Source organism: Lactuca saligna, chromosome 8 (assembly GCF_052625555.1).
Source record: "Lactuca saligna cultivar CGN05327 chromosome 8, ASM5262555v1, whole genome shotgun sequence".
In the NCBI taxonomy this organism is placed as follows: Eukaryota; Viridiplantae; Streptophyta; class Magnoliopsida; order Asterales; family Asteraceae; genus Lactuca; species Lactuca saligna.
In genome coordinates, this window is record NC_136424.1 from 108,227,930 (window position 1) to 108,300,018 (window position 72,089).

At 37.4% G+C, this 72,089-nt stretch overlaps 4 protein-coding genes across 5 annotated transcripts; 3 read left to right on the forward strand and 1 right to left on the reverse strand.

Moving 5' to 3' along the window:
* Positions 1-30,781: 30,781 nt before the first annotated feature.
* Positions 30,782-38,388, forward strand: GN (sec7 domain-containing protein). The gene is made up of 4 exons (XM_078971141.1): positions 30,782-30,919; positions 33,049-33,854; positions 34,435-36,323; positions 36,400-38,388. The coding sequence occupies exons 2-4, from the start codon at positions 33,114-33,116 to the stop codon at positions 38,078-38,080; spliced, it is 4,311 nt and encodes a 1,436-aa protein (XP_078827267.1). The 5' UTR covers positions 30,782-30,919; positions 33,049-33,113; the 3' UTR covers positions 38,081-38,388.
* Positions 38,389-40,017: 1,629 nt separating this feature from the next.
* LOC145008770 (DNAse I-like superfamily protein) lies at positions 40,018-42,559 on the forward strand. The gene is made up of 7 exons (XM_078967384.1): positions 40,018-40,373; positions 40,541-40,582; positions 40,892-40,974; positions 41,072-41,173; positions 41,276-41,490; positions 41,788-41,882; positions 42,176-42,559. Exons 1-7 carry the CDS (start codon positions 40,232-40,234, stop codon positions 42,445-42,447), a joined length of 951 nt encoding a protein of 316 aa, XP_078823510.1. The 5' UTR covers positions 40,018-40,231; the 3' UTR covers positions 42,448-42,559.
* A 5,310-nt stretch (positions 42,560-47,869) lies between these two features.
* LOC145008769 (transmembrane 9 superfamily member 9-like) lies at positions 47,870-51,017 on the forward strand. Of its 2 annotated transcripts, none has more exons than XM_078967383.1 (7): positions 47,870-48,313; positions 48,683-48,847; positions 48,946-49,055; positions 49,120-49,219; positions 49,343-49,455; positions 49,550-49,700; positions 49,784-51,017. In XM_078967383.1, exons 1-7 carry the CDS (start codon positions 48,209-48,211, stop codon positions 50,939-50,941), a joined length of 1,902 nt encoding a protein of 633 aa, XP_078823509.1. In that variant the 5' UTR covers positions 47,870-48,208; the 3' UTR covers positions 50,942-51,017. The 2 variants fall into 2 exon arrangements, with proteins under 2 accessions (XP_078823509.1, XP_078823508.1); XM_078967382.1 differs by having other exon boundaries at positions 47,871-48,313; positions 49,120-49,234.
* Positions 51,018-51,486: 469 nt separating this feature from the next.
* LOC145009990 (uncharacterized) lies at positions 51,487-55,615 on the reverse strand. The gene is made up of 2 exons (XM_078968594.1): positions 54,250-55,615; positions 51,487-53,558 (listed from the first exon to the last, which is right to left on the reverse strand). Exons 1-2 carry the CDS (start codon positions 55,613-55,615, stop codon positions 51,487-51,489), a joined length of 3,438 nt encoding a protein of 1,145 aa, XP_078824720.1.
* Positions 55,616-72,089: the final 16,474 nt, after the last annotated feature.

A 72,089-nucleotide genomic window follows, 5' to 3' on the forward strand; every position in this document is an offset into this window, starting at 1 on the left:
TAATACATATATACATATATAATACATACATATGTATATAATACATATATATATATATATTGTTGAAAATGTTTAGTCACACATATGTGTTTTCGTCATTCGCGTGTTTTCGTATTTTCCGTTTTATCACGCATTCATGCAACCTGAAATAACTGATAATATTTGTTAGATTGTATAAAAACAGTTCATCTTATTTCAGTTATGGTCACATACAAGGTTACATAAGAACATTTTTCAACACATTTGAAAAGAATAACCTAGCTATTTTGGAAGTCAAAACATGCAAAGTGAAACACAATAATAATCGAATCTAATATGGTCTCAGAACCCTTTTGAATATAAATAAAACCACTTTTTATTTATCACCATATTGATTACACATTATTCAATGTTTCAAATAATCAACTTAAGACTTGAATAAAAACAACAGTCGTCCCATGCTCCTAGCATGTACACTTTGTTTTTCTAAACAATAGTTATGCCATACCCCAAGTATGCACACTATGTTTGTCTATGATCCTTACATTGTGATGTAGATCAATTGAACATGATTCCAATGATACTCATTTCACAACCCCAAATCCTTATTGTAAATGTGAGAATCCCCGATTCCTATCATTTACCAAAAAAAAAAACTGTTAGAATTTAAACTTTTATGCAATGTTCCTCTTGTAATGATTATTCACAAAGTCACCAAAACCTTGTCACTAGTCATTACAGAGTATTCCAAAGAAGGTCAGCTTCTATGGAACGAAAGTCTCATATTCAAAGTACATTGCTTTGAACATCCTTCTTGCATTAAGGTTTTCTAATCTTACATAGATTGAATAACTTCCACCTATGGAGACATTTCCATAGTCCCATTTTGAATATCACTTCCGAACAAGAGTTACTTCTTTTCAGAAAATGTCAATATGGTCCTGCTAAAATTAACACTATACTTCCAAATGTCCTTGAGCAACCAATCTTTGGCAAACCTCAGATTTTCCTCGACAATTGCTTAATCACTTTAGTCATATCCAGTTCTAGACTTTTCCCTTCTAAATGCCCTGAGCCTTTAGAAAATTTAGAAAGGATGAATATTATAGCACATGAAATCGATCCTATATCCGAAGCATATGGGATACGATTCATGATGTTTGACATAAAGGCATGATACTAGACCAGTCTTTTGCTACAATATTTTTATTTGCCATGTTTTTCAAAATTTAACTATGAAGAGGGATGCCGTAATCATAATCGAATTTGAAAACGCAATATATATAGAATTTCTTCAAGTTGAACCATTCCAACACAAAATTCATATATATTCTTGACTAAAGATGATTAAAATCTCAATCTAAGCTTTAGAATTGAAATGAAGTATAATTTCCTCTCCCTTAATTATAGCAAAACAACTTTTCAACCCCTGCAACTTCACGAATTGAAACTTTGTTTTCTATAATTAACATTGCTAGCTTGCAATACTAATCATAATAATCATGCTCCCACTAACATGATGATTATCAGCATAACACTTATGCTCCCACTAGCTCTGACATATTTTCAAAAATCTGCTGGAGTTCTGAAATTTAGATTCATACATCCCTTCTTAGATAGCTCACATGTATGTCTAAACAATTTTCAGAACTATGAAAAGGGATGCCGTAATCATAGTCTCAATTGCTTAGGCATTTGCCATTTCTCACAAGTCCACGTTAGCGTGCCGGTTAACCACACGCGCTCCACTAACGACTTTTGAAAATGCAAATAACACAATTGCTATCTACGTAAAATCTACTTAGTGAAAGCGTTTCCTCACCATCATTTTCATGAATCGGAGAGAAACCTTATGACACTTAGATTTTATAGTGTATGAGTTCCTATCCATGCGAATTTGTCAAAACCATAATCACAAGATAAGGTTAGTGACAAATTTAGCCTTACATGGATTAAACTTATTCAATCTTACTTTCTTATCACCTTGGTAGCACAAGGCCCACCAATGCTTCCAAGTTGAACTCTGATAACTCACATGCAAATCCAACTTATTTGAAGTAGGTACAGAAATAAGAATTATGTCAACACGATAGGTTGCAAACCTTAAGTCGTGTGATAGTGATAAATTACAGGTTTTACTCTTGATTAAATCATGAAACTCTTTCAGGATCTTTAAGGCTCCCACTGTCCCCTTGACATATAAGTTTCCCTAGTCAAGAACCATTCCTTGACAAAACAAACATTCAAGGGATAGTGCGGATTCTTATCAAGACTAACACTTCACACAATTGGTCTTAGTTGGTCTTTGTCTCATCCAAGACATCACAACTTACCAATCTCAAATGTACAAGAGTAGAAACATTCCACACTACATTTGATAAGTGTTTTAAACCTTACTTTATGTCACTCAATGTTACAATCTTGGAGTAAGACTCTAAGAATTGTTTTGGAACGAAGTATGACTCATCTCCTTGATCTTAACCAATCCAACAATTCATGACCTCTCTTCTTAGCCATAACAATGCACTAAGACGTCCTTAGAGTATGAATTTGTGATATGGTTTCTATATCATTAAGATGATCATAAAACTGATACTAAAGTACTCTCCCATCTTTTCAGATTTGAGAAACTTTTATCCTTCTGCCTAATTTGATTCTTCTTATTTGCTCTGCCATACATTGGAACCTTTCCAATGTTACAGAATTATACTTAACCTTATAAGTATAATCATATTTACTAATCTTTAGTAAATCATGACAAATCAATCTTTGTGGTGGACCTTGACCAGTGCACACCCAGTGTACCTAATTCCTTAGTCCTTCAATTGACTCACATATACATGTGATCAAAGAATTAGTCTTAATTTTTCAAAGATGAAAATTCTCATTCATTATACAATACAACTTGTATGATTCCAAGTTTCTGTCCAATTGAAACTTGGGTGATGAAAAACTTTCTTCATTTGGTAAATTCAGACACTACCACAAATGAAAGAATCAAATCCACTTTCCAATATTGCTATTACTGGAAACATATAAGCAACAATTTTCCATAGATGCCATTGTAAGGATATTTTTTAAAATAAATAAAATTAAAACCCTTTTTTTTCTTTTATTTTAAAACTTTGCGGAAAAACTTATCCTTACAATCCACATGAAAACCTTGTTGTTATCTATTCACAAGCAATATATTATAACTCCTAAGCAACATCTCAAAATTCTGATTACCGAACCATGCGATCGAAACCCATCTTCGCAATCAAAATCAGCATATACTTCTTTAAGCTTCCTATCTTTTCTTTGATTCTTAAAAGACATCACCATGTGACCCAGTCACATCATGTATCAAGAATCTCAGAATAGAAACTTAGCAGAGTTAGATAGTGGACTTTACCTGAAGTAGAGTCAAACTTATCGACTTTAACATCCTTAGGTAAATTATGGCAGCTTTGCAACCAATGCCCCTTTCTTTGGCAATATAAACATATGGACCCTTTGATAATGGTACACAGGACTATCACAGACTTAGTTTTTCTCTTTACCATTTGGTCAACTGAGTTGACTATGGCCGGTCCCTTTCCATTGGGAAGAGAATGCTTTTCTGGATTTCCTGTGTCACTATTGTCAATGTCCATCAAGTTTTGAGGAAGTTGATCTTAACAAATAGATAAAATCATTAAGGGTCTTGTCATAGTCTTTTTCATAGGTGTTCCAAAAGAACTCACTATGTGACTTAGAAAGTGATTAAACCACCAACTTTCTCAAGACTTTGACACCCAACTCTCCCGGCTTGTCAATATGTGACTACATCTCCAAGATGTGACCACACCATGACCTTTACTTGCCAATAGGGCTCGAGTGACTTTAAACTTTTCAAGAACTTGTGGGGTAGGGAGAATAATTTGAGGAGATAGAGGAAGTGAAGCATGATGTTGAGGAACATCATCTTCAAGAGATTTGGGAAGATCATAAATGTCTAAACCAGACATGTTTTGGGAGATATTCAAGATAGTTGATTTAAAGTCCTTAATATGACACCCAATATGAAATATTAAGGCTAGGACCCAACAAACTATTTTATAACTTAGAAGAGGTATGCCGTAATCCAAGCTATAAAATATTTGAAGGTAGGCGAATGACGGTTCACCAATTTCCACCATGAAAAATGAAATAATTTATTAGGTTTTAATTGGATTTGAAATTCCTAGATCTTTTGAGATTCATTGAACTTTTCAATGGCATGTATCAATCTCGAGTGTGCCCTCTCAGATTTTGTGACTGGGATGCCGAGGATCACAAAACAAGGTGTGAATAACCATACTAATTCACTTGGTACCCTTAATATTATCACCTAATCAATGTGCCGGTTAACCACACACGCTCCATTGATCTATGACAAACATTAAGTCACCCTTCGTGATCCTTACTAGTCCAAGTTAGTGTGCCGGTTAACCACACACGCTCCACCAACGACTTGGTAAGGTACAAAGTGTGAATTCCATGGGCTAGCACCAAATTCACATTTTTCCTAAAGTAACTAAGATTGGGAATTATTAAGATTTTAGTTACTTAGTATTTATCATTAATACTTTTAATGAAGGGAGAATTTAAAGTCATTGTCCTACCCGTTCGGCTAACGACCCTCCACCAGTCAAGCAAGCGGTGGGTGAGAGTATACACCCATTAAGTCACCATTTTATAGGCAACAACCTTATACCCACCTTATAGACCGGTTTCGTGAATGAGACATACTAACGGTAAAACGACTTGTTCTTATACATATATATAATAATTAACCATTAATGTTATAAATAGTATAAGTGTTGAATTTTAACTCTTTAGAATTCTAAGGGCTAACTTGAAATTAAAGTATTCATAAGAGAAAACTTTTTCAAATTCCAAAACTTGAGGGCAAGTTTTGAAACTATTCAAAACTAATTAATTCCATAACTTATGTGTTTAAAGTAGCTTTAATCCAAAAACTCTTCAAGTTCCATAACTTATGGAAGACTTTAAACAAATAAAAGAATTAACTTTTCTTTATTTTTATAACTTATGGAATTAATTAAGGTTACACTTTATTTATTTATTTATTTATTAATGAAGTGACTCTTGAATTTCCATAACTTGAGGACAAGTTATGGAGTCATAAAAAAAAATTCAATGACACAAGACTCTTCATTTTGTAACCATTACCAACTTTTATGAGTTTTATGAGTCTTTAATGTGACTCTTCATGTAACTTGAGGACAAGTTACACAAACACATTTTATACTCAACTCTTAGATTAAAATGGATTGAAAACAACTATTTCAATTAACTTTTCTATTAATCTAAGCAACTCATAAGAACAAGATAATTCATATCAAACTTCTTCATGTAATTAGTCTAAACCTTAAACTAATACAAAACATGAATCTATTGACAATTATCTTTAAAAATGGATTAGCATGAACATTACCACATTAAAAAAACAAGTTTATAAGTTCAAAAACAACGTAGGGTAATGTTCCTAGTCCATTTCTAGCCAAAAACCTCGAAAATATGTTGTCTGGGGTCCAACTCGTCGAGTGCATGAACAAAACTCGGCGAGTTGGATGCATTTTGCCTTGGACTCGTCGAGTCCCTTCATGGACTCGGCGAGTCTGCTGGGCTGACAGCATCAAAACTCGATTTTTCAGCTCCATTTGCAAGTATAACAAGAAAACAAGCCTAGGCTCTGATACCACTGTTTGGTTTTGAGCATTCTAACACTCCTAAGTGTACATGCAACCCTAAATACCGTGGATCTATGTTTTCTCTATTATACATGCAAATAAGAATATCCAAGGTATTATCCTAATCTAGCATACAAAACAATGAGTGTAACAAGATAGAATACATACCTCTTTGATGTAGAAAGTCTTCATGAAGCTTGAGTGCCTAGCCCCAATAGTGTGGAAGCCTCAAATGGAATCACAATCATCAAAACACTTAGAATAACTTGAGAGAGTTCTACACTTCATGAAATCGGCTAGCCCTTTTGTTACTCTCACTAGTGGCCGATTTTGTCAAGAATAATATCTTTATATAGTGTTACAATTAGGGTAAATCCTTAATTGTCATGGCTTTCCATTTCCTTGGATCCATGGGTTCAAATACACCATGGAGCATCCATGGACCATCCTATGGTTTTTAGCCCAACTTGATTATCCATGGAGCATTAGCCCACTATATAAGTATGGATGATTTACACAATCAACCCATATATTTAATTAGTCTTCTTTTGATCACTTAATTAATCCTAGATTAACTCTTGATCAATACTAATTAAATAATCTTATTATTCTTATTATTAATACACTAGAACTTATAATATATTAATAACCATAAGTGTCTTATTTCTCTCATTATAGTATATCCAAGTGCATGATGGTATGCAACCCAAATGGACCATGCCGGGTCGGGTCAAGTCTTACCAATTATAGTTATGGACTTAGACATTAATCCAACAGTCACCCTGCTAAAAGATAGTATTTTTGATACACCGATCCTTATTACAAAAGTCAAACAAGAAGAAGTTAACAACAATCGATATTCGGTTCACACAAAAAGAAAAGTGAGGCTTCTAATAGTAAACCTCGGTTAGCTAGAAGCCTTAGTTCGCAAAGGCTACTTATAGCTTAAACATTATTTATGTTGATGGTATACAATGGTAATTGAGAATAAAATAGATGAAATCAAACAAATAAGAGTTTTTCTTGACAGGAAATTCAAAATCAAATATATATAGGTTTCCACAATTTTTTTAATGGGAATTAGAGTTTTATATGTATCATCACAAGTGATTTTAACTCAAAATAAATTTCATGTTAAAATATTTCAATGGTTTGGGAATGCCATTTGTCCTCTTCATTCCAATATACACTTATGATAAATAAGGGCAATCTTGTCAACTATAGAAGTTTATTGTCGGTGTAACGCCCTGTAATGAATCGATTCCTAATTCGAGGTTGTGACTTGAATATCAGTCATCATAGGGATTACAACATTTGAAAAGGTGAGATCTAGGCCTATTTTGGTGCGAGTGATGTATTTAAAGTGATCCGGGTGTTCGGTTCGTGTTTTGGAGTCTAGGGGTATTTCGGTAAAGTGTCAGTTCGGGATTTTGTGGAAATTGGATTTTTGTTCGGAAGATATTAAGGATGGTATGAGTTAACAAAATTTTAGGGCTTCTCTTTACCTTTCCATGGATATAAGGATCATCGGAAACGAGCTTATAATGAAGAAGTTATGGCCTTTGGAAGTTTGGTGGTTTTAAGGTGTAGTCGGGTATGCGGGGCGTACACAAAGGTTACGCGGGGGGTACTAATGAAGAGAACAGTACGCGGGGCGTACCTTGGTGTATGTTGGGTGTATGACGAGGATAGTTGTGGGTACTCTTCGAAGTACGTTCGACATACTCCAATCAGACCCAAACCCTATTTTAGGGTCTTAAACCCTGTTTAAGCTCCTTATCTCATAACCTAACCCTAATATCTTCAACCTCCATCCCTTTAAACCCTAGAAATCGAACCTTATCCCCTATTTGAGTGATTTTAGAGCTTCAAAGTGATTTATATGTTTTTTGGTGCTTGAGGAGGAAGACGGAACTTCTTGAAGAGTCATTGTTTGACTTGGAGCTTTTGGATCCAAGCTTTATGCACCTAGATCTAACTTATGGAGGTATAAAGTCTCAAACTTGACAACTATTTCTTGTAGATCTAGCTAGGTGGCACTTTGTTATGATTTTAGTCCCTTTGTGGTGGTTCTTGTGAGTAGAAGTTACTTCAAAACCTTTGAGCTTCATATTTGGCCTTCGTTGGGGTTATTGTAACGCCCGTAGATCCGGGCTAGTCAATTTAGAAGCAATATGGGTCGAAAACGAATTTTCGGCAAAAAATTATTTAGAATAAATAATTTTAACCAATTTATATTATATGTCACAAGGTTTCCGTACATATAAAGAATGCCGAAATCTGAGTTATAACGAAGAAGTTATGGCCCGTCGAAGTTTTACGGCAAAACCGGCACGGCACCGGGAAGCGTAAAAAGTGAATTTATGATAGAAGACTTTTTAGCCTTAGTTATCTAAACCAAAGTCGTAGAGTATGTTAAAATGAGAAAATCCGTAAAAAGAAAGCCCAAATCTGACTTCGTATGAGGAAGTTATGATTTTTCAAAGTTTCAGCTTAGTAGTGTACAGCCCGAAACTCGAATTTTAGTTCGAGCGGTTTTTGGCTTACGCGACCTAAATGAGAGTTAAAGATCTCATTAATAGGAACTCAACAGTAAAAAGATGGATGAAAACGGAGTTCGTATGAAAGAGTTACGAATTCTTCGCGGTCATTTAACAGTCTAAACGCCTCCTACTGTTAAATTTATGATCGGTCGAGAATTAGCCGACGGAGCCAAAATGAAAGTTGTAGATATTATTTTTACCTACGCATGGATATAAAGAACATTGAAAACGGAGATAGTATGAGATAGATATAGACGAAGCTTAGTCGCTACTTTTCGAGCGCGGCGAATTCGATACAGTTTTGTAAATCCGAGATAGAATGAGAATTAGCCAACGAGGTCTAAATGAGAGTTGAAGATCTCATTAATAGGAACTCAACGGTAAAAAGACAGACAAAAATGGAGCTCGTATGCGAAAGTTATGGACGAAGCTTAGTCCCTACTTTTCGAGCGCGGCGAATTCGATACAGTTTTGTAAATCCGAGATAGAATGAGAATTAGCTAACGAGGTCTAAACGAAAGTTGAAGATCTCATTAATAGGATCTCAACGGTAAAAAGACAGACAAAAACGGAGCTCGTATGCAAAAGTTACGGACGAAGCTTAGAGGCTACTTTACTATAAAACTCCTATAAATACAAGGGTGAACTCCTCATATTTTCTTCACACCATAAGCCTCTCTTTCTCTCTCTAACTTCTCTCTAGCCTCCCTAAACCCCTCCCAAGTCTACGGAACCTCCCTAGCACGAGTAGAAAGCCCCGGAGCGCCCGACGGCTCCGAGAAGAAAAGCTTTCGGCTTGGAAACGCTGCTCCAGCGAAGCCCGGTTTTTAATAAAAACTCGTTGTAAGTGAGCTACGCCTATACTATATTTAATATAGATTTTATTTAATTATAGTAACATTATTAGAACCTTAAAATAATTATTTGGGCTATTATTATGAGTTATATTGAGTGTTATTTAACGCTTATATAATAGTAATAATAGCTAGACTATTAATTAGTCGTGGTTAACGTTAAAAACTAAACCCTAGTGGTATTGATACTAGGTTTTGTCGAGGAAAATTGTTTTGAGATAACGAAGTGCTGTCTGAGTTCGGAATCACCACCTAATCAGGTGAGTGCATAGTCCCTTTCATCTTACACAAAGATATGAAGTATTTTATATAAACTACGTGCTATGTGTGCATATTATCTGAATACTTGCTGTCTATGCTGGATGAACGTTTTATACATGTTTTAAAGGATTTAAACTGTATACGTATTTTATATATACGAATATGTTGGGTATGATGATGGGTAGATAAATGATGAGAGATAGAAGATGATGTGAGTATACATTGGCAGCTATAGACTTAGTGCCTATGGGACAAACACCGGTAGCTGTGGACTTAGTACCTGTTAGACGTTGGTAGCTATGGATTTAGTACCTGTTGAACATTGGTAGCTATGGACTTAGTACCTATTAGATAAAGACTGGTAGCTATGGATTTAGTACCCGATGAATAGACTATAGCAGTTATGGAATTAGTGCTTTATGAACGAACATTGGCAGCTATGGATTTAGTGTCAGTCCTATAACCCTGGAAGTAAGGGACTTCGGAATAAACAAATGCAGGATAGACGACTCTTAGGTTAAATCCTTAAGAGTAAAGAAGATAACGGGGATGGGTAATGGGGTTAATTGTTTGATGATTAAACATAACAATTATATTATTGTGGGTTGAAAACCCTATGTACTCACCAGGTTTCCCAACCTGACCCACTCAGTTTATGTATATCACAGGTGTTGATATGAAGTCACTGTTGGATTAGTGTCTAAGTCCATAACTATTTTGGTATGTACTTGACCCGATTATGAGCATGGTCCTTTTGGGTTGCCTTCACCATAGCAATATGTAGGATGATTTAAGGAGATTAAGGTTTAAATATGATTTATTAATATATTATGAGAATAATATATTAAAGGAGAAATCATATTGTTTAATTAATATTAGTCAAGAATTAATTAAGAATTAATTTTGTGGCTAAAAGAGATTAATTAAATATAGGGGACTGGACTGCAATTATTAGATAATTGAGTTATTGGGCTAAGGAATGCTATAGGAATAAGGGGTGAACGAAATTATGATGGAAGCCCATCATATTTTCGTCCATAGCCTTGTCCAGAAGGTTCCATGGGCTGCTTAGAGTTTAAGCTGTCCATTAGGGTTTTGACTGAAACCCTAGCAGCCCACACTAGTATATAAAGGACCCCTTAGGCCCCAAAAACGTGGACAACACTTCCATTAGGGTTTCCAGCCGTTTTTGGTGCCTCTTTTTCTTCTCCTCTTCATCCAAGTTGCATATGGTGTTTGTGACTCCATTAGAGGTACTACACTTGTGGTACTTGCTTTCAAGAGCTAAGGAAATTCAAGGAACTAGTTGTTATTGCTATATAACAACAAAAGGTATGTATTCTAGCTTTATATATGAATTTCGAAAATTATAGTAGCATGCCAGGTTTCTTTTTGTGTTCATAAAGTTGTATAACTAATAGTGAAAACATAGATCCAATACTAGGGTTGCATGCACACATAGGATTGTTTGTATAAAACCCATCAGTGGTATCAGAGCCATTGGTTTTTGTTTTCAATTAGCTTTTATTCAAATTTGTGAACTTGACATATTAGGGTTTATGGCTAATAAACCCTAAAGGCTAGGTAATTTTCGCAATTAGGGTTGCAAAACCCTAGATGGCGATTTTTGCTAGGGTTTCCCAAATCCTTTCCTTAGCCTCCAAGATTTGAAATCTAGGGTTATCCAACCCTTGGATTTCGAAATTACCTCCTTCCCAAAGGTTAGATCCTAAATTTTAGGGATTTGGATAATCCCATATCTTGTAATTATCTTTTAATTGTTAAATATGGTAATTAAAGATCTTGAATTATCCCATCCCTTATTTTCGAGATTTAGAGAGGGATTCAAGGGATTAGGATATCTTAGATGTATAATTGGTAATTATCCTCATGATCTAGATAATCCCTTGTGATTTAATAATTTAAATTAATTGTTTAATTTATGGTAATTATTAAATCAAGAGTTTTAATATTTAAAATTTTAATTTAAATGTCTTAAATTCGAAAATTTTAAGTGAGATTAAAACCTAATTGTTTTGAAGAGTTTTCAAAACTTGCCCTCAAGTTTTGGAATTTAAATTGTTGATTAAAAGTTAATTTTGAAAGTCTAAATTCCAAAAAACCCTGATTTTGAAAAGTTCAAATTAAACCCTTATGGTTTTATTAAATTAATTAAGTGTATAATTAAAAGAGATTTAATAAATCCATAATGATTTTGGTTAGTTAAAAGTATAATTTAAACCACCTAGTATTTTAAAAGTGTAAAATACACCCTTATACTATATATAACATTAAAAGTTTAATATTATATATGTATAACTAAATAAGTCAGTCTTACTGTTAGTAGGCCTCATTCACGAAACTAGTCTATAAGGGGTGTTTAAGGAAATTGCCTATAAAATGGCGATTGAATGGGTATCCACTCTTACCCACCGCACTCTTGACTAGTGGAGGGTCGTTAGCCGAACGGGTAGGATAGGACAGAAACCTTCCATTATAAGTATAATGAAGTACAAAGTAACTAAATGCTTTTTCAAATTCCCAAATCATAGTTACTTTAGGCAAAATGTGAAATTGTATGCTAACCCATGGAATTACACTTCGTACCCTTGTCAAACGTTAGTGGAGCGTGTGTGGTTAACCGGCACACTAATTTGGGGATGACATTGGTGGCAAAGGGTGGCTCGATGCTTATCATAGATCAATGGAGCGTGTGTGGCTAACCGACACATTGATTAGGTGATAGTTGCATTGGGTGCACCACGTGATTCGTATGGTTATTCACACCTTGTTTGTGATCCTCGGCATCCCAGTCACGAATAGTAGGGCATAATCGAGATTAAACATGCCATTGAAGAGTTCAATGAGTCTCAAAAGATCTAGGAGTTTCAATTCATTTAAAACTTAAACTTCTTTTTCGTTTTTCATGGTGGAAATTGGTAAATCGTCATTTACCTACCTTCAAATATTCTGCAACTAGATTACGGCATCCCTCTTCTAGGTTGTAGAGTATTGTGTTGGATCCTAGCTTGATGTTTCATTTGGGTGTTGCATCAAGAATTCTAATCAACTTAACTTGAATTTTCTCCCGTTTTGTAGATGTCTGAATCTTACAATGGTCTTCCCAAATCCTTTGGAACAAGCTTTCCAAATGAAGATGACGTTCCGAGATACGATCAAGGAAATGAGAGTCATGCTTCACTTCCTCCACCTCCTCCAATTATTCTCCCTGACCCACAAGTTCAAAGGCTTGAAAAGTTCAAGCTCACTCAAGCCCTTTTGGCATGTAAACACGAAGATGGGAAACCTGTGTGTGCGCACGTCTTAGAGATGAAGTCATACATTGATAGGTTAAACATGTTGGGTGTCGAGATTTCAAGTGAGTTGGCTGTTGACTGGGTTCTTCAGTCACTTCCTGAATCATATAGTGAGTTCGTTAGAGAGTACTATATGATGGACCACGATGTGACCCTAATTGATTTCACCTATTTGCATATAGTTGCTGAATCAGCAATGATTTGGCGTGTTGGTCAAGCAAATTTGTCTAGTGAATCAAACTCCCAAACTTCAATGGACACTGGCAACATTGGAAGTCCAGAAAGAACTAAGTCTGTGATTATCTGATGTGTTGTGCCAAAGGAGTCTATTTGCTTTTATTGCCAAGAGAAGGGGCATTGGAGACGAAGCTGCCCTAATTACCTGAGAGATCTAAGAGATGGGAGAGTCAAGACGTATGGCTCTGCTTCAGGTAAAATCCATTATCTAACTCTTTTGAGTTCCTATTCTAGATTCTTAATACATGATGTGATAAGATTACATTTTGATGTTTTGTAGGATCGAAGAAAAGAGAGGAAGCTTGAGAAAAGAAGTGAGCTGAATCTGATCATGAAGAAATGGATTTCGATCGCATTACTTGAAGAATGGATTATTGAGCTACAACTTGGAGTTAGAATAGATTGTTAACATAGTTTTTCAGTTGAATTGCATTGTAAGGACAAGTTTTTCCGCAATAAAATAAATTTTGATTTTGTCTTATTTATTTATCCTTACAATGAAATATATGAAAAATTGATGTTCATGTACTTCTATTATTAGCAAAATGGATTTGATTCTTAATTATGGAAATGTCAAAAGTGTACCAAATAGGGAGACTTTCTCATCGCCCAAGTTTCAATTGGACAGAAACTTGGAATCATGCAATGTGTATTGTATGATGAATGGAAAACTTTCACATTTGGGAAACTTAGACTAATTATTTGGCAAAGTGTCAGTTGAAAGACTAGGAGATCAAGTACACTAGGTTGTGCGTTGATCAAGTCCATCACAAGAGTGACAAAGATATTCACCATGATTTACTAAAGTTTAGTAAATGTGATTATACTTATAAGATTAAGTGTAATTCTAAGATTGATTGAAAGAGTTTCAATGAATAGTAGAACGAATAAAGAAGAATCAAGTAGGCAGAAAGATAAAAGTTTCTCTCTTCTAGAAAGAAGGGAGAGTACCTTTTATTGTGTTTTATGATAAGTCTTAAAGATTAAGAACCATGTCTCAATAGATCCTCTAAGTGAGTCTTAGTGCAATTGCATGTCTAAGAAGAGGAATCAAGTATTGTAGAAATGGTTAAATCAAGAAGTCAATCATACTTCGTTCCAATATCAAGTCTTAAAGTCAAGATTGTGACATTGAGTGAAAAGTCTTAAGTAGGTTTATAACACTCATCAAATGTGGAATTTGGAAAAGTTTTCTTATTCTTGCACATTTGAAATTGGTAAGTTGTGCTGTCTTGGATAAGACAAAGACCAACTAGGACCAATTGTGTGAAGTGTTTTGTCTTGATAAATGCTTCACTAACTCTTGAATATTTGTTTGTCAAGAAATGCTTCTTGACAAGAGAATCTTATATGTCAAGAAGTCAGTGGGAGTCTTAATGGTCTTGAAAAGTTTCAAGAACAAATCAAGAATAAACCTTATCGATCATCACTAGCACACGACTTGAGGTTTACAATCTATCGTGCTGACATTATTTTGTTTCTGTGCCATTCCAATTGAGTTAATTGTGTATATGAGTTCTATGAGTTCTCATTTGAATACATACTAAAGCCTTAGTCGATGGAAAGTACATTGATATGTAAGGACAAGTTACTTGGAAGACATGGTGGGAACTCGTGTTACCATAGGGCATGAAATCAAGATTAAGAAAGTTCAATCCATATGAGTTTGGATTTGTCGCGAACCTTGGTTTTGGCAAATTAACATGGATAGGAACTCATACACCATAAAATCTAAGTGTTATAAGATTCCCTCCTTCATGAAAATGACTGTGAGGAAATGCTTTCACTAAGAGAGATTTTAAGAAGATAGCGATTGTGAAAATTGTATTCTCAAATTCGATTATGGTTACGGCATCCCTTTCCATAGTTCGAATTGTGAGATTTGGCAATTAGTTTCAACATTTGGGACTTAGTAACATAAGTTATGAATTGTTTAAACACACATATGAGCTATCTAAGGCAAAGGTGTATAAGGTTAAGAAGCTTAGATAAAGGCTTATCGAAGCATCTGGTATTAGAAATATGAATTTCAGAGATTCAATAGGCATTGTTTTCTGGAAGTTCATGTCAAAGCTAGTGGGAGCATAAATGTTATGCTTATATGATAATCACCATGATAGTGGGAGCATAAGTGTTATGCTTGTATGATTGTTATGGCGAGTATTGCAAGTTAGCAATATTAATTATAGAAAAACAAAGATTCCATTTGCAAAGTTGCATGGGTTGAAAAGTTGTTTTGCTATAATTAAGGGAGAGAATATTATACTCCGTTTCAATATCTAAAGCTTAGATTAAGGAATTCTAATATTTTCAATCAAAGGATACATTGTGTGTTCTTAAAATTCGATTATGATTACGGCATCCCTCTTCATAGTTCGAATTGTGAGAACATGACACATAAAATATTATGGCAAAAGATTGGTAAAGTATCATATCTTTATGTAAGACATTATGCATCGTGTCCCATACGCTTCGGGTATAGGATCGATTGTAAATGCTATAGTATTTTACCATTCTAAAATTTTCCAAATGTCTAGCGCATTAAGAGGGAAAAAGGAATAGAATTGTTTTTGACTGAAAGAATTTAACAACTATCAAAGGACGATCCAATGTTCGCTGAGGGTTGATCGCTTGCAAGTAGTTGGAAGTATGGTATTGGATGGACCATATCGACATTATTATGAATAGATAAGATTCTATTAAGAATGAGTTGTCATATGGCAAATGTGAAAATGTTTCCATATTGGGAGTTGGACATTGAGAGTCTATGCCTAGATTAGAAACTTTTATGCAAGAAGGATGTTCAAAGGAATGTACTTTGAATGTGAGACTTCACATCTATGGAATTGTCTTGTAACAATTTCTAAGAAAGTACTTTGTAATTTCATTAGCTACGTCTTGGTGACTTTTGTGCTATGATTTTGCAAAGGGATCGCTGCATAAAATGTTAGAATCTAGCATATTCTAGTAGTGGCAAGATCCTTGTGTTCTTACACTAATAATTAGGATTAAGGAATTGTGAAATGAGCATCATTGGAAAAGTTTTCAGGTGATCTATTTCACAAAGCATGGACCATAGGAAACAAAGTGTGCATGTTTAGAACATGGGACAATTGTTGGTATAATTCAAGTAATGAGTTGATTATCCGAAACGTTAAATGATAAATAATGAGTAATCAATATGGTGGATAAATAGAAGGGTTTTATTTACTCTCACAAGTTTGGGGCCATATAGGATTAAGTATTGTTGTTATGTTTCACTTTGCATGTTTTGACTTCCAGAATAACTAGGTTATTCAAACATCCACAGTCGGTTATACGTTGGGAGTAGGTATGAAGAAAGACTGTCATGAATGTGTCTGTAGATTGTCTGAAGTGTTCAGACATGGCACAAGTTTGCTGCAGAGTTCATGAGTGCTTTGATAAGATTAGAGTATTGGATTAAACCCACGCTCACTTGAATCACTTCACAGTTTTATCACGAGTGATTAGTGAGACGATAATATTGTATATTCTTGAAACCGAGACGTGTGAGTTGTTATTTGTTAATCGGTTACACATTGATAATAAGTAAACGCACCAGTAACTTGGTGTTATAAAACTTATTGTTGTGTGTGATTCGATCAGTAAATACAAGCGAGCATTTGAGTCGAAGTTTATCCATTCCTTTTACCCAAAGTGGAATAAAAGCGATATCTATGGGCCTCTCGATGATTTAGTGATGACACCGAAGCGCTTGGCCAAGCCGGGACTAAGTTGATGTGTTCAATTGTAGTCTGTTATCAGTCGTCATGAATCGGAAGTCGGGAAACAGTATAGAGAGAATGATTGAAATTCATGTCTTATGTCTATACGATATCTTGAGAACGGAGGAATATATAATCCCTTATCTAAAGGACACGTTATCTGATAAGATCAGAGTTGACAGCGGCTTTTGAAAGCTACGATTGCTGATCAGGTTCTGAAGTCATACGGAAAATAGTTATTAGACTTATCCAAGTGGGAGACTGTTGGATTAGTGTCTAAGTCCATAACTATTTTGGTATGTACTTGACCCGATTATGAGCATGGTCCTTTTGGGTTGCCTTCACCATAGCAATATGTAGGATGATTTAAGGAGATTAAGGTTTAAATATGATTTATTAATATATTATGAGAATAATATATTAAAGGAGAAATCATATTGTTTAATTAATATTAGTCAAGAATTAATTAAGAATTAATTTTGTGGCTAAAAGAGATTAATTAAATATAGGGGACTGGACTGCAATTATTAGATAATTGAGTTATTGGGCTAAGGAATGCTATAGGAATAAGGGGTGAACGAAATTATGATGGAAGCCCATCATATTTTCGTCCATAGCCTTGTCCAGAAGGTTCCATGGGCTGCTTAGAGTTTAAGCTGTCCATTAGGGTTTTGACTGAAACCCTAGCAGCCCACACTAGTATATAAAGGACCCCTTAGGCCCCAAAAACGTGGACAACACTTCCATTAGGGTTTCCAGCCGTTTTTGGTGCCTCTTTTTCTTCTCCTCTTCATCCAAGTTGCATATGGTGTTTGTGACTCCATTAGAGGTACTACACTTGTGGTACTTGCTTTCAAGAGCTAAGGAAATTCAAGGAACTAGTTGTTATTGCTATATAACAACAAAAGGTATGTATTCTAGCTTTATATATGAATTTCGAAAATTATAGTAGCATGCCAGGTTTCTTTTTGTGTTCATAAAGTTGTATAACTAATAGTGAAAACATAGATCCAATACTAGGGTTGCATGCACACATAGGATTGTTTGTATAAAACCCATCAGTCACTTCACACTGAGAGATTTAAAGAGATGTAGATCACTAGTATAAATAAATGTAAGTTCTGTTTATGCTTATGTTTCTGTATTAACGATGACATCCCAAACGTTTTAAGATGAATAAAAATACGTTTCTTCGAAAATGTTTTAATAACGTATTTATCGTGTTTTTTCTGGGAACAAATTCCGCAACCTTTTTATAAAATGAAGTACTCTGATTTTTATAAAGCATAAACAAAATCGGTCTTTTCTGGCCGTGATTTTGGGGATGTCACAGTTGGTATCAGAGCATTAGTTTAAGCGAACTAGGAATATGGATTTATTTCTAGACTTAAACTTAGAATGCTAAGCAATGATTGTGAGGAGTGTGTTTAATAAAATTTAGGTAATACACCTGAATAGACACAAGCACTAGCTTATTTAGGGAAAATTCCTAACATGCTTTTATGTGCTAAATGATTTATGATATGCATCATATGATCGGATCTATGGTCTGTTGCCGACCGGATCTGGAAATTTTATGTGCTCAGGTTTCTAAACGTTTAATTACGATATTAGAACTGGCATGTAACTTTTTGGAGTAATAAGGAGGAATACGTGTCTAATTCTTCCTCTATCTATATTCTCGTCTCGATACACCAAACGCTTGCTTTGGAGAATAGAATGTCATGATAAGGACTCATAGAGAATTGAGTAAGTGGAGGAAATGAAAAGGCTTACGATAGTGAATGACACCTATCGGAAGATATCATAAGAGTGGTATCTTGCCTTTAGAATATGTCATGTTGTATGTTTAGAGGAGTACAGTACGTCCGAAGTACACCTTCGATTGGCAGGATGATGGAATGATTGGCGTAATTCGTGAAGTTGACCCATCATATGGTATTTCCACCGAGCTGAAGCAGAATTGATGATTGAAGATATGCATAGAAGAAGTCCTAGTAGAGTCTAGGGAAAATTTTGTGATTGTTTGTACACATTTTTATGTGTTAAAAATTGTTTTGTGATAATAACTTGGGAAAAACTGCGAGACAATACTTGGGACGAGTATGAGTAGGTGTGAATGGTAGTAGAGGCCTATACTACCGGAAGCACAGGACTCACGCTTGGATCAGGAAAAGTCATAAGGTTACCAAGACACTAGTAATTGATTTTGTTTTATTCAAGTATGTCGTTACCATTGTTTTGGTAATGACTAAGAAGATTGTTGTTATCCCGACCCTAGTGGTCATATCACATTGAATCCGAATACAATGAGTAGGTTACGTGGTTCAGAGAACCAAGTTTGATGTAGCGTCCGACTTAAACCAAACGATTGAAATCAAAGCGATCAATAGAAGTATCACGATCGTTGTTAAATAAGTTGGTAGCTAGAAATGCTACATGTTAAAAGATGATTATATCACATTAGACGATGAAGGAAGGCATATTCCATTCCGGAATTTGACTCTAAGAGACCTGAGTCTAAGCATTGCTACATACGATGATAGGTCATTAGAATATGACATATCGGTCAATTGTAGTAATCAAATTAACTTATCCTAAGTTTATTAAGAAGAAGAAGGAGTCTCTGATAAAGAATGAGGTTGTGACACGAAGGTCATGATTGAAAGTCTAACGAGCTGGTGCAAGACCGAGCACCGCCTGCAGTCAAGGAGTCCAAGAGTTAGATACTCGTTTGAAGCAACATAGAAGTTACAATTATTACCTAGGGTGAAGAGATAATGTATGGAGTCATTATACAATCCTGTTTCGTTGATGATTCCGGGACGTAATCATCCTAAGGGGGAGATAATTGTAACGCCCGTAGATCCGGGCTAGTCAATTTAGAGGCAATATGGGTCGAAAATGAATTTTCGGCAAAAGATTATTTAGAATAAATAATTTTAACCAATTTATAGTATATGTCACAAGGTTTCCGTACATATAAAGAATGCCGAAATCTGAGTTATAACGAAGAAGTTATGGCCCGTCGAAGTTTTACGGCAAAACCGGCACGGCACCGGGAAGCGTAAAAAGTGAATTTATGATAGAAGACTTTTTAGCCTTAGTTATCTAAACCAAAGTCGTAGAGTATGTTAAAATGAGAAAATCCGTAAAAAGAAAGCCCAAATCTGACTTCGTATGAGGAAGTTATGATTTTTCAAAGTTTCAGCTTAGTAGTGTACAGCCCGAAACTCGAATTTTAGTTCGAGCGGTTTTTGGCTTACGCGACCTAAATGAGAGTTAAAGATCTCATTAATAGGAACTCAACAGTAAAAAGATGGATGAAAACGGAGTTCGTATGAAAGAGTTACGAATTCTTCGCGGTCATTTAACAGTCTAAACGCCTCCTACTGTTAAATTTATGATCGGTCGAGAATTAGCCGACGGAGCCAAAATGAAAGTTGTAGATATTATTTTTACCTACGCATGGATATAAAGAACATTGAAAACGGAGATAGTATGAGATAGATATAGACGAAGCTTAGTCGCTACTTTTCGAGCGCGGCGAATTCGATACAGTTTTGTAAATCCGAGATAGAATGAGAATTAGCCAACGAGGTCTAAATGAGAGTTGAAGATCTCATTAATAGGAACTCAACGGTAAAAAGACAGACAAAAATGGAGCTCGTATGCGAAAGTTATGGACGAAGCTTAGTCCCTACTTTTCGAGCGCGGCGAATTCGATACAGTTTTGTAAATCCGAGATAGAATGAGAATTAGCTAACGAGGTCTAAACGAAAGTTGAAGATCTCATTAATAGGATCTCAACGGTAAAAAGACAGACAAAAACGGAGCTCGTATGCAAAAGTTACGGACGAAGCTTAGAGGCTACTTTACTATAAAACTCCTATAAATACAAGGGTGAACTCCTCATATTTTCTTCACACCATAAGCCTCTCTTTCTCTCTCTAACTTCTCTCTAGCCTCCCTAAACCCCTCCCAAGTCTACGGAACCTCCCTAGCACGAGTAGAAAGCCCCGGAGCGCCCGACGGCTCCGAGAAGAAAAGCTTTCGGCTTGGAAACGCTGCTCCAGCGAAGCCCGGTTTTTAATAAAAACTCATTGTAAGTGAGCTACGCCTATACTATATTTAATATAGATTTTATTTAATTATAGTAACATTATTAGAACCTTAAAATAATTATTTGGGCTATTATTATGAGTTATATTGAGTGTTATTTAACGCTTATATAATAGTAATAATAGCTAGACTATTAATTAGTCGTGGTTAACGTTAAAAACTAAACCCTAGTGGTATTGATACTAGGTTTTGTCGAGGAAAATTGTTTTGAGATAACCATGCAAAGGCTTAAAGCATTCAAATTTATGGATCAAGTCACTTATATTTAGCTATTTTGAGGTTTTTGTGACATCCCCAATTTCACGGCCAGAAAAGACCGATTTGTTTATGCTTTATTTTATAAAATCAGAGTAAATCTTTTAAAGAAAACGGTTGCGGAATTTGTTCCCAAAACAAAATATGATAACCATTTATTAAAACATTTCTCAAAGAGAATGTATTTTCATTAAATAATAAAACCTCGGGATGTCATGTTCCGATACAAACCAAAAGCATAAACAGAACAAAATAGACCTTATAACAGTTATTTATAACTACTGATCTATAATTCAAAACCTCTCGTCAAGTCCACCAAATTATACTCTTGTGTCATTACCTGTAATGCAAAGAAAACTGAATGGGTTAGGCTTGGGAGTCTGGTGAGCATATAGGGTTTTTAACCCACAATAAATAATTAATTTAATTTCATCAACCAATAATAACCCAATTACCCATTCCCGTTATTCTCACTTTACATCCCTAAGACAACTAACACAAGGGACCTAGTCTAAGAATATTTCATCGGGGCGACAAACACATGCTTCGGGGGTTCCTCAGCAAACTAAGTCAAATAAGGCAACCATGAGGGGGATGGAATACGGTGAATGAACACCCAAGTTCATTAACACCTACAGGTTATGAGTCTGATAGTGTTCCACAGGACTATCTAGAAAGAGTCCGTGGTCGTCATCTAAATTCCGCTAGATGACTGGATTACAATGACATCGAGGCCTCTCATCTCTTTATCACACAACTATCTACCCATGTTCTACCCAACATATTAGTAGATAAAAATATATATTTTTATACTTAGTTTAAAACTTGTATAGCATGTTCAATCAATACATATTCCACATAACAGACGAGGCACACACACATAACACACATTTCATAGAGAATAAATCAGATCTATGAGATAAAAGAAAGTGAATATACATTCACACATATAACAACAAAATATACACATAACACGTATATCGTATAAAATACTTCATAGTTATGCGTTAGAAGAAAGTAACTACACACTCACACCCAACATATACTTAATACATTCAAACAATACTTGTATTAAAATCGTGTTCATGAAAGGAACTATACACTCACTTGATCAGAAGATGACCAGACAGAACTACGGCTCTTCAAGTAGATATTCTTCAGTGAAACCGAGATCACTTCACACATCGGGTTTCTCGCGGGCAGAGCTTCGGCTCGGAAACTCTTTTCTTCTCGGGATCTTCGGACTTCGGGGCTTGCTTTGGGTTTTGGGGTGATACCGGGGCTTCGGGGGGTTAAAATTGCACGTAAAACGATGTAATATGGGAGAGAGATGAGAGAATGAGCAACCAAACTCGGCTGGCCCTTCAAACCTATTTATAGGGAAAAACTGGCCATTTCCACGTCGTGGGCTTGGTCGTCACTTCATACGTCATCGCAAGTTGCATCTGGGGGAATCCCGGAGGTGTCAGGAGACTTGCCACGTCGTGGCACTGCTTGCCACGTTGTGGTCTCTGACACAACTTTAGGGTTCGCGCCCCGAACTTCAGAAATTCATAACTTTCGCATACGAACTCCGTTTTCGACGTTCTTTATATCGACGCGAAAGTGAGATTATGCTCTACAACTCTCGTTTAGACTCCATTGGATAATTTTGACTTTATTTTTAATATATTATAAGTATATTACTTATATATTATCTTTAGTTGGTCGGGACAGGAAAACTTCGTTCGAAATTCATAACACCTTCATCTGAACTCAGTTTTTGTCTGTCTTTTTATCGTTGGAATACTATCGAAGAAATCTTCGACTCTCATTTAGATCACTAAGGATATATATATATATATATATATATACACCTTAAATTCACTATTTACGTTTCGCTGGGTCGCGCTGGGTCATACCGGTTCTGTCGCGAAAGTTCGACAGGTCATAACTTCTTCGTTATAACTCAGGTTTTGGCGTTCTTTATATGAAAGGAAACCTTGTGACATATACTACAACTTGTTTAAGATTAATCCTTCTAAATAATATTCCATCAAAAAGTCATTTTTGATGCTTATCGTCTCTGATTTGACTAGCCCGGATCTACGGGCGTTCAATTATCTCCCCCTGAGGATGATTACGTCCAGGAATCATCAACGAAATAGGACTTGCATAATGATTCCACATGTTATCTCTTCATCCTAGGTAATAACCGTAACTTCTATGTTTCCTCGATAGAGTATTTAACTCTATGGTTTTCTTGACCGCAGACGATACCCAATCTTGCATCTGCTTATCGTACTATGTTGTACTTTCAATCATAACTTCCAAGTTACAAAATAAGTCCTTATTGTGGACTCCTTCTTCTTCTCGGGATAAATACTTTCATTTATCTATTGTAAAAAACCGATGGGTCGTGTTCTAATGACCTCTCATCGTATGATGCAACGCTTAGACTCAAGTCTCTTAGAGTCAAATTCCAGAATGGAATATACCTTCCTTCATATTCTAACGTGATATAATCACATTTTTACATGTAGCATTTCTAGCTACAAGCTTCCTTAACAATGAGCGCGATGCCATCGATCGCATTGATTTCAATCTTTTGACTTAGGTCAATATGTTACATCGAACTTGGTTCCATGAACCACGTAACAAACTCCTCGTAGTCGGACTCAATTTGATATGACCACTAGGGTCGGAATAACAACCATCTTACTAGTCATTACTGAAACAAGGGTAATGACACACTTGAACAAAACAGAATCAATTATTAGCTTCTTGGTAACCTTGTGACTTTCCCTGATCCAAGTGCGAGTCTTGTGCTTCCAGTAGTATAGATCTCTACTACTATTCACCCCTACTCATACTCGTCCCAAGTATTGTCTCGCAGTCCCCAAATCCTAAAATCACAAAACAATTTAACACATACTAATGTGTCCAATTAATCATAAAAATTCTTCTAGACTCTACTAGGACTTCTTCCATGCGTATCTTCAATCATCAATTCTACTTCAACTAGGTTGGTGATGGAAATTCCAGACGATGGGATAACTTCAAGAATTACACCAATCGTTCCATCATCTTGCCAATTGCAGGTGTACTTCAGACGTGTCGTACTCCTCTTAACGTTCCGTTATTTTATCAGACGTATTCTGAAGGCAAGATACCACTCTTACGATATCCTTCGATAGGTGTCATTCAACACATCAAATAACAAAACCAGGGTTTATATTAATTCTTGAAACTATTACACAAAAGTTCAAGTTCACCCTATATTATGCCTCTAATAGGCTACACTTCTTGATACTAGCTATACCTTGATACGAATTCTTCATCCTTGATTCCTCGCTTTGTCATCTGCTTTGTCAAGGATCATTTAAAATGCTTCTGCCTTTGGATGTGGCAGTGCATTTGGTTTTGCTCCCTCATTCTTCTTTTGGCAGTCCCTAGATAAATGCCCTTCTCCTCGGCATTCATAACACACCCTCTTTTTGGATACACACTTGTTGGCATAATGCTCTGTCTTTCCACACGTGTAGCAAGTCACCTCTTCGTCGCATCCAAAATGTTTCAGTGGAATATTTGGCTTTGTAGCTTCTTCCCTCTTTGGGCAGTCCTGTTTGAAGTGCCCTTCCTCATTACATCCGTAACATACCTTTTCGTTGAATGTACATTCATTGGCATAATGTCCATGCCTTCCACACTTAAAACATATCACCTCCTCGCCACTTTTTATCGAGTTTTTCTTTTTGCATTTCCCGCACCAATTTTCTTCATCTCATCTTTTTCTAGACTTCGAGAACATGTTGCTCTTGTTAGACTTTAAAGACCCCTCAAATTTCCTCTTCTTGCCAACTTCAACCTTATTGGCGATACAACCATTGATCACTTCTTCGACTGACTTAGAAACCCTGATAGTTGTCTCAAGAGTAGGTTCCTGGCGTACTGACACAATATGTTCATCCTTACTTTGTTGAAGTAAATGCCTTGTTTCCTCCATCTTATGATCCAACATCATTCGCACCATTGCGTATACTCCCGCCATCGTGATTGGCTCAGGTGCAGCTGATAGCTCTGGTGCACTCCCAATCACGTGTGGCTCAGGCTGCGGGTTATCATTTCCCAATCCATTTTGTGTGTTTTCCATTTTGATCTATACACCAAATTAGGTGAATTTAGATCTCTATTTCGATAGACGTTCAAATCATCCTTTTCACTCCGAAACGTTTACATGCTAGTTCTAATACCATCGTCATACGTTTAGAATCCTAAACACATAAGGGTTCTAGATCCGGTCGGCAACAAACCATAGATCCGAACAAATAACATCATATATGGCAAACATATAACATTTAGCACATAAAAGGATTTTAGGCATCTTTCCTAAAATATACTAGTGCTTGTGTCTAAAATATGGTAGACACTCATCTCACAATCATCGCTTAGCATTCTAAGTTTAAGTCTAGAAATCCTACAAATTCCTAATTCGCTTAAACTAATGCTCTGATACCAACTGTGACATCCCCAATTTCACGGCCAGAAAAGACCGATTTGTTTATGCTTTATTTTATAAAATCAGAGTAAATCTTTTAAAGAAAACGGTTGCGGAATTTGTTCCCAAAACAAAATATGATAACCATTTATTAAAACATTTCTCAAAGAGAATGTATTTTCATTAAATAATAAAACCTCGGGATGTCATGTTCCGATACAAACCAAAAGCATAAACAGAACAAAATAGACCTTATAACAGTTATTTATAACTACTGATCTATAATTCAAAACCTCTCGTCAAGTCCACCAAATTATACTCTTGTGTCATTACCTGTAATGCAAAGAAAACTGAATGGGTTAGGCTTGGGAGTCTGGTGAGCATATAGGGTTTTTAACCCACAATAAATAATTAATTTAATTTCATCAACCAATAATAACCCAATTACCCATTCCCGTTATTCTCACTTTACATCCCTAAGACAACTAACACAAGGGACCTAGTCTAAGAATATTTCATCGGGGCGACAAACACATGCTTCGGGGGTTCCTCAGCAAACTAAGTCAAATAAGGCAACCATGAGGGGGATGGAATACGGTGAATGAACACCCAAGTTCATTAACACCTACAGGTTATGAGTCTGATAGTGTTCCACAGGACTATCTAGAAAGAGTCCGTGGTCGTCATCTAAATTCCGCTAGATGACTGGATTACAATGACATCGAGGCCTCTCATCTCTTTATCACACAACTATCTACCCATGTTCTACCCAACATATTAGTAGATAAAAATATATATTTTTATACTTAGTTTAAAACTTGTATAGCATGTTCAATCAATACATATTCCACATAACAGACGAGGCACACACACATAACACACATTTCATAGAGAATAAATCAGATCTATGAGATAAAAGAAAGTGAATATACATTCACACATATAACAACAAAATATACACATAACACGTATATCGTATAAAATACTTCATAGTTATGCGTTAGAAGAAAGTAACTACACACTCACACCCAACATATACTTAATACATTCAAACAATACTTGTATTAAAATCGTGTTCATGAAAGGAACTATACACTCACTTGATCAGAAGATGACCAGACAGAACTACGGCTCTTCAAGTAGATATTCTTCAGTGAAACCGAGATCACTTCACACATCGGGTTTCTCGCGGGCAGAGCTTCGGCTCGGAAACTCTTTTCTTCTCGGGATCTTCGGACTTCGGGGCTTGCTTTGGGTTTTGGGGTGATACCGGGGCTTCGGGGGGTTAAAATTGCACGTAAAACGATGTAATATGGGAGAGAGATGAGAGAATGAGCAACCAAAGTCGGCTGGCCCTTCAAACATATTTATAGGGAATAACTGGCCCTTTCCACGTCGTGGCACCTTTTGCCACGTCGTGGGCTTGGTCGTCACTTCATACGTCATCGCAAGTTGCGTCTGGGGGAATCCCGAAGGTGTCAGGAGACTTGCCACGTCGTGGCACTGCTTGCCACGTTGTGGTCTCTGACACAGCTTTGGGGTTCGCGCCCCGAACTTCAGAAATTCATAACTTTCGCATACGAACTCCGTTTTCGACGTTCTTTATATCGACGCGAAGGTGAGATTATGCTCTACAACTCTTGTTTAGACTCCATTGGCTAATTTTGACTTTATTTTTAATATATTATAAATATATTACTTATATATTATCTTTAGTTGGTCGGGACAGGAAAACTCCGTTCGAAATTCATAACTCCTTCATCTGAACTCAGTTTTTGTCTGTCTTTTTATCGTTGGAATACTATCGAAGAAATCTTCGACTCTCATTTAGATCACTAAGGATATATATATATATATATATATATATATATATATATATATATATATATATATATATATATATATATATATCTACCTTAAATTCACTATTTACGTTGCGCTGGGTCGCGCTGGGTCATGCCGGTTCTGTCGCGAAACTTCGACAGGTCATAACTTCTTCGTTATAACTCAGATTTTGGCGTTCTTTATATGCACGGAAACCTTGTGACATATAATACAACTTGTTTAAGATTAATCCTTCTAAATAATATTCCATCAAAAAGTAATTTTTGATGCTTATCGTCTCTAATTTGATTAGCCCGGATCTACGGACGTTACAGTTTTGGACGTCTTGCCTTAATGGATTAAGAGCTAGAATTGAGAGTTGGTCAAACAGGAGGAGTACGTTGGGCGTACAAGCTCATAAGCCAGTACACTTAACATACAAGCTAAGTACGCCCGGCATACTCAGTAGAGTGGGATTTCGGTTTTTGGGCTTCGGTTTGGGCTTTGTTGTTTTGGGCCCTGTTGGGCCATCAAGTTTTGGGTTGATATGTATTTGTGGAGGCCTACTATGGATTTGGGCCCAATTTGGAAATTTGGGCCATGGATTGGGCATTGGGTAGTTTTTGGTATTTGGGCATTGTGGACTATTAAGTTTGGGCCTATGTCTTGGTCCAAAAGTAGGTGAGGAGTAAATTAGTCATTTACCATAATAATGAATTTATGGTTATGGATTGGAACTTAATTGTTAATTGGGTGTTAACTTTGATAGTTCGGGGATTGGTTAGCTATCAGCCAAGGATTTTCTATTTGATTCGACAGTACGAGGTGAGTCTTCTCACTATATCCATGGGTCGAAGGCACCAATGTCAACCCATTATGTGTTATGTGGTATGCTAGTTGTCTCTGTGATACTTACATGGAAGACCCCAGGGGTAGCCCGTGATATTTGGATATTAGACCATGGGGGAGCCCATGCCATTCTAAGTAAAAACCATGGGGGAGCCCAGGCCATTCCAGATAAAGACCATGGGGGGAGCCCATGGCAACTATATGTATGTTGCATGATAATATGTGGTTGTATGTTCTATGATATTTTGGGGAACTCACGAAGCTTTGAGCCTACGGTCTTCAGTTTATGTTTCAGGTACTTCGGTTTTCAAATGAGAGGGCTTGTGATGATTGCAAAATACACATCCCATGTTTCTGCATTTTGTGAAATACCATGATTTAACGATGTTTTGCTAAGACTCAGTTACCTTGGTTTTTTGGGAAAGCTATGCATTAACAATTTATTAATCTAAAAACAATTTTTTTATGTCATGATTTTTGGGATGTTACAAGTTGGTATCAGAGCCTTGGTTTGAGGGATTCAGACATACTCTCGGATGTGTCTAAACTCAAACTAAGTGTTTAGTGAAGTTTTAAAAAGAAAAGTATATATATTTTTTTAAGAAAGGAAATTCCTAAGATAAGAAAAGGATGTGGTACATGCAATTAGCCGAGCTTAAGTAAGTTTCTCCCAAAATACCCATACATGTTATTTGATATGATTTGATTTATGAATTTGTGAATCGCATGCTAGTTAGGGCTAAGAATATGCTTAGTTTATGCATAATAGAATGCTAGGAAAGATATCTTGTATGTCTATTGTATAAGTTGGTGGCCTTGCATGCTAGATTTGATTAGTCCGGGATAGATTGGCTTGATTTGTGTGATGATTTGTAGTCTTGGGAGTATTGGATGCTATGTTGTAATGTAAATATCTATTGGTATCAGTAACCGTGCTAAGTGTATGCTTTAAAAACTGTAGACGGTTAGGATCTTATAGCTATAGAATAATTAATTTGGCCTTATTTCATATTCTTGTATGGTTATGGACCTAGGGTAGAGTCTATTATTCAATAGTTTGTTTGATCATGTTCTATGTATAATTTGCATGCATAAGGCATCCGACAATGAGGGTGGAATTTTTTAGCATGAGTTGTGGTATGTGGGTTGAATGCCCTATGATCGCTCTATAGATTAGAGTGTTACTGCACGAATGTTGCTTGCTTCGTGCTTTATGGAACTCCTAGGTAATGGGAGTTAGCTACTAAGCGAATATGAAAGTATTCATGTGGTGGGTGATTGACATTATGGGGAGTTCTTCAACAGCTGATGGCAGGGTGAAGTCGGGAACCTAAGAGAGCCTAGGAAGTGCTTCAGTAGGTATTGTGATGCAGTTTAGTGAATTTTTCGGTGCATCAGTTGGAGTAGATGACTTAGAGGATTCATGAGGAAAGTATGGATAGATGTGAGAGGTAGTATTGGGCCCGTACTATTAAAAACACTGGATCTATACTCGAACCAAGAGAGTCTTGAAGAATCTAAGAAGTTTGTGGGAAGAGGATTTTTGAAATCTTTTTTTAAAATGATTTATTAACTTATTGGCTTTTCAAAAAACCAATAAAGTAAAAAAATGTTTAGCAAACACTAACTTTTTAGTTTAAAAAATGGTTTTTCCAAAAATCCAAGAATTAAATCCAGAAATTTTTTCATTTTCAAAAAAACCAATAAGGAGAAATGCCCTTAGCTTGATCGTTATTTTGAGATATTATGTTTTCATTCTTTTTATGTATATAAAGTTGAGGCTACTGATGTATTATTTTATTTCATTCAAGATAGAACATTGAGCTTTATCTTTCTATTGATTTCCTTTTTGAATCTTCAATTCAAGTCAAATTAAGACTGCAAAATATTAACAATGGTCGATTGTGAGCATAGGATGGGCAATGTATCTAAAATGGTAATTTTTTATATGTCGGATCAAATCAAATTGTTTAAAATTTATTCTATCAGTAAATAATTAATGTAATACGATTAAAAATATATATTATTATAATAAAATATTACCTCTTAAATAAACAATTTGGTGGATTATATAGTTTAGCAAATAGTTATTTTACATAATTTGCTCGTCGCATATCACCAAACATCAATTCTTCTAATTAAATTGGAAAACCGTCTTTATATTAAATTAAGTGTGATACTTGTGTACTTAATGAGTTTATTAAAAATAAAAAGTTTAATATTAATGAGTTTATTAAGAATAAAAAATTTAATATCAATATGTAAACATTAAACATTTTATAAAGTAAATAAAATGATAATAGAATGAGAACCTTCTATATATATATAACTATAAATTTTAAAAATTTAATGTAAAAATGAAAAATTCAAAAAATAACAAATAAAAAATAAAAAAACAAAAAAAAGACCATATGGTAAAACGAAAGAAAAGAAAACATTTGACAAAAATCTTTATTTATCAGAGATTCATCTTTCTTGTAAAAACAATTTATATATTAAAAGTAACATTTATTTATTTATTATTTTTAAATTTGATACTTAAGAAGAAATTGCGTTGTATTTGATGAAATTACATGCCGATTTTTCCATAAACCATAAAAGCCGCATTTTCCATTTTCACTCCCATTCAACTATTCAAGTCTCACCTTCTGACTCCTGACACCAACGCCCAAACAGACGGAGACCCACGACCAACGGCCACCGGACACCGGATCTCCGTTCAAGCAACCTCCATTAAGGTGCTAATCCCTCTGTCAACACTCTTTTCTTTTTCAAATTTATCTCTACATTTCAGGAACTCACAAAATCATTGTTCGTTCAGTGACTTTTACAAAAATAGGGTTCGTGTTTAATCTGAGCCAAATTTGTTGGGATTTGTGTCGATTGTTCTTCGATTTTCGAGTGCAGTCAAGAGGTTAGGGTTTGTGGGCGTAATAGTAGTGATCCAAGGAATTTAGAATGACATATGGGAGTAGAGGAATATGATCGTGTTGCAAAGATACTTTGTTGAATTAAGTTAGTTAAGTGATCGCTGTCTCTTGGGCTAGATCTAAAGTACTGGAATGTGTTGGTTGTTACATGCTATTCCCTTGTTCCAGGGAAAGGAACTATCAAGCTTTGGGATCTAGGGAATTGTTTTGAACTTCAAAATAAATGTGCAATTTAAATGTTCCTAGAAATAATTGGTAACTTATTGGATTTTGTGATAAGCACAACAAGTAGAAAGTTACTGCATCTAAACTTATCACAAGTTCATGTCAATTTTGCATATTTTTGTGGGGAAGAAAAAGAAACTGGCTGAAAATCTAGCTAAATTATTGTAGCAGTAATGTATATATCTCTGGCACATCTGCTTGGTATGTTATCCAGGATTAACAAAGGACATTAAGAAGAAAACATACAATTAAAATAAGAAGGGTGTTCCATTGGCATAGTAGGAATTAGGTAGCAAGTGCCAAGTAGCAACTTTGTAGACTGAAAAGCACTGAAACATCAAAGTGACCTGAGTGATTAATAAAGCAAGTAGCTACATATGTTAAGACTTACAAACACCTTCCTTTCGCTATGCATCCTAGTGATCTGAAATTGATACCTTCTTTGGATTATGTTGTAAACAGTTAATGCAAATTACATCACATTCTATGATAGATATAGGTTTATTTCCTTTTTAAAGGGGGAATTAACATTATATCACCTAAATTGTGATGTAAATATGTGATCTGATTACCTGATATCAATATAGATAGCAAGATTCAGTTTTGGAAGGAAGTTATTTCAAGTAGCTCGATCCTTTTCTAGAGCAAATTTGCAGTATTAGGTCCTTGCAGTTACAACTTGTAATGTATTCTATTATTGAAGTTAGTCCAAGGCTCCAAACCTTTTTTGATCTAGTTGTTTGCATGTTTGGAAGTCTTGATACAATATTTTACATATTTGACACTTGAACTCTTGACACTACTTGTAACATAAAAAGATTGCAAACTACAACTCAACCCATTAGTAAAAGTATACTAAAACTGATTACAACATGGTAAAAAGAACAGCTTGTTGGTATGAGTTATATTAAGAGGTCAACAGTTAAGCTAGTGAAGTCCAAATCCTTCAACATTGAATTATCTTGTCATATAAGTGATTAAGTGGCCCTGTTTCTTTTTCTTTTCCCATTAAGTGCTGTCTGGAGGACATATTATTTGGATCAATGATGTTTAACAAATCTTTGGAAAATGACAACAAACTTGAAGGAAAAAATAAATGCCAATGAAGTAAGGGCCTGTCTGTTTTTTTTTTTTTTTTTTTTTTTTCTTTTTCTTGCCATTAAGTCTTATATGGATAATTACGGATAAAGTGGTTGAATATGTAATGATGTCTGTATGGATAAAGTGATGTTATGTGTGTATACCATTCCTTTTTTGTACTGAGTGAACTGTCTGAATCTGAGTAAATGACCATTTTACTCTTCTGTTTAGAACTGATGGTTAACAACAAATGACCGTTTCTTTAACAACTGTTAGAAATCACTGTTTAAATTCTACAAAAAATAATACAAATGTAATATATATATATATATATCTACTCACAATATGATTGCTGATTAGTAACTTTAAGTGGAGTCAATATTTAATTTAGTAGTCCACCAAGTACAAGATTATTAATCGCTCACCCCCTTTAGTTTATAATCTCAACTACACATGTAACAAGCAAAATTGCTAGTTATTATTTACTTTTCTTCCCTTACTTTTCCACTCCCATGAAAGCTACAATGATTGTCTTTATCTACACAAATATTGAATCATTTCCCAAATCCCAAAAATACCCTTTACCATACCAAAAGAGGAATAGAAACTGATACTCGAATCAAACTTTACAGGTTTTGAAGGTTGGGATTCATCATCTCTGTATAAAGATCACTCCAATTCCAATTCCAATTCGGAAATGGGGAGATTAAAACTACAACCCGGGATCAAATCAATCGAAGAAGAACCCGAAGAATTCGAAACCACAATCTCAGAAAAAGACAAAGCAGCTTTAGGATGCATGATCAACACAGAAATAGGTGCTGTTTTAGCAGTGATGAGAAGAAACGTAAGATGGGGAGGCAGATACATGTCAGGAGATGACCAATTAGAACACTCCCTCATCCAATCTCTCAAATCCCTCCGCAGACAAATCTTCTCATATCAACATGCATGGCACACAGTCAACCCCACAGTCTACCTCCAACCCTTTCTTGATGTAATCAGGTCGGATGAAACCGGAGCTCCAATCACAGGTGTCGCCTTGTCATCGCTCTACAAGATCCTCACACTCGATGTTCTTGATCTCAACACTGTGAATGTTGAAGATGCCATGCATTTGGTGGTTGATGCTGTGACTAGTTGTAGGTTTGAGGTGACTGATCCGGCTTCTGAAGAGGTTGTGCTTATGAAGATTTTGCAGGTTTTGCTTGCGTGTATGAAGAGTAAAGCTTCGGTTATGTTGAGTAATCAACATGTTTGTACTATTGTCAACACGTGTTTTCGTGTTGTGCATCAAGCGGGGTCCAAAGGGGAGTTGTTGCAGAGAATGGCACGTTACACGATGCATGAACTTGTGAGGTGTATCTTTTCTCATCTTCCGGATGTTGGGAATTCGGAAAACGTGTATTTTAATGGAAACAACATTGATAAACAAGAGGTATGCATTTTTCTGATTGGCTACTTCTCCTTTTTTCTCTATGATTTTGTATTGGATAGTGTTTCGTATGATGTAATTGGCCAAGGAATGGAATGGAATTGACCAGTGATTCCTTTAAAAACTTTAGTTTAAAATCCAATTTAAAAAAAAAAAAAAACTAATAAGTATTATCACCAAAATAACCAAAAATGGATAAGTAATATCACCAAATGATCAACTTTTCAACCTTTATCACAAAATGGCCACATATCTTGCAAAATACCTTTTTTTTGTGTGTGTGTGAAAATAATTCCATTTTCATTATTATTTAGTTGGGATCACTGATAAAGCAATTTGCAAAAAAGTTATCTTGTGAAATAGGTGGTTATTTTGTGATAAGCTAAAATAATGTCTTGACTCTTGAGTATAATTGAAATCACACATTGTACTTACGCATAATATACATAATTCATATAAAAATTCATTCCATTCTCAGACCCCAACTAAACATGATCATAGAATGTAACAACTCATTCAATTCCGATTCCATCCAACCAAACATACATACCTTCTAGTTTCTGAAAACTGATTACAACTGCAGGTGAGTGGGATTCCTGTTGATTACACTTTCGGGGCCAAACAAATGGAAAATGGTAATTCCAATTCCAATTCCGAACTTGACTCTCAATCATCTGTTCCCGGAATGGATGAAAACATAGTGGTCCCCGGAAACGGAAAAGACACAGTTCCTTACGATCTAAACCTAATGACAGAGCCATACGGGGTCCCATGCATGGTGGAAATCTTCCATTTCTTATGTTCATTACTAAACGTAGTCGAACACATGGCAATCGGTCCACGCGCCAACACAATCTCATTCGATGAAGACGTCCCTCTATTCGCCTTATCTTTAATCAACTCCGCCATCGAACTGGGCGGCACCGCCATCAGCCGCCACCCCCGCCTCCTCTCCTTAATCCAAGACGAACTCTTCCGCAACCTAATGCAATTCGGCCTCTCAACAAGCCCTCTAATCCTCTCCATGATTTGCAGCATTGTCTTAAACCTATACCACCATTTAAGAACCGAGTTGAAGCTCCAACTCGAAGCATTCTTTTCGTGTGTCATTCTTCGACTCGCACAGAGTAAATACGGAGCATCATATCAACAACAAGAGGTAGCCATGGAGGCTCTTGTTGACTTTTGTAGACTGAAATCTTTCATGGTGGAAATGTACGCCAATCTAGACTGTGATATCACGTGTAGTAATATCTTTGAAGATCTCGCCAGTTTGTTGTCCAAATCAGCATTCCCGGTGAATTGCCCGTTGTCTGCTATGCATATCCTCGCGTTAGACGGTTTAATCGCGGTCATCCAAGGAATGGCCGAGAGGATAAGCAACGCCCCGGTAAATTACGAATTTACCCCTGTTTGTCTCGAAGAGTATACGCCTTTTTGGATGGTGAAATGTGAGAACTATAACGATCCGGAACATTGGGTCCCGTTTGTTAGAAGGAGAAAATATATAAAAAAGAGGTTGATGATTGGAGCGGATCATTTCAACCGGGACCCGAAGAAAGGGTTGGAGTTTCTTCAAGGGACACATTTGTTACCCGACAAACTGGACCCACAAAGCGTGGCGTGTTTTTTTAGGTATACAGCGGGTTTGGATAAGAATCTTGTTGGGGACTTTTTGGGGAATCATGATGAGTTTTGTGTTCAGGTTCTTCATGAGTTTGCGGGTACTTTTGATTTTCAAGATATGAATCTTGACACCGCGTTAAGATTGTTTCTAGAAACATTTAGGCTGCCGGGAGAATCTCAGAAGATCCAGAGAGTTCTAGAAGCGTTTTCCGAGAGATATTACGAGCAGTCCCCCCTGATTCTTGCTAACAAAGATGCTGCTCTTTTGTTGTCGTATTCTTTGATCATGTTGAATACAGATCAGCATAATGTTCAAGTTAAAAAAAAGATGACAGAAGACGATTTCATAAAAAATAATCGTCACATTAACGGTGGAAACGATCTCCCACGAGACTTTTTATGTGAGCTTTACGATTCCATTTGTAAAAACGAGATACGAACGATTCCGGATCAAAGTGCGGCTTTTCCTGAAATGAATCCTAGCCGTTGGATCGATCTGATGCATAAATCAAAGAAAACCGCACCTTTTATTCTGTCTGATTCGAGGAGCCATCTGGATCGGGACATGTTTGCGGTTATGTCGGGGCCCACAATTGCTGCGATCTCTGTGGTGTTTGATCATGCTGAGGTGGAAGATGTGTTTCAGACATGTATTGATGGGTTTTTGGCTGTTGCTAAAATATCAGCGTGTCATCATTTAGAAGATGTTTTGGATGATTTGGTTGTTTCTTTGTGCAAGTTTACTACTCTTTTGAACCCTTCATCCGCTGAAGAACCCGTTTTAGCATTTGGTGATGATGCAAAAGCTAGGATGGCAACTATAACAGTTTTCACCATCGCCAACAGGTAAGAATGAGGGTGTGTTTGGTTTTGTCGATTTCCTTATATCTTTGCTAATATGTAATTATTTGACTATAAATAGGTATGGAGACTTCATACGGGCGGGATGGAGGAACATCCTGGATTGCATATTAAAACTCCACAAACTCGGGCTTCTCCCAGCCCGAGTTGCGAGCGATGCAGCAGATGACTCGGAACTCTCATCCGAACCTGGCCACGGAAAGCCCTTAACAAACTCCTTATCCTCATCCCACATGCCATCGATCGGGACCCCACGGCGCTCATCTGGGCTCATGGGCCGCTTCAGTCAACTCCTCTCGCTCGACACAGAAGAACCCCGTCTCCAACCCACCGAACAACAACTCGCAGCCCATCAACGCACCCTCCAAACAATCCAAAAATGTCACATCGACAGCATCTTCACCGAAAGCAAATTCCTCCAATCCGATTCCTTACTCCACCTCGCACGCGCCCTCATTTGGGCCGCCGGCCGCCCCCAAAAGGGCAACAACTCCCCCGAAGACGAAGACACCGCCGTCTTCTGCCTCGAGCTTCTCATCGCCATCACGCTAAACAACAGGGACAGAATCGTAATTTTATGGCAGTGGGTTTACGAACATATCGCCGGTATCGTCCAAACAACTGTCATGCCATGCGCGTTAGTCGAAAAAGCCGTTTTTGGACTCTTGAGAATTTGTCAACGGCTCTTGCCTTATAAGGAGAATTTAGCCGACGATTTGTTGCGTTCGCTTCAACTTGTTTTGAAACTCGACGCACGTGTGGCGGATGCATACTGCGAGCAGATAACGCAGGAGGTGAGTCGGTTGGTGAAGGCGAACGCGAATCATATCCGGTCGCAAATGGGGTGGAGGACGATTACGTCGTTACTCTCGATAACCGCGCGTCATCCGGAAGCTTCCGAGGTCGGATTCGACGCGCTCCTTTTTATAATGTCCGACGGGGCGAACCTCATCCCTACGAATTTCATAACGTGCGTCGACGCTGCTCGGCAGTTTGCCGAGTCACGCGTCGCACATGCGGACCGGTCGGTCCGCGCGCTCGACCTCATGTCGGGGTCAATCGTGTGTCTGACCCAGTGGGCCCACGAGGCCCAAGAAGCAATGGGGGAGACGGATTCTGCAAAAACATGTCAAGATATCGGTGATATGTGGTTGAGACTCGTGCAAAGTTTGAGGAAAGTTTGTTTGGATCAAAGGGAGGAAGTGAGAAACCATGCGTTGACTGCTTTAGAAATGTGTTTGACTGGGGTTGACCAGGTCAACATCCAGCCCGGGGTTTGGTTACAGTGTTTTGACATGGTGATTTTCACGGTGCTTGATGATCTATTGGAAATATCGCAAGGGCATTCTCAGAAAGACTTTAGGAACATGGAGGGAACCCTGGTTTTGGGTTTGAAGCTTCTTTCGAAAGTGTTTTTGCAAATGCTTCCGGAACTTTCACAGGTGACGACTTTTTGTAAACTTTGGTTGGGTGTTCTTAGTCGGATGGAAAAATATTTAAAAGTTAAAGTGAGAGGTAAAAAGAACGAAAAGCTTCAAGAATTAGTCCCTGAGCTTTTGAAGAACACTTTGATTGTTATGAAGAACAAAGGGGTGTTGGCACAAAGAAGCGCGCTAGGTGGCGATAGCTTGTGGGAGCTGACGTGGCTTCATGTGAATAATATCGCGCCGTTGATTCAATCGCAAGTTTTCCCGGATGAAAATGGAAATGGAAATGGAACCGGGACAGAAGAAAGTGGATGATATGTTAGGTGTCACGGTTTGAGTTTTTGGACTGTTTTGTCTGTAGTGGTGTAAATTTTGTTAGGTTTAGTGGGATGTTGATTTGATGTTTGGAAATGGGTGAAGGTTGGGAAGGAGATTGATGGTGTTTATGTCGGCGGTTAATTGTGATAAATGACGGCAGGAAAAACTGGAATTTTACAATGTAAAGAATGTGTTTTACAACGTGATTCGTTAATGAATGTGGGATGTTTGTTACTTGTTAGTGCCGTTGTTGCATACTAATTTGTGTAAACTATATTATATGTAATGAATTGTATTTTTCGTTAGGAGAATAATGTTTTTTTTTTTTTCTTCTTTTGGGTATGTGTATCCTTTCCTGATTAATATTTTATTAATTAATGTGAAGAAAATCCTAAGAGCATCTCTAAACCATTTTTTTTTTTTTTCTAATTATTTTCAACCCTCCCCTATAAATAATATTACACCAAATATGATAAATTGGAATGAATTTTGTATTGTCGGTTTTAGTTTTTTTTTTTTTTTTTTTTTTTTTTTTTTTTTTTTTAATATATTTATATATTTCTAGTTTATTTTTATATATTAATTATAATTTAAATGTAAGTTATAATATTTTGTTATATATTAAATTATATTAATTATTTATAAATATAAAATTTATTTTTTGTTCATCAAATTTTTATAAAAAGTTAAATACATATTAAAATTTTAAAAAACAATAATGTATTTTACAAAAACTTATAAATGTGTTATAAATATAATCTTATTTATTTAATATTATTGTAATGAAAAAATATAGATTATATATTTGTTAAAACCAAATTAATAGAAGGGGTGTGTGTGATAATTTATGTAAGTTAGAAGAATGAAATAGTTTAGGAATATATTTTTTTGAATTAAAAAATAAAATAAAAATATTAACTAAGGTTAAAAATGAAATACTATTTACTTTATATTTTATTTTATTTTTGAAATAAAAATAAAAATGAGTTATAGATGGTCTAAGTACAAATGTAAGTTTCAAGAGTTCATTAGGTCATGGTGCGATTATATTCTATTTCAATAAATAAAAAAATAAATATATTTAAGAGTATTTTTTCCAATAATTAAATAAAAAATGTTATAAATATATTTAAGAGTATTTATTGTCCATTAATCAAGATGCTTTTAACTAGTTTTAAGATGTTGGATGTCTTTATCAATGGCATGAATTATTTGGAACTTCAGTCTTGTTTTTTGTTGGTATTTGAACTTTAAACCAAGTGCTGCTATAATCAATCATTAAATTATGGCATTTTATGATTTGTTTATATTACCATGCTAATAGGTTTCATTCAAGTATTTGTCTGTCGTTTCTATATCATTTTATTTCTTTTACATTTTGATGCAGTTAAATATATAGTAAGTCCGATCTTTAAAAATCTAAAACCAACACAAGTTATTCCAAACAAGTTTGGTTCAATTATTTGGTTTTATGAGATCTTTCTTTTAATCCTGCACGCACTACACATTCATATTTAATAAACTACAACCAATCACATTTTTATATTATGATGTAATGTAATTTAATAATTCAAATATTATAATAAGAGTAGATTAGAGTTTTGGTCCCTGTAGTACACACCAATCTGCACGTTTGGTCCTAGTTTTAGAAAATTTGACACTATAGTAATTTGCTCTTATTATAGTAATCATGTGACCTTATACTCACAAAAATAATATACATATCAAAATAACCTCTACTTAATATTTAAACTAACATACCTGAACTCTTAAATATTCATCACCAATTAACAATATTAAATTATTAATGCAATATCTGAAACAACTGTATTTATAACCAACTGTTTCTCATTTACTATACACACAGTAAAAGAATTTAAGGATTTGTTTTTTTTTTTTTTTGAATTTTGGTAAATTAAAAACCCCGACACGTTACTGATTTCAGCTCCAGCTGTAGCATCTTCTTTCTACTGCACAATCAAGAATTCTTCTGACCAATATACGACTCGTAAACCTTTCGTAAAGACTACTCATTCATCTTCGTCTTGCGCGATCGTTGTTCTTTCAACTTTAATCAATCGGCATGTAAGGGAATGAAAGATCTGGATTTGAGTAGAAAATTAGGTTTTCTCGCAATCAAATAGCAAAATGAGTGTTTCTCTCACTGTAATGACCTTCAATCTTCTTGAAGATCAGCCAGACGATAGTTCAAATTGTTGGGAAAAGAGGAAAGATTTGTGTGTTAGTGTTATCACTAGTTACTCTCCAATCATCCTCTGCACTCAACAAGGTGAGCTCGTTCGTTTGTTTATATATGTTGCAGATCTTTAAAATACCTGTTCTTGATTCGTTCGATTTTGAAATATGATTGACTATGTTGGTCTTGATTGATTTTTGATTTCGAAATGGGGTTTGTTTCTACGAGTTTTTTGAAATTGTTTCTTTTTGAATTCGTAGGCGTGAAGTCTCAATTGGAGTATCTTCAACAATGCTTGCCAGGTAATACTTCCAGTTACATTTTGATTACTGTTTTATCTTAATTTGATATTTATATAAATTGTTAAATTCTGCTGTTTTGGTTGTACATATGATTTGCTTGCATATAATTGAAATCAATCAATCAATCCCCATTTATAAGATTAAAAGTTTTAATCAATTTAATCTCTAATCTTTTAACTATGATTTTTCTAAATTGATTGTGATAGTTTGGTGTTTGCTTAATAGAGAAAGCCAGAGAAATGACACTTTTTCCATTAAGCCCTAACTTTTTACAAATTTGCCCTCATAAATTGTTGTTAAACATCCAAGGGTATGAGCAATTTGGGATTTCAAGAAAAGGATCCGAAGATGTTTCAGATCAGTATTGCACCATTTTCTATGACAAGGAAAAGGTAATACTTTGTGTACTTCTTTCACATAATTCCTTAATATCTCTACTTTTGTTTATAATAATTAAATTTTTTTCTCTCATATTTTATTTTATAAAAGGTGGAGTTATTAGAAGGAGGAACATTTTGGTTATCAGAATCCCCTTCTGTTCCTGGAAGCATGTCATGGGGGAGTGAATCTCCTTCCATCGCCACATGGGCAATATCCTTTTCAAGCATATAATATAAATACAATAAGTATGGTTAAATTTTGAAAAACATTTGAATAAATGTTTTTTTGTTTCTTTAACAAAAAAATCTCTACACGTTTCAAATGAAAGGAATAGAGCCACCTGGTTTTTCATTCCAAATAGTGAACACAAACATGGACGAAATTAGCCCTCGTGCTCGTAGGCGAAGTGCATTGCTGACGTGGCAGCATATTGCTTCATTACCTCCTAGCTTGCCAGTTGTATATTGTGGAGGTTTTAATACACAAAAAGAGTCCACCACAGGACGCTTTCTTTTGGGGAGATCAAGGTAATGGAATGGAATAAGAAAGGAATGGAATGATGAAGGAATGGAATGGGTAGAGTAATGTAATGGAAGAATCTACCAATTTAGCTGTGAAAATTGGTTTGTATTTGGATGACATTGTTATAACTACGTAGATTCTTCAAAGTACAATAAAAAAGTGAAAATAGATAGCTATAATAAGTAAATCAACAAAAGTACTATTTCTTGCCTTTGACCCTTCAAATATTTAAGAAAATCCATATTAGCTTTTTAGTTTGACCTTGAAGAAGTCAAAGAACTAACATTTTCCCCTTTGTTTAGAGAACATGGTGTGGTAGGTGATATGAGAGATGCATGGCCTAACGCCCGATTGAGAAAAAATGTGTCTCTTATACGCACGTTTCATGGATTTAAAGGTATCATACATTTTTCTTTATAATTTATAATTTATATCAATCTCAACTGTTTTTCTAAGGGTGTAAGCCCCCTTTTTCTTTCTTTTTACTATTAAATGAGCAAATGACCATTTTACCCTTCTGTCATCATTAAGTTAAAAAGAATCATTAAGTTAAAAAGAAACTACACCTAAGTCAACCCAAGGAGTATGTTTGTGTGCGCACAAAGACTTTTGTGTATGGACCGAATGAAGTCTTTGAATATGAGAAAATGACCATCTTACCCTTCAATCTGTACAAACTTCATATTGTAGGCAACAAACAAGGAGCTGTTGAGTTTTTTAAGTTGATTTTTCGTGCACTTTGCTTGTGTTGGGATCGACAAACGCAAGATTTGCATGTAGATTGGATCCTGTTTAGGGGAAGATCATTGGTGCCTGTTTCATGTGAAGTTGTGAATGATAATATTGATGGTCAATACCCGTCTTCTCATTATCCAATCTTTGCTGAATTCATGCTTCCAAGAACAGTCAGACTCATGGATCCGCCACCTGTCCAAGAAGATGCAACTTCACCGGTTTCTTGATTTTTTTGTTTGTTTATATTTGTTCAACTTATTTGCTTCATTGCTTGATGTTTCTTTCTTGATACCAAATGTTATTTGCAATTCTTGGAAATTTTGTGGGATTTGATTGAAATTTCTCGACTCCATTTTTACCTTCTTTCTGTCCTGAAATTTGATTGATGAACACAAGTTGTAGGATAAAAGTGTAATTATATGATTGATAATTCAACAGATATTATGTGATTGATAACTAAATGAGACTTGCAATTTGTAGGAATCAGAAAAGAAAATGATAATTGGGCAATGTTCACATAAGATTTCCATTCTGTTGACATGTAATTACTTGAACCTTTCAAAAAATAATAAGTAGTCAATAGGCTTCAAATAATATCACGTTTAATATGACATAGTATTTACTATTTAATGAGTAATAATCAATATCGACAATGGCTTTTAGTTTATGACAAAAAAAAAAATAATAATAATAATAAAAATAAAAAAAACCCTTAGACAAGTGTAAAGGAAAATCAAAACCATCATGAGATGAAGATCAAGATTGGGACTCAATTGACGCAAGGATTAGGTCGTGGTTCTACTCAACTTGGGATCCGAATCGACTGTAGATTATTTCAAGTGACAACTGCACTGCTAATTACTAGAGAGCTTTGGGTTATGCTTGAATTTCTTAAACAAAAATGTCAATGCTGCTCCAACTTCAAGATCAATTTTGCAACGTAAAGTAAAGGGCTTCCAATATTATTGATTTATATCATTCTTTAAGAATCTAGTTGATGCTCTTTTCGATGTGGACTCTCCGATAATGAAGTCGAATGACAACTACTGCCATTTTAATATCTTATCACAACATCACCAAAACTAAATTGTTCTCATCATTCTTGGAAGCAAGGTATCTGCTTCTTTTGCTTGAAGCACATGAAGAAAATTCACAACACTACTATACCCCCACCCTCTCCTCCAACTCGACACTCTAATCTACTACCTTAAACCGTGGGAAATCTAAAAATAAGTGGGCAAAAAATTGTAACAATGGTAAGGGTGCTTAAGGGAGTTATTCCCTCCCAACCCATTGAACCCAAAGTCACATCAATTTTTGTCTCTTTTTTTTCTTCATCTCTTCCAACCCACAACATACGAAAATCCTATCTTTTTCAACTCACTCAATTAAAAAAATACAAAACAACTAAGATACAAATTTTAAAAAACATGGTACAAGAGAAAATGAGAGAGAGAGAGAGAACGTAGAGAGAGATGATGAAGTGGGTTAGTGAAACCAATTAAACAACTCGTTGAAGCGGGAGTGGTACCGACGGTAACTCTATTGCTAATTAAGATTTTACCTTGATTGTTTTGTATTTTTTTAATTGAATGGGTTGAGTGAGTTCAAAAAGATAATGTTTCTGTGTGTTGTGGGTTGGGGAAGATGAAAACAAATAAAAGAGAAAAAAATGATGTGGCAGTGGGTTCAGTGGGTCGGGGGGGGGGAATAACTCTCTCCTCTCTAATGGTTCCACTAATGTTGATCCTTTTGCAGGAGATCTTCAATCACGTGCAAATCAACATACATGAATTTTTCTACCCAAACGACATTTACCAAAGAAATTCTCAAACGGACTGACATATGCACGTGTTACCCTGAAATACATCCTATAGAAACCAAACTTTCCGCCAAAGGTAAATTGATAATGACCAATTCGAGGGGGCCAATCTCCAAAAGAATAAAACTAGAATACACACGTGAAGCAATTTTCTGTTTTTCATATATCCTACTAATGCAGATTACAACTCATATAAATATGCACTACTTAGCTAAAAACTAGGAAACAAATGGTCATGGACCTTAGGCATGCATGACTACGTGGACTACTATCATGCAACTACCACTAAGAATAAGGAATGACTAAATCAACCAATTAATAAACTAGCTAGGCACGACCAAGTCAATGTGTGTTCGTATCAATACTTCCTCCCTGAAAAGGGCCTTATCCTCAAGGCCAAAATCATTTTGTGCCATGTAAGGCCATGATGGTTCGTTCGCTGATTGAAGAAGAAGGAATTTTGGTGGGTTGCATTGGTGGCCCGGTTGATATTTGGTTGGACAATTGTAACAAACGCCTTCAGCCCGACGCTTTTGCATTTCAGTGGGGCTCAACTTCTTGATCGGAAGTGGTGGAGTAGTAGGAGGAGGGGCAGCCAACAAAGGTGTGTTCGTTGGTGGAGAGTCGGGGATAAGACTAGAAGACTGAAATTGGTGATGAAGCTTGTCTGCAACTAGTTTGGCAAGACCGTATACTTGATGGAGAGACATGGGGTGGTGCAATGCGATCTCATTTTGGATGTCTGCACGAAGACCAGATAGGAAGCAATTCAACAAAGCTTCGGGTCCAAGATCCGTCACCCGATTACTAAGCTTCTCAAATTCCGATTGGTACGCCGAGACAGTTGTGGTTTGTTGGAGTTTAAACAATGTAGCCTGGTGATTCTCATATGTGGAGGGGCCGAAACGGAGCTCTAGAGCTCGGGAAAACTCCTGCCACGTCCCAAGTAAGTGATGGTTGGCGAGATATTTATACCAACTCAAGGCATCACCGGTGAAATAGAAAACAAACAAAGAAAGTCGTTGAGGAGGAAGAATGGCATAGTATGTGAAGTAATTCTCATCTTGGAAAATCCAATCGAGTGGGTTAGAGCCATCAAAGTTGGGAAGTTGTATCTTGGGTGGTCGTGGTTGGTGATTGGGTGGTCGTGGTGGTGGCGGAGGAGGCGGTGGTGGAGCCAGTGCCCGGTTATTGTTGTTGGTGGTGAGGAGTTTGACAATGTTGTTCATGGTGTCGGATTGTGAAACAAGATGAGTGGTGATGGTGTCTAGGCGGTTGTTGGTGGCGGTGGTGAGGTGGATTAAAACATGTAGTTGATCGTTGAGGGCGGCATTGGGTTTGTCAGGGTTCATCTTGGGGTTATCGGAGGTGGAGCCGGACTCGGTTTTTGGAGGCATTGAGATGATGATGAAAGCACCAATTGATAATGACCAATTCGAGGAGGTCAGTCTCAAAAAGAATAAAACGAGAATACAAACGTGAAACAATTTTATGTTTTTCATATATCCTACAAATGCAGATTACAACTCATATAAATATGCATTACTTTGCTAAAAACTAGGAAACAAATGGTCATGGACCTTAGGCATGCAAGACTACGTGGACTACTATCATGCAACTACCACTAAGAATAAGGAATGACTAAATCAACAAATTAATAAACTAGCTAGGCACGACCAAGTCAATGTGTGTTCGTATAAAAAACCTACTGAGGATCGTAGGGGGTCTGCAATATTTGACTTTCACTCGTCCAAATATATCCTATGTGGTTCAAAAAATCTACCTTCATATGCAAAATCCTCGTGAACCTCATTTCCTTTCCTAAAACGATTCTTTGTTATCTTCATGGCACCTTGATGCATGGTCTTCATCTTCTTTTGGCGACTGTCGATCCAGTAGTTTTTTATTCTTATGCTAAGATGCTAACTGGGTGTGTTTTTCTCGAACACATCGTTATATTCGGGTTTTGTGTCTTTTTAGGTGACAACCTTATGTTGTGGTCTTCCAAGCGCCAATATGTTTTCTCCGGATCCAATATCGAAGATAAGCTCATGAGATAGCTAATGTGGCTACTGAAGATGCATGGATTCTTAACCTTCTTCTTAGGTCTCAAGGTATCGTATCCTCTCTATGGTATGATGGTTGCTCTTTATTACAATGTTAGTGCCATTTACTTAGCTTCTAATCGGATTCAGCACCAAAGAACCAAACAATTTGAAAAAAAGAAAAAAATTCACATTTTAACGTGTTAGTGATAGGACATGTATGTTCCTTCGGGTTCACCATTTTGGCATATATGTTTACAAAGGGCCTGCTAACTTTAATTTTTTTAGACTCTAGAAACACTTTGAGTATACATGAACCTCCCTCCTTACACCGAGGACTGTGTTCATTATAGATATACATTTTATTCATTTTTCAGAGTGGACTCCTTTGTAACTTTGTCTATTATACATGGTCGGCATTAATACAACATAAAGCCTAACCCGGATTTTCCACTATCCAACAAGAAGTAACTCTTTTTGGCCGGTTTGCAACAACTTTGGAGATGATCTTGGCGAGACATAGACTAATGGACTAATAGTCTTTTTCAAATTGGAATTGTCTCTAACCTTGGGAATAATTGAAATAAAAGAGGCATTGCAACCTCTAAACATCCGGTGGCGGAGCCAATACATTACTAGTGGGGTGCATGGACCCCACTTAAATATGGGTCCCACCAGTTATATACATAAAAAAAGGTAAAAAAAATTAAAAAAAGTTTCAAGTTCATGGTCCCACTGAAAATTCATCTGCATACACTTACCTCCCATTTGAAAGCTCAAAAGCTTAACAACTTTTTTTTTTCTTTTCCTTTTTCGATCTTCATCAAAATCACCCCTCTTCTTTCATCTTCCTTAAACCTAGCCGCTCATTTACCATGCTTCTATTGTCATTGCCAAAGATTGGATGGAATCAGATCGGTCAACAGGTTGGTCAACACTGCTCAACAGTCAGCGGTCAATAGAACGATCAACGGTCAACAGTGCACCCCACTTGAGTTCCGGATTAGATCCGCCACTGTTCTAGACATCTCACTGTTATCTTGAAAACTCTATAAAACCAAACTATCAAATCGTTAGATATATTAAAGTATCAAATCAAAATATAGCAACCAAATTATGATAAGATAAAATTGTTTTGCATTAAATGACATTAATATAACTTGATATATCGAAAAAAAATACGATAATCGGAAAATCATTTAATATAAATACTTTAAGCCCTACTGGTATGCTTACAACGAACACATCCGTGGTCTATGTGGCCATGCACAACTATTGTGAAACACCACCCCATATCTTTAGTGCTGACTAGTGGTGGAAAGAAATCGTGATCAATTGTGATGGGGAGGACGAACCACCATACCCAATGAACTTTTTTCTCTTTCTATATCTCTATCTACATTTTCATTAATTAAAATATGAATATTTTTATTTTAATAATAAAAAAATAAGAGAGATGTAAGGATAGGTATCCCGACATTTTAATGGTTGAATGTCATGACTCATGATGAGTTTACATTCATTATTAAAATGGTTCGTAATAAGTATAACGGATGATGTATTTTTTTTTTACGACAAATAATCCAAAACCTCCTAGTTAATAATTAAGTTAGAATCTTCATGCTAGCCAAGTGGGTTAGCCCGGATGGCCTAATAGTAAAAAAGTTAAGACAAAAACGTTTGTATTTATCTACACCGTTGAAAAATAAATTTCTAGAAACGACACATGTGAAGTCAAAGCTTTGTAACTTTTCTTTTTGTTGAAAGGAGGGAAGATTTCATATTTGTTTAAAGAGGGATAGATCGAAAGACTCCAAAACCGTAGATCACAACCTGCCACCGGCGCAAAACAAATCCAAAACCGTCGATCACAACCTGCCTCCCAAGAAAAATAATACGTGCCAGTACTAGTAGTTAAATGTCACTCATCTTCGTCATCATGCTGAATCTAGGTTTGCCATCAAAAACGAAATTCTCAGAGAGAATACGTACAGATTTACATACAGAATCATACACATTAAGCCGTGGTTTATATGCATACACACATATACAGGAGGAGAGAATTGGAGGCATTGATTTACGGATTTTAACAACGAGATATAAGATCGTTCGGTTGATTCCATGGCTGATACAACGCATCACTTACGGATCTGCGTTTTTCTTCTTCTGTCAATCCATGGATGCTCCTTCTACCTCCCTGGTGTCGCTCCACAGGATTTTTACAAGGCAAGTAACCTTTTCTGATACCTACATAGATACGCGCCTTCCAGTTTTAAAAATTTTATTTATTACACCTGGTGATTGCAATTGATTCTGTTCTTTTCATCGTTAAGGTTTTCATTAATCAGATCTCTCCGTTCAAATTAAGTAATAATTTCAGTTATTGAAGAGTAAATCACTCTGATCAGCTCCAATTACTTTCAAATCAGTGTTTTCACAATGGTATTTTGTTGCTGATCTCGATTTTCATGAGTCCTGAAATCACGATCATCCTTTCACACGAATTGAGTGCATTTTGCTTTAATGCTTGATAGCTGAAAAATGGAGATCTTGTTATTATCATTAAGCATCTTAGTTTTTGAATCTATATCGCAGGGGGATATCCTGAAGGTAAAAGTAAACAAACTGTCTTCCACAAAAACTCAACTCCCTTATCTTTACTATTCCATCCCTTATTGTCGTCCCCAACAAATAGTTGATAGTGCAGAGAATTTAGGGGAAGTTCTTCGTGGTGATCGCATAGAAAATTCCCCTTATGAGGTAACCAAAACTTCTTCCATATATCATTATGCAATTCATCTTCTTCTTATCTTTATATCTGCAAACCTCTTAGTTCTTACCCAAATTATCCTTTACAGTTCAAAATGCGAGTTCCACGAATGTGCAATATTGTGTGTCGCATAATACCAAATGAAAGAACATCCAGAGAATTCAAGCAAAAAATAGACGATGAGTATCAAGTCAACATGTGAGACTCTTGTTAAATCACACATGTTAATCACATTTTGTTAATTTTCAATCTTTTTTTACAGGATCTTGGATAATCTACCTCTGGTTGTTCCCATAACAAAATCAGAACAAGAACAGGATTCTCATGTCCAATATCATCATGGATATTTTGTTGGTCACAAAGTATGGTATGCAGGAGTGAGTAAACAACTGTTTTTTTAGTAACTTGAATAATTAATTAATTCCAACTTCATATCATCATATGTATCATCTCTGACTTGTGACTTAAAATTTATCATCATGTAGATGAAGGAAGACAGGTATTTAATCAACAACCATCTAACATTCACAGTCAAGTTTCACAAAGATCCAGAATTCGAATATGCAAGAATTGTAGGATTTGAAGTTAAACCTTTCAGGTGATATGATATTTATATATAATTCTCATCAAATTTTACTTTTTGGAGGTTAATTATTTATTATCCACACACTTTTTTGTGTTTTTTTGTGCAGTGTTAAGCATCAGTATGATGGTGAATGGAGTGATGATACTCGCCTGACAACCTGCGACCCTCATGCCAAAAAATTGGTCGCCGGAGTCGATCCACCACAAGAAATTGAAGACAAAAAGGAGATCATCTTCACTTACGATGTTGAATTCCAGGTAAAATTTTAAGAACAGAGCCCAGAGATATGAACACAAATTTAAGATTTTTATTTTAAAAGTTAAATTCGATTGATTTCTAGGAGAGTGATGTTAAATGGGCATCAAGATGGGACACATATCTTCTAATGCCCGATGATCAAATCCACTGGTTTTCGATCGTGAATTCCCTCATGATTGTTCTTTTCTTATCGGGAATGGTCGCCATGATCATGTTAAGAACACTTTATCGCGACATCTCTAATTACAACAAACAAGAAGAAGAATCAAAATTCGAACAAGAAACCGGATGGAAGCTCCTCCACGGAGACGTTTTCCGGCCACCTGTAAACTCCGATCTCCTCTGCGTCTACGTCGGAAGCGGAGTTCAATTCTCCGGTATGATTCTCGCCGCGATGATCTTCGCTCTCCTCGGGTTCCTCTCACCTTCAAACCGCGGCGGTCTCATGACGGCCCTCCTCCTCCTCTGGGTCCTCATGGCGGTCTTCGGCGGCTACGCCACCACTCGCCTCTACAAATCATTCAAAAAATCAAACTGGAAAACAATCACTCTCAAAACCGGTGTTATGTTCCCGGGAGTCATCTTCGTCATGTTCTTCATCCTAAACGCCCTAATTTGGGGGGAGAAATCCTCCGGCGCCGTTCCCTTCTCCACGATGTTCGCTTTGGTGTTCTTATGGTTTTGCATCTCCGTGCCACTGGTGTTCGCCGGCGGTTACATCGGTTTCAGAAAACCGGCGATCGAAAATCCGGTGAAAACGAATAAAATCCCCCGGCAAATCCCTGAACAACCCTGGTATACGAGATCCACTTTTTCGATTCTAATTGGTGGTGTTCTTCCATTTGGGGCTGTTTTCATCGAGCTTTTTTTCATTTTGACCTCGATCTGGTTACATCAATTTTATTATATTTTTGGTTTTCTTTTTATTGTTTTGATTATTTTGTTGGTGACGTGTGCTGAGGTGACGATCGTGCTGTGTTATTTCCAGCTGTGTAGTGAAGATTATGAATGGTGGTGGAGGTCGTATCTGACGTCAGGTTCGTCGGGTATTTATCTTTTTATATATTCGATTATGTATTTTTTGACGAAGCTTAATATTACCAAGGGTGTTTCGGGTATTTTGTATTTTGGATACATGTTCATTGCGTCTTATTGTTTTTTTGTTTTGACGGGTACGATTGGTTTTGTTGCTTGTTTTTGGTTTACAAGAGTTATTTACTCTTCGGTTAAGATTGATTAGTGTTGAGCTTTAATGCTTTATGTTGTACTTGTATTATTATATATTATATTTGGACTTATAGAATTATTATTATGAAGCCTTTTTCTTTTCCGTAAAGATCTAAATTGGTAAGAGGGAATGGATTCTAGTTTAGAAACAAGAATGCAACTCGTTGATTAATCGGAAACTAACTCAAAACCGATGTTTACAATCTGCTCTCTAAATCATTAACTCGATCTAGACATTGTAATTATAGATTCTAAATACTGTCATGTAAGTGGAATTGTATTAGGACTAATGACCAACTTGCCATATATTCCTAATTACTTGGTCTCCAAGTGTTTTGGTCTACACGACTTAGGATTCCAACAATTACCCCTGAATCTCTAAAGAAGATTGTGATCTGTATTTCGTAAGGAATAAAGAAGTACAGGGCCTTAATTTATACTAGAGCATATCTCACTAATCTAGGCAACTATTTAAACATGGAAATTATACACCTTGATTTACTCCTAATTGACAGCCTAATATACAGCTAATTTACAGTTAATTTTCAACACTCCCCCTCAAGCTGGAGCGTACAAATTGTATGTTCCAAGCTTGTTACAAATATAATTAATCCTTGGCCCTGCGAGAGACTTTGTGAATATGTCTGCTAGTTGATCATTTGACTTGACAAAACTTGTAGCAATCTCCCCTGAAAGAATTTTCTGTCGAATGAAATGGCAATCAATCTCTATGTGCTTGGTTCGTTCATGAAAGACCGGATTTGATGCAATATGAAGGGCAGCTTGATTGTCGCATATCAATTGCATCCGTTGAACCTTTATAAGTTTCAACTCTTCAAGGAAATGCTTCATCCATATAAGCTCACATGTTGCTTTTGCCATGGCTCGATATTCGGCTTCGGCAGTTGATAAAGCAACTACAGACTGTTTCTTGCTTTTCCATGAAACAAAATTACCCCCAATAAAAACGCAATACCCTGTGGTTGAGCGTCTTTCAAATGGACAACCTGCACCATTAGCATCTGTATAGCTTACTACTTGAGTGTTTCCTTTGTTCTCATATAATAGGCCCTTTCCCGGAGTTTTCTTAATGTATCTCAAAACCCGGACGACTGCATTCCAGTGGCTGTCACATGGCGTACTCAGGAATTGGCTAAGGACACTCATCGGGAACGTTATATCAGGACGAGTTACCGTGAGGTAGTTAAGTTTGCCAATAAGCCTTCGATATTTGCTTGGGTCTGATAAGGGCTCCCCTTGATCTGGAAGCAGCTTGACATTTGGATCCATTGGACTGTCTACAGGTTTGCAATCAGTCATGCCGATTTCTTTCAAAATATCCAATGCATACTTTCGTTGGGAGATAAAGACACCCTGTTGGGATTGTGCCACTTCTATTCCCAAGAAGTACTTGAGTTTTCCCAAATTTTTTGTCTCAAAGTGCTGGAATAGATGTTGCTTGAGCTTCTGAATTCCATCCTGATCATTCCCGGTAATCACGATGTCATCAACATAAACAACCAAATATATGCAATGGTTAGAGGAGTAACGATAGAAGACAGAATGATCAGTCTCGCTCCGCTTCATACCAAATTTTTGAAGGACCGAGCTAAAGCGACCAAACCATGCTCGTGGGGATTGTTTAAGCCCATAAAGAGAACGCCTCAGTCGACATACCAATTTAGACTCCCCCTGAGCAACAAACCCAGGAGGTTGCTCCATATAAACTTCTTCTTGCAACTCCCCATGTAAGAAAGCATTTTTTATATCCAACTGGTAGAGAGGCCATTGATGAATTGCAACCATGGAAAGAAAAATCCGTATGGAAGTCATTTTAGCAACTGGTGAGAACGTGTCACTATAATCAAGCCCATAAACTTGCGTATAGCCTTTAGCAACCAACCGTGCTTTTAACCGGTCTATATTTCCATCAGGATTGACTTTGACGGTATAAACCCAACGACAACCGACTGTCGATTTTCCTGGAGGAAGCGGAACCAAATCCCACGTACCTGTAGAGTGCAATGCATTCATCTCATCAACCATTGCTTGTCTCCATCGCGGGTCTGTAAGAGCCTCCCTTAGATTTTTAGGAGTGGAAACAGAAGATAAAGACGATACAAAGGCAGTATACGAAGGGGATAAACGATGGTAGCTCAAGAAATTATAGATTGGATAAGGATTACGAGTGGAACGAGTACCTTTCCGTTCAGCTACGGGATGGTCTAGATCAGGATCCAACACAGAAGGCGTGATCGGCGTAGGAGGTGAGTCCGGTAGGCTTGTATCATCAGGTTCACTCAAAGGTTCTGTTGTAGGTGAAACCATGTGCTCAGAAGGATGTTCACCGGAAGAAGAGTCAGTCGGTTGGGCCGGCCGACGTCGATGGTAAGTACGCAAAGGTGGCGGTGCATTTGTGATAGGATCCACGGGTGGTGATGAATCATTGATTGGATTTGTGATCGGATGCTCAGAGTGGAAGTTTGGTGGTTTCTGTGGATCATCTTCACGGACAAAATCAAGAGAGCACTTACTGCGGTCGGTATGACCGAAGAATGGGGTAGTTTCAAAGAAGGTTACATCAGCGCAAATGAGATGTCGTCCAAGATCAGGAGAGAAACATTTATAACCTTTTTATGTTCGAGAATAACCCAAGAAGATACATTTGAGAGATTTTGCGCGTAGTTTATCTTTTCCGGGTGTGAGATCATGGACAAAACATGTGCAACCAAAGACACGAGGTGGAAGGGAAAACATTGGTTGAGTGGGAAATAATAAAGAATGAGGGATTTGATTTTTTAACACCGAAGAAGGCATGCGATTAATTAGGTAGCATGCTGTGAGAACGGCATCTCCCCAAAAATGCAGCGGAACATTGTTATGAAGAAGGAGAGTACGTGTTGTTTCGATCAGGTGTCTAATTTTCCGTTCAGCCACTCCATTCTGTTGTGGGGTATGTGCACATGAAGATTGATGAATTATACCCTCTGAGGTCATGAATGATTGAAAAGGAGTTGAAAAATACTCTTTTGCATTGTCACTTCGGAGGATACGTATGGGAATACCGAATTGAGTTTTAATTTCAGAACAAAAGGACTTGAAGATAGAAAATAATTCAGATCTATTTTTCATTAAGAATAACCAAGTACACCTTGAGTAATCATCAATGAAGGTGACAAAATAATTAAAACCCAAATGTGATGTAACACGGCTAGGACCCCACACATCTGAATGAACTAAAGCAAAAGGAGATTCAAACTGTTTTATTGACTCGACTAGGAAATGAATTACGAGTATGCTTTCCCAACTGACAAGACTCACACTCCAATGAAGACAGCTTTGCAAGGTTGGGTACCAAATTTTGTAACTTTGAAAGGCTAGGATGTCCCAAACGATGATGAATAATGGTAGGAGAATCAGTTGCAATACATGTGGGTGAAGAAGGTGGTGTGAGGTAATATAGCCCATGGAACTCACGTCCTACACCAATCGTCCTCCCAATGTTTCGATCCTGCACAAGAAACAAATCATCCAAAAATGTGACTTTATATGGTGGGGTTTTAGCTAGTTTACTAACAGAAATAAGGTTGAATGGACAACCAGGTACAAAAAGGACATCAAGAGATAATGAAGGCACAGGTTGGGCTTGTCCAATGCCTGTAGCTTTAGTCTGTGAGCCATTAAACATGGTAATATAGGATAATGTATTCGAGTATGTAATATTAGAGAATAAATTTGTGTTACCAGACACATGTTCGGTAGCACCTGAATCAATCACCCAAGGACCCAGTGGGGATGATTGAGATATGCAAGCAATAGGAGATTGTTTTTCTTCTCGTAGTTTCAGGAGTTCTTCATAATCAGCAGCAGAGATAGACACATTGCCTAGCGGGGTCCCCTCATGTGCAACATTAGCTATCTTAGGTGGTTTAAGCTGAAAGCATCGGTCAATTGTATGACCAATCTTATTGCAATGACTGCATCGAGGCCGGTTTCTATTTCCTCGACCACGGTTGCCTCCCTCCTTAGATGCAACAAGAATTGCAGAATCAATGATGTTGGAACCGGTAGTGATGTTTGTTGGCGCTGAAATACGAACTAGCTGCTCAAAAACATTATCAAGATTTAGAATCCCAGGAGTAGCTAAGATTTGGTTACGAACAGACTCAAGATCTGGACGTAATCCTGCAAGTGCAAGAACCACAAAGAATTTTCCACGTTGCTCTTCTTGCAATTCGATATTCGTAGAGAATGGCATTAGCTCATTGAACTCTTGTCGGATAGTCTCTATGTTCCCAAGATAGGTTTGCATATCCTGTTCTTGTTGCATGATTTTCTTCATATTTGAGACCACTGTGTATAAACGATTGATATCGTTCGAGTAGAGTTTCTTTGCTTTCTGCCAAACCTCGTAGCAAGAGCGATACGATCGGTATTGAGCAACAATCGTTCGATCTATAGAATTCCAGAGAGCATTACAGAGGAAGGCGTCAATCTGCTTCCACTTGGATTGGTCTTTGACATCAATGTTGTTCAGTTGCTTTGTCAAGTGATCTTCAAGACCTTGACCAATAAACCATAACTCCACAGTAGATGACCAAGTCATATAATTATCAGAACCTGTCAATTTTTCAGCAGAGAGAACTGGAGAGGAAGAAAGATTGAACATATTGTTTGTTCCAGACATTGTTTAACAAAACAGAATAAAAGAAATGCCTGTAATAGGAGTACGATAACCGAATCTTATCAGCAAAGATGAAAGGATTTGGAGTATATGGTGACCGGGTCTGGTAAGAAACACAGAAAACCAAAAGGTCTAAAAAAAAAAAAGAAACACAGCAGGAATCAGGAATAATAATACTACTCTGATACCATAAAGAAGATTGTGATCTGTATTTCGTAAGGAATAAAGAAGTACAGGGCCTTAATTTATACTAGAGCCTATCTCACTAATCTAGGCAACTATTTAAACATGGAAATTATACACCTTGATTTACTCCTAATTGACAGCCTAATATACAGCTAATTTACAGTTAATTTTCAACAATCTCTAAGCCCTTTTAGAGATGTCTTTGATCTCGATTAAGCTCCGCGTTTCCTTGAACTTGGTTCGAGCTAGTGGTTTAGCAAGAATGTCCACCTTTTGTTCTTCATCGGGAATGTACACCTCCACTTGTTCGTTTTCAACACAGTTACGAATGAAGTGAAACCTTGTGTTGATGTCCTTACTGCTTCCATGAAAAATGAGATTCTTTGTTAGTTCGATAGTCGACTTGTTATCACTCTTACAACCACATTCTCTTGCGCTTAGTGTTGATGTCCTTACTGACTCGACGAGTTGGTGCCTCAACTCGTCGAGTAGGGATGAATTGGCCACGTGGGTTTAGTATCCAACTCGACGAGTCTCAAAGCCGGCTCGACAAGTTGGCACTTGGATTATTCAGTAAACCTAATATATTAATTAATAATCATTTGCAATCAACCTAAGTCAATATTGGACTTAATGGATTAAGTCCTTAATTGGATTATTAATGGGCCATACAAGAATAATCATATGGACTAGAATATGTTGATGGGCTTAGGGTAAGGCCCATATGAGGGCTTGGGCCTAATTTCGAAAATTGGGCCATAGATGGGCCTTAATGATTATAAGATATTGGGCCATTAAAATGTCAAATGTTGAACTGGAATAAATGGTTGGGCCTTAGAATGAGACCATGTGAAGGGTTGGGCCCAATTTGGAAAATTGGGCCATATGTTGGGTTTTGGCCCATTACTTGACTATTGGGCATTTGGAGTGTGAGTTGGACCTTGGGCTTGGAACCCAATTATTAATTGGGTATTGTTTGATGTTGAGATCTTAGGAATCTGTCAACCAATAGCTAGAGTTTTATCTGTGGGACTTCAGTAGTGTGAGGTGTGTTTTCCTTACTATACTCAAGGGTCTAAGGCACCAAGGCTGGCCCTTTTGGATTGTTATCCTGATATGTTATGCTAATATGATCTGTTAGATCGGTATCCTGGTAGATAGGATAGTATATGCTATTATGATCTGTTAGATCAGTATCCTGGTGGATAGAATGTTATTATGCGGTTATGATCAGTTAGATTGGTTTATCTGTCTATAAACTGTTATGTGATTATTTGTTATATATGCACATGTTTGATTGGTGGTTCAGGCTTATCTGCTTTGTGCAAAAGCCAATAGACCTGAGCATTCCAACCCGATGGTTATGGGTCGTGAGTATTCCATCCCGAGGATGCTTGGAGTCGTAGTATGTGGGCATTCCAACCTAATGGTCGTGGGCCGTGAGTATTCCATCCCGAGGATAATTGGACTCGTAGTGTGTGGGCATTCCAACTTATTGGTTGTGGGCCTCGGGTATTCCATCCCGAGGATGATTAAACCCATAGTATGTTGCCATTCCAACCGGATGGTTGAGGGCTTGGGGTATTCCAACCCGAGGGTTGACTGGACCCATAGTATGTTGTTTGTGATTATATGTGTATTGTTGTGTGTATGGGTATTTTGGGGGAACTCACTAAGATTTGTGCTTACAATTTAAGTTTATTGTTTCAGGTGCTTCAGATGACTTGGCAAGACGAAGGCATGACCGTACACATCCTCGTGTTTTGGATATGGTTTATGGGATACTCTGATATTAAATCATTTTGAAAACATTTTGTAATAACTAATGGCTTTTGAATGTTTGAAAAAGTTTTAAATCAGATTGATTTTTATGGGTGTTACACCAACTCGTCGAGTGCATCCAACAACTCGTCGAGTTACTTGAGTAATTCGTCAACTTGCCAAGTTACCTGAGTAACTCATCGAGTTCCTTAATATCCAGAAGACAGAAAACCCATGTAGATCGAAAACCCTAATCCTTCACCGAAACCACTCAGAAGCTCAAAAACGGGTAAACCTCGTCGAGTTAGCTAAGCAACTCGTCGAGTCCCTTCATCCCTTTTGTGTTCAATCCTTTCTAGTGAGATCCAAGGCTCCAAATTATAGATCCAACCCCTTATGGTGTAGTTACCACGTAAAGTTGTAAACTTTACATGCATTCAAGGCCTCACAAGGCTAAAACACTAAAACAAAGGTTCCTACAAGGTTTTAGTGCATGGAAAGGGCCTAAGCTGGATAAAGTGGGCAACTTTATGTCATTAAAGACCTAGAGGTGTCCAAATCTGGAACCATATCCTTATGACAAGTCCAAATCCTAGTATAACACCCTTTTTGCACCAAAAGTGACCTTATTCTTCCATAAGATGAGATCTAAACAAATAGAGATCAAGGTAGCAAGTTTTTACCTTTAAATGGATGCTAATAATAGGTAGATGTTGGATCCAAAGCCTTCTCCTCACTTCAATCACTTCAACCTTCAATTTTCCTTCCAAAAGCACAAGATTCATTCTCTAAAGCTCACACATACACTCAATAAAGCACCAAACGTGGTTTTTCTATGGACTTTAAGAATGATAAAAGAGGCTACAAATGAGCCATAAGTTCTTTAAATAGGGTACAAACCCTTGAAAAGTAGGTTTTTCCTTTACAACACCTACTCGTCGAGTCAGTGCCTTCCGACTCATCGAGTAGGATCTAAATCCTACGTCCTCATAAATGTTCTCTACTCGACGAGTTGGAGCTCCCCAAATCGTCGAGTCCTAGCACAAAACCCTAAAAACTTAGAGAATTAAATGATATCTGGAACAGATGTTACAATTGGGATGTGTGGTATGAAATCCTTTATAGTAAATTTTTTGTTATTTGAAGTTGTTATATGGATAATATTCTTATCTTTATTTTCGAATTCGTACGTTTCTCACGTATATGATACCAATCATATTCGTTGGTCACGTACCTCTAATTGGGGCGTACATAACATCCATGTACATTGCGGTTGCTTTAGATGGAAATCATGAACTCCTTCTCATAGCTTTTGCTTTGGGAACCATAAAATGTGACGAGTCAAGGTTATGGTTCATGAGGAGGATGAAAGAATGTTTAGGTGACAATACGGAAGTTGGTTTCATAAACCATATGTCTGAGTCCATAGACTTTGCAGTTCAGAGAGTCTACTTTGATTCATATCATGGCTATTGTTGTAAAAATATAGCTGAAAAAATACACTCTTTTACCGGAAGCAATGTAGTTGTGGAGCAGTTGTTTTGGAAGACATATAAAGCGTATAATATGTTTGATTTTTATGCATGTTTGAATAGCTTACACAATGAGATGAATGAGAATGATCTTTACTGGCTTTACAATATTCCTATTGTAAAATGGGTACGGGCTTTTTTTCCTAAAGTACGTTTCAGTGTTAAATTCATTGACATTCTCGATGTTGTCAATTAGATAAGAACAAACATGCATGAGTTACCAATAACAACAATCATTTAAATGTTCCATGAATCGATGCAAGGAGTGTATGTTCAACGTGTTGCATTCGGAGGTAATAATGAAATGTTATTATACATTATGACATCATAATTTTTATTTGATGATTCAGTTCATTTCACAGGGGATTTGCATGGTCTTCTAACCCCTTATGCACTTAAGGTACTTGAAAAAAGATTTATCCACTCCGATGGTTGTAGGGTTAGGCATATTGTTGGTGACAGATATGAAGTGAGTAAGTATTTAACCACATAATCCGTGCAATTAGACCGTGGTATTTGTACTTGCAGTAAATGGAAAAAATGTGGTATACCTTGTGATCACGCTATAGCATCACTACAAAGACTTGAAATTGAAGAAATCTAGCAAATGGTAAATTTAAAGTTAACTAACGCGGTGTATCGAAATGGTTTTCAAACTATGTCACACCCCCGAACCAGACGGCGGAAACGTCCGGGGGCTATTGTGACTCAATTGAATACCATCACAATGAATATACATGAAACATAACATCATACATCACCAAGCATTGGAATAATACAACTGGTAGCGTTTACATCCGTTACATTGTTTCAAAATATTACATTCCAAAATACATTGTTCATTGTTACTTAAACAACCGCAAAACAATCATAGAGTACAGTCCTTTCTTCACTTATCTGTTACCTGAGAATACAAGTATTTTGAAAAACGTCAACATATGAAATGTTGGTGAGTTCATAAGTAATGTTTGAAATCCAATGTTTGTAATGTTTTGAAAACCACCAAAAAATCCGATATTTTCTGAAAATAGTATAGCGTAAAAATATGTGAAGATCCGTGAGTATGCTTGTTTGAATTCTATAGATGTAAGCGTAAGAGTTGTGAAATTCGGCATGTAGTTCATAAGTGTACTAGTTGAAAACCCTAGGAAAACCCGACGTTTTCCTATCACTTTGCTTTACTTAGTTTGTGTGTTGTTATTTCGTTACGTTAGAGGTGTTCGTTGAGCTCCGGAGGCATTGAGTATACAGAGGGTGGTGAATTGTTGTAACGTACGTTAATGAAAACGTCCAGTTGTCAACCGTACTAGCGATCCCTTAGGCGTCACTCGCACTTATTCACACAACTCAATCCTCCCGGACTTGTGTAGTCCCACGACCGAGGAGAAAAAGTGAAGGTGCGAAACCCTCGGTATTTCCCTACGTCGTTCAAGACCATTGCAATTGCGAAGGTGTGACAACCTGAAATTTCCATTGTACGAACATTATCTATTCAATAGAAGCTAGTCCAATTTCTGTAAATTTCAGACTTGTCCGAACAAGTTTGTGTACATTAGGGTTTACGTTTCTGGACGTATCAGGAGAGTGGATGCTCCTGTAATTGTGAAACTTGAACATTTTAAGTTTCATAATGTTATAGTCCGACTTCTGGAATAAAAATATTTTCTGTCAAAATATTCCAGGACTATAAATAGATTTCTGAATTTAATTAATTCATTATTCACAATCCAACTAGAGAAAAGCCAATTCTCTCTGACGGATCTTTGGGTTTTCATCCCAGATTGTGAGTCTACTTTCCTAAACGTGTTTTAATACTTGTTATATGCTTTATAACATCAATTACATGTCCAAAATACAAGATCCGTGAGTTTACCGCCCAAGAACGTTCTTGGGGAGTAAACTCCAAAATGGAACTTTAAGGCTTCCTAGTCCCGATTCCGTGTTAGACAACGTGTAAAGGACCTTGTGTATGATCTTTATAGACTAGAAAGCATCCAAAATCAACAAGTTAGAGGAGTTTACGGCCAAGGAACTTTCTTGGGCCGTAAACCCCTTTTTAAGGGTCAAACATGCCCTAACTTGCCTCCTTGAGCCTAAGGACTTTAACCACTAATACTTGTGCTTAGTTTGGACTTCAAAACACTTCAAAATGATAGAATTATAGGAGTTTACGGCCAAGGAAGGATCTTGGGCCGTAAACCCCTTTTCTAAGGGTAAAAATCATTCCAAGCACACCTTAGGCCTTAAGACAATTTACCTTGAGTACTTGGGACTAGAATGGAGAGTAGAACACATAAAAATCACTCCTTGAAAGGAGTTTATGGCCAAGGAACATATCTTGGGCCGTAAACTCCAAGTGAAGGCACAAAAGTGTGCCTCTTGTCCCCATTAGCCTTAGATAAATTCATGGAAGCCATCCTTGATGTGTAAGAGCCTCAAAACAATTAAAAGCCATCACCCCATAGGATTTTACGGCCGTAAAATCTAGGGTGAATGGACTTTAGGCCGAAAACTCCACTATGGGGTATTCTACAGCCTTAAACTACTTCATGTGTTATTCCAACAAAGCTAGGAGTGTTCTAGGATCAAGATAGCACCATAAAACACCCAAGACCACCCTTTGAGGAGTTCACGACCATAAACCCATGAGTTTACGGCCGTAAACTCCAAGGTGTGGGGTTTGTTGGGTGGTGAACTCCTATGCAAGGCCATTTGATGTTTCAAACCCTTTTGCCTTGTCCCGTAGCAACTTAGATGCAACCATTTGAACCTTAAACACTCATAAAAGTGTTTACATGTTTCCTAAGTGTCTTAACTTATTTATTTAAGTTATTATTTGTCTAATTAGTTATATATATGCTTATTATATGATAACTAGGCTCGTGCGAGTAAACAAGTCTCCGTTTGCCACCTAGCACGGTATCCGACACTGCAATTCAAACGACTCACCACAAGTGAGTTCATACCCCTTGAATCAACCTTTGAAATGATTTTAAATGTTTTAAATACTTTATGGGGGGGGGGGGGGAATACAAGTCAAATACTTATAGTTATTGCTTCAATCACATGTGATTGCATTTAATCATTTGTGATTAATAACTAGGAAAACAACGATTTTTACCAATGTTCAAACTGTTTATCAAACTGTTTCACTTCAAATGTTTTACAAACTCTTTTTACTTATCAAATGCTTTTATTAAACTTTGTTTTACTTCTTATAAATTGCATGCCCATATATGTATATATATATATATATATATATATATATATATATATATAAGTAATGTTTAAAGGGCTTAGGAAGGCCATCCGCCCTATTTCCTTTTCGCGCACTGAGATGTGGTCTGGTGGGATTTCGGGTGACCATCCGAAGGTCGTTTCAACATTAGTTATATATCATATATACATGTATAGACATAAAAGTACTTCCATATTCATATTTATCAGTACATCAATAGTTAGTTACCATCGGGGTAACAAAATACATAAAACAATACATATACAATGATGCTAGAAACAATACATATACATATACTAGAAACAATACTTATACAATGATGCTAGAAACAATACATATACATATACTAGAAACAATACATGTACAATGATGCTAGAAACAATACATATACATATACTAGAACGAGAAAGAGTACATATACATGAATACTTTATTATTGTGATTTAAATCGGAGCATGACTTAACTGTCATGGCTCGAGTTGTAGCCAGAATTCTCTTGAAGGGAGAGCGTGAGTTTGCGTATAGATCTATACTGGATTGACAATCCTACACCTTGCTGCTAGCTACAGCCGGACCTGCAGGTCTGCGGGTGCCAAACGTCATTCCGTTATTACGACCATTCATTTGTCGTTGTTACTAGTCGATAGTATGGTGCAATTTATCACGTAATGCCTTAATATAAATCCGGTTTAAGGTAGTTAGTACAACAGTAGTTCTTATAATACAAGGCTACAGTACTACAATAATTTACCCATTACATATTTTTAGTGATAACCTCACTTAAACGTTTATGTACAAACTATATTTTGTTAAATGATAGTTACATTTGGGAAATTACACACTTTTACATCAAATGAGCATACAAAACAGTTAAGCCTTGGTAGAAGGCTACTTTAATAGAAAATATAGGTTTTTCTGAGAGATTCAAACTTTTACAAATAATTGCAAATCTTTACGTACATTTTACAAACTTATACTTTATACATGTTCAAACATTTGGATGAAAAATACCGACACAAAAATACTTATGAACTCACCAGCTTAATGCTGATAAACTCTTTCAAAATAACTTGTATTCTCAGGTCATCAATAGACAGGTACCGAGGCCAGCTTTTGAGAAGATGGAGCGCATTCAAGACTCATCTTATTATTTTGATATACGTTATTTTTGGTGTCTATAATGTACAGAACACACTTGTATTAAAATTATATATTTAATGCAATGGATGATGTTGTTTGCTTATTTACATTTACTGTGTTGTGATACTTACATGACGTCCTCCGCCCCAGAACGTTTCCGCCGTTCTTGGTTTTGGGGTGTGACAGAAGGGCCCGAAGCCCAACCCTCAATCGTGAGTTCCCGACTTTACTAGCAGCACTGAAGGACCCTTGGGGACCAGCAGCACGTTTGCCATTGAAAGTCCTTTTACACGCGGTTAAGTCGTATTAGACCCAACTACATGTAAGCAAGTATCCTTTAGGCCTAAAGATCATGTCATCGGGCTAGCTAGGCTCAACAAGCATGATTTGCAACTTTTGGGCCTAAGGAGTGTACGTCGACGTATTGAGTAATTCCACGAGAGTATAGAGTTCCGAGAGTTCCATATGTGTATTGAGCGTTGCAGTGTTAGTAGTTTTGGGTTTATTATTGATTCGAGACCGAATCAATTCGTTTGATAACGATTGTTGGTGACATTGTGTATTGTAATTCATCGAGAGTCGTAGTGTTAGTCTTTGTTCACAACGATTGTATTGAATTATCATTGAAAATTTTCTGTTTCTAACCACTCTTTATTTTGTAAATTTACTCTTTCACCCCTTTAGGTAAATTAATTTCCGGTTTAGCCCTTAAACTATTTTTCTTGACATTTTAACACCAAAAATTATTGAAATTAATATTTTTCAGCATATTTTTTGTTGAAAACAGTTTAAGTCCCTGAAATTGCAGTTTTCTCGGTTATAACCCTCCTTTTTCGTAGTTTTTACAATTTTGGCCCCAATTGGAGAATTTTTGCAACTTTGGTCCTTTTTAAATTTGAAAAGCATTTTAAACCTTTGAAAAGTAATTGTAACACTAGTAGTCCATTGTTTTACAGAAAAGCACAGTTTTGGCCCTCCAAAACAGAAAATTTCGCATAATGGGCCCTATTGGGCCGAAATTGTCATTTTTAGCCCATTAAGCTTGAAATTTATGTTTTTAATCCTCCAAAGAGTATATTTTCAGAAAACACATTATGGAAACTGTTTTGACTCATCTAACCCATCAGATTTCGAAATATTTCATTTTAGACCCTTCAACTTTGTATTTTTAACATTTTATGTCAAAAAATGAGTTTTTAGCCCAAAGTAAGTGTTGTCAAGCCATTTGGCTATTTTTCTTGGTATACTTTGCATGTAGTAGTATATTTTATGCTAGTATAAAATATATCTCGGTTTTTAGTAATTCATAACTAGATCTAGCATCATAATCATACAAAACATACATATAAGCATAGAAATCATCTAAAGCATACACATAATGATGGATCTACACCTTTGCTTGTATTCTCCCCCACAAAAACTTATAAAAACCGAAAATAAGGGGGTATGAAGCTCAGCTTTGGATGTTGATTCGGTTTTTGAAGAAAGGATGGAAGAAAGCTTGGTGATTTTTGACCCTAGAACCCTTGATGAAGCTTTCGAGTTTATGGAGTTTTCTAGGATGCAAGATCACGATTTTTGCATGGATTAGGAAGAGGTTTTTGATAGAACAAAGAATATAAGTCATAGATCCAAGCAAAACCTTACCTTAGATGAAGAGTTTGTGGAAATATCCTCTTGAAAGCCTCCTAATTTTTCGAGATTTTTGTGTGGAGAGGAAGGAGGAATTTTTGAGTAATCTAGAGAGAGTTTGTGAGGTGTGTGTGTGTGTTACTCACGGCCGAACAAGAAGAGGGAAGGAGAGAGATAGAGTTGCATGGATAAATGAGATGGCATGGAGGTTTGGAGGGTAATGCATGGATAACCACCATATAATAAAGAGGTGGCATGCATTAGTCAACCTTCCTCTTCTCTTCTTGGATTTGGGCCTTGGGCCGAGAATTTGGATGGAAAAGGAGTGATTTGGGCTTTAAAGCCCTCAAGCCCATATAGAAGTTAAGTTGGATGAGTTTTGATCTAAAAGAAATATAATATGATCTTCACACTTGGTTGGGCTAGTTTAAGTTAATCATGATTCAAAACTTTTAATTTATTTCATTCTAGGCCCAATATGGCCCAAAATGTTAAAATAAATTAATGTGGGTCCAATTAGAGCCCATGATAGTCAAATTGGAAGCTTATTGGTCCATTTGGATCCAATAAGGAAGTCCTAGTCCAAAATGGACTTAAACGAGGACTTCTAGGGTTTCCAATTGGTTGTTGACTATTTGTAGCACTTGCATGATGTATTTGATTGAAGTTTTTGATGTCATTAAATAAGCATCACACATGCTTTTAAGTTTTTGATTCAACCTTTACTTGAGTGTAGTGATTACAAGACACAAAATTTCTAGTTGTGACATCATCCCCCCGTTAGAGGGAATTTCGTCCCGAAATTCTGTTTGAAAGCTAGATTTGAGAATGCTAGAATAGGTGAGGGTACTTTTGCTTCATTTGGTCTTCGCGTTCCCACGTGAATTCTGGCCCACGCTTTGCGTTCCACCGTACTTTCACGATCGGGATGCGACTTTCCTTAGTACTCTTCACCTCCCTGTCCATGATTTCGATTGGTTCCTCAACGAACAGGAGATTCTCATTGATTTCGATTTCGTCAAGAGGAATGACGAGTGTTTCATTTGATAGACACTTCTTCAGATTAGAGACATGAAACACGGGGTGTACACCGTTTAGCTCTGCGGGTAGTTACAGTCTGTATGCTATCGGACCTATTCGGGCGACGATTTCGAAAGGTCCAATGTATCGTGGGTTTAGTTTTCCCCGCTTCCCAAAACGAATAACTCCTTTCCAAGGCGAGACTTTTAACAGTACTCGATCACCGACATGAAATTCTAAGGGCTTTCGCCGTTTATCAGCGTAGCTCTTTTGTCGGTCACGCGATGCTTGCAATCGAGCTCTGATTTGAACGATCTTTTCCGTGGTTTCACGGATGATCTCCGGTCCCGTTAGTGCTTTGTCCGACATATGTGTTTTTGCTAGCTGGGTGTCACCTACCTCGGCCCAACATAATGGTGATCTACACTTACGCCCGTACAGTGCTTCGAAAGGAGCCACCTTGATGCTCGAATGATAACTATTGTTATATGAGAACTCGACTAAGGGTAGGTGGGTATCCCAAGACTTTCCAAAGTCTATCACGCATGCACGGAGCATGTCTTAGAGCGTTTGGATGGTTCGCTCGCTTTGACCATCCGTTTGTGGATGATATGCGGTGCTCATGTCGAGGTTTGTTCCCATCGCCTTATGGAGTGATTGCCAAAATCGTGACGTGAACCTACTGTCCCTATCCGAGATGATAGATGTTGGTATTCCGTGGAGTCTCACGATCTCTCGAATGTATAAACGCGTCAATCTCTCCATCTTGTAAGATTCTTTAATTGGCAGGAAATGGGCAGATTTCGTCAGTCGGTCGATTATTACCCATATGGTGTCTAATCCATCCGGCGTTTTGGGTAGCTTGGTCACGAAATCCATAGAAATCCCCTCCCATTTCCACTCAGGGATTGCCGGTTGCTATAACAATCCTGAGGGTTTCTGGTATTCCACCTTTACTTTGGCGCACGTAAGGCACTTACTAACGTAGATCGCGATTTCCGTCTTCATGTTAGTCCACCAATAGTGTTGTTTAATATCCAAATACATCTTATCGGAACCGGGATGAATGGAGTATCGCGTCTTGTGGGCTTCCTTCATAACAACATCTCTAAACCCTCCAAGTTTAGGGACCCAAATACGGCTCATGAAATAGTATACTCCATTCTCCTTTGCCTCCAGGTTCTTTTCCATTCCGCGCGATGCTTCGCTTGCTCTATTTTCCGTCCTCATGGCCTCTGACTGGACTACTGCAATTTGAGTGGCCAGGTGAGATTGAATGGTTATGGAGAGAGTTTTTGTACGACGATTAGAGTACTCCTTCCAGCTTAATGCGTCAGCTACCACGTTGGCCTTGCCTGGGTGGTACTTAATCTCACACTCATAATCGTTTAGCAATTCAACCCATCTTCGTTGCCTCATGTTCAGCTCCTTTTGGTTCAAGATGTGTTGGAGACTCTTGTGATCCGTGAAGACGGTGCACTTCGTACCGTAAAGGTAATGCCTCCAAATCTTTAGGGCAAAGACTACAGCTCCCAACTCTAGGTCATGGGTCGTATAGTTTACTTCATGCGTCTTTAGTTGACGGGATGCGTAGGCTATCACTCTCCCACGTTGCATGAGAACGCAACCTAAGCCCTGATTTGACGCGTCGCAGTAGACTACAAAATCTTCCGTTCCTTCAGGCAGAGATAGTACAGGTGCGCTACAGAGAGCTTGTTTCAAGGTCCGAAACGCAATCTCTTGTTTGTCTGTCCATTCAAATGGTACGCCCTTTTGCGTAAGCGAGGTAAGTGGCTTGGTGATCTTAGAGAAGTTTTGAATGAATCTCCTATAGTAGCCTGCTAGACCCAAGAATTGACGAATTTCTGTGGGCGTTGCCGGGACTGCCCATCCTTCTACAACTTTGACCTTAGAGGGATCCACACGGATTCCATCTTGGCTGACTATATGACCTAGGAAGTTCACACTTCGCAGCCAGAACTCACACTTGGAGAGTTTGGTGTAAAGCTTTTCTGATCGCAGAGTTTCTAGGACTTGTCGAAGATGTTGGCCATGCTCTTCCTTGCTTCGAGAATAGACGAGGATGTCATCGATAAAAACAATGACAAAGTTGTCGAGGAACGATCGGCAGATTCGATTCATTAGGTCCATAAATGCGGCAGGGGAATTCGTTAGACCGAAGGGCATTACGACAAATTCATAATGTCCATAGCGAGTTCGGAAAGCGGTTTTTGGAATATCCTCTTCCTGGACTTTGAGTTGGTGGTATCCGGACCGTAGATCTATTTTAGAAAATAACTAGCTCCTTGGAGCTGGTCAAATAGGTCATCGATTTGTGGGAGTGGGTAGCGGTTCTTGATTGTGAGTTTATTTAATTCTCTGTAATCGATACACATTCTAAAAGATCCGTCCTTCTTTTTGACAAAGAGCACCGGAGCTCCCCATGGCGAGTAACTAGGTCGAATAAATCCCTTGTCCAAGAGTTCGCTGAGTTGGCTGGATAATTCCTGCATCTCGGCAGGAGCTAGCCGGTAGGGTGATTTAGCGAGAGGAGTTGCTCCTGGAATGAGGTCGATTCGAAACTCAACCTGTCTCTCTGGGGGTACTCCCGGAAGATCTTCAGGAAACACGTCCGGAAATTCACACGCTACGGGAATGTCTCGAACGTTAATCTCCTCCTTGGTTTTATCCACCACGTGAGCCAGAAACGCCAGATTGTTCCTTCGTAGATATTTCTGTGCCTTGATGCACGAAACGAGGCGAAGGTTCATGCTAGATTTGTCCCCGTAAATCACTAGGGTTTTGTGATTTGGGAGATGAAGACGAACGGCCTTCTCGTGGCACATAATTTCAGCATGGTGGGGGCTTAACCAGTCCATGCCGATGATCACATCGAAACTCCTAATTGATACTGGCATTAGATCTATTCGGAAGACGTGCTGATTAAGAGTTAGGGTACATCCGGTGTAGACTTTCCCAGTGGATTCGGTTTTCCCATTGGCCATTTCCACCGTGTAGGTTTCATTTAGCTTTTGGGGCAGTTGTTTTAATAAAATGCTTAAACTTATTGCTTACGAAACTTCGCTCCGCTCCGGTGTCAAATAAGATGCATGCATAAGTGTGGTTTAAGGGAAACGTACCAGTAACAACAGAGGGGTCCTGAATAGCCTCACCCTGACCCATGGTCAACATCCTTCCTGTTCCTCCGTTTCTTAAATTGTTGTTGTTAGGGCAGTCTCGGCGGATGTGTCCAGTCCTCCCACACCCGAAGCAGGTGTGGCTAGGCCCTGCGTTATTACCGCCGGCATTGATGTTGTTGTTGCTGCGATGGTTGTTGTTGTTGGTTCCCTGATTTTGGTTCTGGGGAGGCTAAGTCCTGCAGTACCTTGCAGTATGTCCTTTTCGGTTGCAACTGGTGCACTGAAAATTCTTGCATTCCCCATTGTGATGGAAACCGCACTTGTTGCATTTGGGAAGATTACCGGAATAGGGTCTGGAAGCATTTGAAGTGGCTGAGGTTGGAGCATGTGGTGCGGTTGGAACCGGCGTGGTAACAGCATTAACCGCCACTGTCTGCTGCTTCTTGGAGGTGTCGGGGCCCTGACGCCCCTTCCTCTTATTGTTCTTTCCCTTCTTGCCATCACCTTCCTTCGTCTTCTCAGTCTCCACTGGCTTCTCTCCCTTCTTGTTGTTATGGTCATACAGCTTCTTTGCCAATCTTTTCGCACTGTCAAATGTTTCGAGGTTTGCAGCTATCACATTCCCTTAAATTGGTGATGTTAGTCCCCAGATGAATCGCTCAATCTTCTTTCCTTCCGAGGTGATCATACCCGGGCACAGCAGAGATAGTTCGCTAAATCTCGATATGTAGGCATCGATATTCGCATTCTGCACAGTGAGGTTCCATAGCTCTTGCTCCATCTTCTGTATTTCGCCTCGTGGGCAGTACTCAGCCATTAACATTTCTTTCATCTCTGCCCACGGCATAGAGTTGGCTACAGGGAGCGTCATGGATTCTACATGTTCGTTCCACCAGGTGAGCGCTTGATCTACAAGAGTGCAGGCTGCGAACTTTACTTTCATCTGCTCAGGACAATCGCATATCTCGAATACCGATTCCACCTTCTCGATCCAGTGCTTCAGAGTGATCACCCCTCCAGTGCCGTTAAAAGTTCGTGGTTTGGCGTTTGTGAAGTCCTTGTAGGTACATGTCTTGGTGGGTCCTTGATTCATTCCGTTGTTCGAACTTCCGGCTCCTTGCCCATTGACTCCTCCATTGTTCCCTTGATGAATTTGTGCAATCGCTGCAGTGACTGCTGCAGATACAGCTGCCTGGAACGCGGCTGAGTCGACTTCAGGTGGGGTTGGTCCTGGGTTTCCGCGAGTAGGTCGGAGAGGCATCTTTCTGTGACAAAACGGAAAGATGTTGAGGGTATGTGGTTTCTGTGAGGTCGTGATCCTACTAACTAGGTGCATGGTGCGAACTTAAACACTACTACTATTGACCATTCAATCATAATTTCTCAACACATAGTAATTCGTAATATCGTAACAAAACACGTAAAACTTTATTAATATTATCCGCATTTGATACATGAAAATTTTGCTCGTAAGAGCATACATGAGTGACACTGATTCGACAGCATAACGGCTCTATGAGTAGTGTAGTCACTTAAACATAGAGTCGGAGTACATAGCATAGTTCCTAACGACCTACTAAGATAAGTCTATTCCTAACCGCGATGAGCTGCGTCCGGAGGTGGTGTCGAGGATGTGGATGCTCCCTGAAGACGAGCCACCAAGTGTTCTGTGTCCCGAAGTCGAGACTCCCACCGAACCTGCCTCATGTGAAACTCTCGAAGGACGTCACGCGTCTCCTGCTCCGCACGCTCGACCCTCGTCCTCAACTGGCGCACCTGATCAGCAGTGTCCTGGGCAAGGTCGCCCGTATTCCGTAACCGTTTCACCATGACTGGAAGGGCTCGATCAGCCGGTCCTCCGTCTCTCAGATCAAAGAACTCGCGTGACATGCCGTACGGGGGTCGCTGTCCCTGCAGTCTGCTCCATCTCCAAAGATCAATACCCCAGGGAGGTGTAGGACCAGTGGGGCCTACACGATAGGCAGGCACCCTGATCGGGTAAGGGGGGTTGATGACTTCGGACTCCGCATCCGAATCACCCCCTTCACTATCATCATTATCCTCCTCGAGGCTTCCTTCATCTTCCTCTGATTCGGCAGGCTCGCCCTCAACTTCGGCCTCCGGTTCTCCGTCAGATTCCTCTTCGGGGTCTTCCTCGGGCTCCTCCTCAGGCTCTTCCTCGGGCTCCTCCTCAGGTTCTATAAACAATCTCATAATTCATGGCCAATTTTCACAATAAAATTACACAGATTATAAAAAAATAGAAATACATTGTTGACTTAACAAATAGAAAGAAAATAAAAATAGACATGTTATTTAAATGCCAACCAAACAAAAGTTTGAGCTTGACTTGTCAATGATAGAGTACAAAAGGTAGGAAATGCTTAATACTTATATCATTAGTAAAGAGCTTATCTTTAGCCACAAAGAGTAAATAATTTACTGAAATGGTCCTTATAGTTTGATCAAAATTACACGTTTAGATTCTATTTTTTTTTTTGCATTTGAATCTCTCCTGTGGTTTGATTTTGTTGCGTTTTTCGTCCCTATGGTTTGGTCAAAATTGCATGTTTGGTCCCTAATTTTATGTATGTAAGGGACGAAACATGCAACAAAATCAAACCACAAGGACGATCTGAGTGCAAAATAAAAATTACGGATCAAACGTGTAATTTTGACCAAACCATAAAGACTATTTCAGTAATTTACTCATATTATTTATAAACATCAAAATAAGGACCATAATTGAAAAAAGAGACTTGTTGGAACCAAAACTGCAAAAATAGCAATAATTGGCGACCAAATTAATAAATGAAACATGTTCTTAT

Bases quoted from the DNA above. Each gene is read 5' to 3' on its own strand.
- GN (XM_078971141.1), top strand. From the start codon at position 33,114: ATGGGGAGATTAAAACTACAACCCGGGATCAAATCAATCGAAGAAGAA. The intron at 33,855-34,434 runs GTATGCATTTTT...TTACAACTGCAG, and splicing joins ACAACATTGATAAACAAGAG to GTGAGTGGGATTCCTGTTGA. The intron at 36,324-36,399 runs GTAAGAATGAGG...GACTATAAATAG, and splicing joins GTTTTCACCATCGCCAACAG to GTATGGAGACTTCATACGGG.
- LOC145009990 (XM_078968594.1), bottom strand. From the start codon at position 55,615: ATGTCTGGAACAAACAATATGTTCAATCTTTCTTCCTCTCCAGTTCTC. The intron at 53,559-54,249 runs GTGAGTCTTGTC...GAACATAAAAAG, and splicing joins AAAGCTGTCTTCATTGGAGT to GTTATAAATGTTTCTCTCCT.
- LOC145008769 (XM_078967382.1), top strand. From the start codon at position 48,209: ATGGCTGATACAACGCATCACTTACGGATCTGCGTTTTTCTTCTTCTG. The intron at 48,848-48,945 runs GTAACCAAAACT...TATCCTTTACAG, and splicing joins TAGAAAATTCCCCTTATGAG to TTCAAAATGCGAGTTCCACG. The intron at 49,701-49,783 runs GTAAAATTTTAA...ATTGATTTCTAG, and splicing joins CTTACGATGTTGAATTCCAG to GAGAGTGATGTTAAATGGGC.
- LOC145008770 (XM_078967384.1), top strand. From the start codon at position 40,232: ATGAGTGTTTCTCTCACTGTAATGACCTTCAATCTTCTTGAAGATCAG. The intron at 41,174-41,275 runs ATATCCTTTTCA...AAAAATCTCTAC, and splicing joins CTTCCATCGCCACATGGGCA to ACGTTTCAAATGAAAGGAAT. The intron at 41,883-42,175 runs GTATCATACATT...TTCATATTGTAG, and splicing joins CACGTTTCATGGATTTAAAG to GCAACAAACAAGGAGCTGTT.